The sequence below is a fragment of the Agelaius phoeniceus genome, chromosome 3, assembly GCF_051311805.1.
Source record: "Agelaius phoeniceus isolate bAgePho1 chromosome 3, bAgePho1.hap1, whole genome shotgun sequence".
Lineage (NCBI taxonomy): Eukaryota > Metazoa > Chordata > Aves > Passeriformes > Icteridae > Agelaius > Agelaius phoeniceus.
The window spans coordinates 17,817,322-17,889,410 of record NC_135267.1 but is presented as its reverse complement, the minus strand read 5'-3'; positions in this window follow the sequence as shown (position 1 = coordinate 17,889,410).

Genomic DNA, 72,089 nt, shown 5'->3' with positions numbered 1-72,089 from the left:
TGACATATGTTTGGAAACAGTATATAATGGGGGATAAATCAAATTGAGGGAACAGAGGACTTTAAAATAGAAACACTAAGACTTAAAGAGGAGGAATTTCAGGTAGTACAAGACATCTGGTGACAATTAACCTATCTTCACTTCAAGTGGTTAAAAATAGGTGCTTGAGATGGAAAAAAGTAATTTTCTGTTCCTTTATGGTCCTTTATGGATTTCAAAATTACTCAGTTCAATGCAAACAATGAGGCAGGATTCATCCAGGCCTTTGAATGCAATCAAAATAATTTGATGTTGAAATATTAAAACTTAAATTGTTGAATTTTGACTGACAGAATGTGGAGGGATAGAATGTAAGAAAATAAAGATAGTGCAGAAGGTAGTCTCACACCTGAGGAGTTGCAGCTGTACTAATCACCAAAGATTAGGAACAGGCCTGTCCTTAACAGGCCACAGCTGTGTCCAATAAGACGAGTGCTATAAAAGAGTGGGTTAGCTGGCTGAAGAGAGAGATGGAGTTTGTTGGCTGTGGTGGAGAGGAAGGAGTCAGTGCTGTGAGGAGCTGCCCATGAGAATTTGCTGAGAAGGTATGGAAGGTTTACAATAAGGTGACAAAGATAGAAATGTCTGTGGATGCCTTTCCTGAGAAAGGTGACACTAGATTTGAAAACATACATCTATTTCAAAATATCATCTATTTAAATTCAATGTGTATTTGAAATAAATGCTATGTGAACACTAGTTAATGAGGGCATCTTCAGGTTTTTTTGTTTGCTTTTTTTTTTTTTTTTTTTTACTTTTCCTTATTGCAGCATTCTTTATGTCCTCATGGAAAATGAAAATGCCATTCCCAAGAACTCCAAGATTATTTCCTGCTGCAATGAAAAGTAATGCCAGAATTTGCCAAATTCTCCTCTGAAGGAACTTCCTGGAAAAATATGCAAATAAATAGGCAATAAAATACCCATCAGCAGCTCCAGTTTGTTAACGTGTGTCTCATTGTCCAGGTAGAGCACATATTAGGAGGCAAAGAAAAAAAAATATAAATAATTCTATTTCAGCCAATCCAGTATTAAGTCCATAGTAATGCCATTAATGGACCACCTGCCTCAAATGTTAAATCATTCTATAGGATTTATGAACCCCAAAATAAGCTTTCTGACCTCTTATTTCCAAAGAATGATAACACAGAAATAGAAATTTGATCAGTAACTTTGTAGCTGCCTAGTTTTCTGATATTTTGTTCAAAACACTATATAGCCTCTTATACAAAGGTTTTTTTTTTTAATGTGGTTTAGAATTCTGTATTTTTGAATTGGAAAGTAGTCAATGCTCATTTTGGATGGACAGAACCACAAATTGTTGCTTTAAATACCATCCTCTTCAAAGTTCATTTTACTGTAAAAGGAATTAAATTGGCCTTTGGTAATGCTGATCAGATGGTTTCCACGACCTTTCTACATATCCTGTTTGGAATTAGGATGAGAAAAGAAAAATTCAAGATCGTAATGAGAACTGGCATATTACAACATTTAATAACCAAGTAGAGACCAATGTAAAAAGTTTGACGATAATTAAAACCAAAGTTTTGTTCATTTGCCCAAGTTCAATGGATTTTTTAAGTCAATGTTAAAAATTCTTTGCAAAACATATTTCCCATTAGACCAAGAGAATTCATATTAAACATAATCATATTTATATCTTTGAATAACATCACAGAATTAGACGTTGTAGTCAGAAATTTGTGCTTGTCATCCTCAGTTCTGGGAAATACCTGCTCCTTTCTTAATTACAAACATCAAAGAAACAAGTACTTGCATTTCCCAGGCCAATAAACAATTATTATTTATTTAAATTGTTTAATTTACTGTTATGTAGCTGAAATGAGGCAAAATAGATATTTTATAATCAATGCACATGAAAACATAAATAAATGGCATAATACTAAAATTATAAATCTAAATACTCATCTTTCTAGTTTTAAATAGATTATCAGTTGCTCTTCAAAAATTAATCAATGACTTGAAACTTACATTTAGAGAAAGTGAACTCATGTGAAAGGAACTCAAGTGCAGCTGAAATTAATGTTTTGCTTTACTTCATGAGTATTCAGAAATGTTGACAGTGTTCAGTGAATTCTATTAATTAAAAAAATGCATATGGAGGATCCTTGGGGACCTTCCTAATGCAGACCATCAGATGAGTTACTTCAAGATGAGCCACAGGAACCTGAAGCTTGAAAATCATAGAAACACTGGATCATGAAATGGCCTGCATTGGAAAGGACACTAAAGACCATCTATATCCAACACCCCTGTGGGGACACCTTTTACTTGGACCAGTTGTGAGACTGAAATGTTATGGTTAATGGTCTAAACATCGTTATGAAGGATGTTTTCCTGTTATGGCAAAACTGTGCTAAGAAGTTGTGACCACCAAAGCCTACCTGTCCCTGAATACGCCTCCTTTGGACTGTGAGTTAAGTCATCTAATGGAACTTCAGATAAGATAAAGGTGATGCTGTTGCCCAATTTTCTCAGGTCTAGGATGAAATGAACAAGGCTGAGGGTAAAGACTGTATCCACAAAGAAAGTCAAACCTAGTAGCTGTCCTGAAAATTAGCTCTGGCTGGGATTAAGGGGGGGGAGGAGGAGGAGAGTTTTGGGTGTGTGGTGTAACCTCTGGTCAGAGGCAGTGAACAGCGATTCTCCCTTACGCAAACTGGCTCAGTTGTGAAACCCCCACCCTAGGAAGGCCACACACATGTGGGACATTCACCTGAGAGGCAGCTGAGAAGTCTCATAAACCATCAAAGACCCCCAAAGTGCCCCCACCCCCCAACTGATTCCTGAGGCCTTGCACCAGCCCTGCATGTGACACAAAGTGATGCAATGGGTCCAGAGTCTACTGCAAGAGACTGTGAAACTTGTCCCCCACCCAGGGAGAACTGGAGTATTCCTACCTGACCCAAACATATATTAATCCATTGAATGTTTTGCAGGACCCTCGCCACTGAGGACATCACAAGATGATCAAGAGGATACACTCGTAATCCATGGAGTGGTGACATTTTTTCTCTTAATCTGTTTCTCTGTTTCTTTCTTTCTTCCCCCCCCCTTTTCCTATTTCTTTCCTTTGTTTTCTCTTTCTCTCTCTACCTCACATTAACTGTTACATAAAAATCTACTTTATTGACTTTGGCATATGGTCTTGTTTGTGCCTTAATTCAGGCAGAGGCATTTCTCTAACAATTTTAATAACCAGGTCTGAACACCAGGTTACTCAAAGCCCCATCCAACCTGGTCTTCCACACATCAAGGGATGGAGTATCCACAGCTTTTCTGGGCAACCTGTTCCATTGATTCACCATCTTCACAATAGAGAATTCTTTATTAATATCTCCTCTAAACCTACCCTCTTTCAGTTTGAAGCCATTGCCCATTTTCCTGACACTATATGCTCTTGTAAATAGTCTCACTCTCTATTTCCTGTAGGCTCCCTTCAGGAACTGGAAGGCCACAATTAGGTCACCCCAAAGCCTTCTCTTCTCCAGGCTGAATCCCAGTACCAATTCTCCCAGCCCTTCCTCATAGCAGAAGTACTCTACCCCTCTAATCAACTTGGTGCCCTCCTTGGGATTCACTCCAACACATTCATGTCCTTCCTATGCTGGAGATCCCAGAGCTAGACACAGTGCTTCAGCTGGGCTCCTACAAAACCCGAGTGGAATCACCTCCCTACCCTTCTTGCTCTTAGAAGGAGCCCAGGATACAGTTGGCTTTCTGGGCTGCGGGTGCATGCTACTGGATCATGTCCAGTCTCTCACCCACCAGAACCCCCAAGTCCTTCTTGACAGGACTATTTTTTATTTGTTCAGCTCCCATTTGTATTGATACCAGAACATCCCAAAAAATCTATGAAGATTGATAGTGTTAAGATATGAGGGAAGTGTATTATGACTATGAATGTTGATATTGAAGTCAATTGAGAAATAGAAGCCCCAGAGGTCATACAAACATAAATACAAAACATTAGAAAACAAAAAGGATTAGAACAAGGTAATCTGTCACACAGATCATGCTCTTCCCACTTCCCTGACAAAGTGTTGTGGCTTTGCAATGGTACTCCCCAGCTGAGTTCTCCACCAAGACACCAAACCACACTGGTGCTCACCTGGTTCCCCTTTTCCCCCTCTCCCACTCGTTCACCCCCATCCTTCTCCCAAGAGGACAACTGGAGGCTCTTGTAGATTATGGGCTAAGATAAAAAAACTTTACAAACAGCAACAAAATAAGAAAATGAACAATAACAGCAACAACATTATAACAAAAATGTACAAAAGAGAAGATGTTTTACACGCAGATGCTCACTGACCCTGACCCAAAGCAATGTGACTGTGACTGCTGGCACCCTACCCCAACAGCACATCCTCCACACTCTCTACTGACCAGAAGCTATCCCCTTCTTCTGAAGCCAGAGCTCCTTCCCTTCCCCACCCCCTTGCAATGAGGTAAGTTAATATCCAGTAACATCTTGGTTCTGGCCAGGTCCCCTCAGCCACACACCCTCTCAGCTACTGCAAAAAATTAACCCTGTCCTTGGCTGAAACCAGCACACAAAATAATATGGAAATAGGGCTCTGAAAGTCCAACAGGGAATTCATCTGATCCCTCCATAGGAAGTTTCTGATATGAAAAATCATAGTATTGGTCTTTGGGATGATTTTATGATGGAATCAGCTGAACATCGCTAAAGATATTTTTTAAGCAAAAGGGGAACTGCAGGTATAAAATGTAAGTGTATATTGAAGGTATACAAGAAACTTCCGAGAAGCTAGGACATTAGCTACATTAACATAATCTCTTTGTGAAGACACAAATAATTTCAGCCCAAAGAAAAAAGGCTGCTTGCCAGTATCAGGTGTGTTTTGATAACAAGAAAGGGAGTGCAGATACTTTTTTTTACCCCTTTTCACAGATCTCTTTGAATATCCATTTTTTTTATTACTAGTGTAGTAGCATTTCCTACAGTTAAAGGAAAATGGATTTTTAGCACCCAATAAAACTTTCTCTCATAAATAAATAAATATATAAACAAATAATTAAAAATTTTATATTTCACATAGCATTCTTTCAAAATCTTGGCATCCTTAGTTTTTGTCCCAACTGATAAAAGTAAGTGTGAAACATAGGAATGGTTGGGATACCCTGAATATCTTACTATTAAAGAAATGTGATGTAAACAAGAAAAGAAATCAAAAGACAGATAGATATAGATATTTCTAGGTTGTTTACCTGATATATACTGGAAGTAAATTTCCCAGCCTACCACCCCATTGCCCTGACAAGAAGAATATGAAATTTGCCCAGGATTCTTTGACTCTTTCCTATATCAAAATGGGTCAGAAATGTGTCAGGCAAGAGATGCAATACCAGGAAACAAAAAGAGGAGGAAAAAGATAACTATAGCACACTAAATTTGTCATGATTTTTGGAAGCTTGCCCTGTTCCACTGCTGCAAAATACAGCTATCAATGTTTTCCTTTAGTCACTCACATTTAAAGGATAAATCTTATGAAGTTTCCAAAGATGAAAACACTTCTGGCCTAATTTTCTAATGTGCTGACACCCAGAGCTGCCTGTGAAATCAGTGCAGGTTTTGAGTGCTCAGATTTTTGAAAATCAGGCCACTTATTTTTAATTAAAAGACACATAAAGGAAAGTGGAGAAAGAAGACACGTATAACTCTGTCTAGGCAGTTGGAGTTTTTTGACCTCTGCTTCTTACACTCCTCATAATTGTCATGCTGTTACCCTGTGCTCTCCTCTTCTGTTTCTTGTGTCCACCTAGTTTTACAGTTTTAGTTCATAACTTTTTGAGGAAAGATAAATATTTTAATGGCAAGGGAATACAGGTTGTAGCACAAACAGGCTTTGAAGTCTTGCTAAATACTTTAATTATTTCCATAACATTAATTAGTAACAGTAATAATCAGACAAAGACTTCACCACTTCAAAATCTGAAGCAATTTCCACAGGTATTGAACAAAAATAAAAAGGTAATCTCCACAGATTTAACAGACAAAAAGTTTATCTGTGACAATACACAGCACAGACTGTTATCCAGTGATCTTTGTGTCCCAACAGTTGAACTGTATTACTTGATATAAGTTGCCATTGCTGGAATGAACTTTTTAAAAGCAGTACACTTCACAGGTATGATTCTAGACTGTCTCTGTGTTTACATTCATCCTTTTTATTTATTACACAGCTACTATTTATATATATGTAGATACATACTTGTTTTGTGAAAAAAAAATACTGGATATAGTTTTCAAATTGCCTCTCTCGCTTTCATTGATTGCCTCTTGACACAATTGCATTTTATTATTCCTTAGATAGGTATGACAAACATGGAAGTATTTTTATGTAATTTATCTTCCATTTCACATTCACAGGCGAAATATCCTGTAAACAGAAAACCGTGTTGTGAAATCCTTCCCTCAGGTTTTGGAACCTACTTTCTAAATTTTGCGTATTTGGCTCGCACATTTCTCATTCTGTATCTAGAAGTCACTCACTATATATAGGGCCTCAGATCTTACTGCAATTTTTTCTGTTTGTGAAGTTAATAAAAACTGTTGGGTTGACAGGTATATCTGACATTACATTATAATTTACAATGAAGTAGTGTAGTTGTATATGCTCACAGAGTCTTTCCAGGTAAAACAGACTGAAAGGCCTGAAATAATGTAATTACAGTCAATAGATAATTTGAAAGTCATGAAAAATTTAGAAGAGAGAGAAATAAAAATGAAGTGAAAAAAAAGGGGTTGAAAGCAGTCTAAGAAAAGCCTGAGGCATCTGAAGACAGTCATTACTGATGCAAGACAAGGGATATACTAAAGATAGGTAATGTCAAGAGGGAACTATAATGAGCCAGAGTTAAAGCATGGCTGCCTGCCTACTGACAGACAAATAAACTACTGTAGACCTGCTTAAGCCTTTTATTTTGCTGATGGTTATCTTCTGCAGAAACAAAAGATTACTCCTATATACACAGTTGATAAAGTGGTCTGTTCTTTGGAAAAATTCTAGGAGCAAACGTCATTAGTTCTAAATGGTTCTTTTAGGAAATGAGAAGAAAAAGATAAGTTGAATGGAAAATTCCCAATGCATAATGATTTTTAATAAGCACAGATATTTCTTCCATCTGGAATTATCAGCACAGGGAGTTAAAGAATATCAGTCAGCCTAAACATTAATTTTTAAACAAAGAACCCATGGATGAATGAGTAAGAGGAATTAATTGTGTTACTTGTTCATTAGAATATTCCTAGTATGTCTCTTGATCCCAAAAAAAGGTTAGAAAAAGTTATTGGCACTAGGAATGATCTAGAGATGGATCTTTCATGGCACACACACAGTTCTGCTTTACTTGTATAAAACCATTTCAGATTTTTTACACAGTTGAATTTTCTAGTGAGACCTGATGCAGACAGAAATAAAGTTATGACTGTAGGCAGTAGATGCAGTGTTTCTTCCCACTAAGAACCTAAACAGTCAAGCCAAGGACACAGCTCTTTCTTTATAACTGAGTTACCATCAGATTCTCTTCTACTATTCACAACTGGAGACTTTTAGAGACAAGTAGGACACCTTAAAATTGATGGACACAGATGGCAATGCTAGCTATGCATTGTTTTGGGTTTTTTTTATTTTGGTCATGCAAGAAATGTGAGTCTTATTAAGTTCATCCAATTACGTAAGAAGAAGGGGGGGAGAAATAGTGGTTCATTTTAACTACAAAATTTTATTATACAATTTGTTACCTCAACAGAAAGTTCAGAAATGTTGAATTAAATCCTTTCAAATAGTAATAACAACTATACAGGTGCTATGATGAGGCATTGACCTTGTGTTTACATGGTGACTTCATTGTGCATAAATTGCTCAATATTGCTGAGAACATTTCTTGTGTAGCTACTCATTCTTATTTTTAAAATAAAAACCCATAATCCTTCCACTTTAATCAACCAAAGCTCTTTCACTCCATTCTGAAGCAGAAATTTCCCATGATTTCAAAATAACTTACTTTTATCTGAGAATTCAGATTCAGTCTAATATTTGACTTCTTGCTCAAGTATTATTTTTCAGTTTTATTAAAGACATTATTTTTTTCTATTATCCCACTCACTATTACACCTTGAATAAATGTAGTGCTTATTTTTAAGCTGTTTCACTGTGACTCTCACAGAATCTCCTTGATACACAAAGCTTCCAATAGAGCTATAGAGCAGTGATTGGTGAAATCTGTTCCTATAAATGCCATGTGTCTTAATTTCATTTAAAAGATTTCTGAATACAACAGCAACAGGTTCTGAAGGAGAAACAACAAGATTAATAACATAGATTAAAAAAATTAACATTATATGCATATCATTTTGGTATTTATCTGCATGAAAAGAGTTTGCATATACATAAGATTAATATTTTTTTTGATTTTTCAATACATAAAATCAATTAGTGTGATTAGATTTCACATTTTCATAGATGAGAAAAATTAATTTAGAATCTAGAACTAGAAAAGTAAGTATACAAATATTCTTATTAGTCAGGAATTTAAGAGTCTAAATTTCTTTTTCGCACATTCTAATTCTTAACTGATTAGTTTTGACCTCAAAATTCTCCCTGGTAGGTTCCTTTCAAAATAGATAGATAGACAGATACATATAAATACATACATACATAGATAAATACATAGGTACATAATAGATTTTCTTAGCTACATAAACATGGAATCTGTATAGATCAGTCATTTATGTCTGTTTCCAAGGTAAAATGACAGAAACACTAAAACACCACTAAATTGAGACTTTATTTTTAGACATGTTGCCCATGATCAAAAGAGGTAGATGGAAGGAAAAAGGAGCAGACAAACATTCACATTTTTAGGGTTACTAATCCATGTATTTCCTGGAAGGGACCCTCCTGTGTCATGTAAGCTTCTTGGTTTGCAGGTCAGACCTATGCAAAAGCAAAAAGTCCAGATATATTAAAACTTATATATGTATTACAATTACTCAGAAAGCTATTCATTGCTGTTTTAATTGTTGTTTGCTCTGACAAGGCCAGTAAAGATGGCATTGACTGTGTTAAATCTACAAAAGGGTAAATTGCTGTTTTTCCAGCAGCAGAATGTAATTCAGAATGTAGCTTCATATAAAGAATGGACTTACTTTTTTTTTTTAATATCTGTAGTGAATTATACTATTTAAACAATTCCAGGCTGCTCTAGCCATCCTTCTGCTGAGAGTACGTAACTAAAGTCAACAAAATGAACTGTCTTACTGATGCTGTTTGTTGAAACATTAATTCAAATTTCAGATGAAAAAATAAGATCTTTAGAAAGTAGCCCTGTTGTCCATCAAAGTTTACATAGTACTGTACTCCAGTGCAAACTGGAGCATGCAGATATACAATAAATAAAGATTAAAAAACAATCAAGCTAGAAATAACACTTGAAATTTCTCAGTTTTCATGTCTTAAGTAACACTGTTTAAACTGAAATTTCTTTTGAATATGGTTTTTCCCTTTTTTTAAAATGTTTTATTTTTTTTTATTTGCACATGTCCATTCTTTGACTCAAAAGAAGCCAAGCAGAATTAAGTGTGACAAAAAGAGAGACAATGTTAAACTTTGCTGTGCTCAGCTTGGATTATGGAACCAGTGGGCACTAAGTGCTTGGCAGGAGATGCTGTGCCATTCCCTGTATGTATGCTGATAATCAAAGCTTTGTATGAAGTGAATGCCACTTCAGTTTTATGAGCTTTTTATGTGACATGGCATATCAAATCTGCCAAGCAGAGAACCATCTGGAAACAGGTCATCAGAATGGATTCTGACACCCTCTGACAGGCAAGAGTGAAGGCAAGGAACAGAATGGTGGGGGGGAAACCACCCCACCCCCAAGATCCCTGGCCGTAGACAAATAGAGATTAAGTAAATTGAATTCAGTATCATTCTGGAATATTACTTAATAAGAGAACAGATTTACCCAACTAAATTTAAAAGTGTGGTTTAAAATTTACATGTTTATGGTAAAGCTGTTCTTTTCCTTCCTTTTTTTCTTTCCGTTAAAAAAGCACAAATCTTCCTGGGCATAACAGAAGTGTTATTCTTTTTTCCCCTTCTTTTTCTCCATCTAGGGAATAAAAATGCTTCTTAAAGCTTCACTGCCTGTTGTTCAACACACATTGTAGAAACCCTCACAGGCAGATTTTTGATAAGGGTTCTGAAGGCATTAGGCTACTGTAGTTCAGCTGAGAAGATATTACACAATCATATATCACTGAACAAGCAAACCGGTGCTCTAAATGTCATTCAGTTATTAAAATACCACAGGCCCTGAGAGTTTGACCAAAATGAAGACCTATGAAGAGTGGTATTTTCCCTTGTTTCCTGGACTCTTAAGGCAAATTTATCACTCATATAGACATTCTCATCAGGAGTAGATTATAAAGGCAAAGTCTTGCTGCAAGAACTGAAGGGTTAAAATACTCACTCCTTCAGTTTCAAGTCTTTGGGAACTGAAAACATGCTTTGCACTTTATATGACAGACAAATGTACATAGAACCTCACTGAAGACAGTCACAGTCTCAAAACCTGAGTAAAACAGACCACATAGTGGTTTAATGTTACACCACAATTCTTCAAATAAATCAATTTAAGAAAACATTTCCACCACTTCTTTGTTGAACTGAAATCACTCAGGTGGACATGATTATAGTTCCACTCTCAAGACTCAGTCTCAGAGACTATTATAAATCTCATTCTCTCTCCCTCTCTCTCTCTCTCTCTCTCTCTTTTTCTGTCTCTCATTTGTTTTCTTCCTGCTTATTTTATTAACACTGCTTGGAAAACAGGTGCTTCTGAGCTCTAGAGACCCTCGAGTGAGTTTCAAGGTGGAAATGTTGGAGAGTGGCAAGAGAAGAAGTAAGGATTGCTGCTGATTGGCCTAGTAATAAATGGAAAAGAAGTACTTTTAATTTTCTGAAACTAGTTATTGCATAAAGGAAAAGCTCTAGACCCAGTTCTTTTTCATTTTCCTATAAAAAAGTTGATATTTTAAAATTAAAATGATACCTCTAGGAAATCCAAGACCTTCTTTTTTTTTTCTAATGCAATTCAGGTTTCTTCTTGAAGCTGTTGGTGTTAGTGTGATTTATGTGGATATACTAGTGCTGAAAAGTAGTGAGGGTGTTATGTTATATGTTGGTAACTCCAGGAATGCTTTCTTTCATCCAGTAGCATACTGAGTGCATTTCACTGGCTTTCCTTACAGACTTTGTTGGATATTACAACTAATAATTTAAATTTTTGAAAAGAGTGACTAAACTCACTCATCTTTAATGATGACTGAGGACAGGAGGAAGTAGAAATTTTACTTCAGTCCTTCTATACAGGCAGACTGTAAAGGCCAAGTGTCAGAATAATTATATAAAATATTGAGGTGAAAAATCCAGGGGAAATAACTTATTCAGGCATTTTCCTCAGGTATCCTTAGAGAAATACTATTTTGAAGTACAAAAGAGCCAGTGCTGAGAAGCTCCTTGGTAAGGATAAGAAGACAGAAACAAGAAGACAGAAACTGCACTACACAGACCGAACAGAATTCCAAAATAATTAACAGATCTATTCCTTTCTCTATTCCTTTAACTCAATCCAGTCCAACAAAACTGTTAGAACAGTTCATTAGGATATGAGAGACTGGATTTCATCTCTGGTTTAATTAATAAAATAATGGTTAATCCAGGGTGATCCAAATGATCTCTAAAGGGCCATTTGCTAATTTGTTAATTGGTTTCTCTTTCTAAAATGTATTCTTGATAAATGTTTAATTGCTATATTCTCATAAAAGTACAAGAGTTAGTAAATAATTTTATTTCCAAATAGGGAAGAAGGGGACAGGAGGTGAAATCTCAAGTGGGGTTCTTTTATTTTACACATCTCATCCTCCTCTATAGAACCGAAGATTAATGGATGACATGCTGCTATTTTCTACTTCGAAATACAGCAATATAGGATTTAATCTTTTTGTTGCCATGACACCGACCAAAAAATGGGTCAGATGTGGTGTTAAGGAAAGATTTTAACTGAATTTTTTAATAAATCCATAAGGCCTCTTTTATGATGTCTGTACATTTTAGTTTATTTATAATACGTACATATAGATCTACATATTCTGATCTATTTATTCTGTAAATATAGTTTTGATACAGATGACAAAATTAATCTTTCTTTTGTAGATGGTGAACCAAAAAAACAAATAAATAGCTCCTCAGGGTAGAGATGGAGAGATGTTAGTGCAGAATATCAGCTACTAGCTAATACCATGGTCTAGATGATCAGCAACCCATTAGTGTTCAGCACGAGAGATCTTTGTTCCATACTCACTGCAATTTTGGCATTTACTTGAAGAAAAAGGGCTACCAGAATATTAGTGCTATGTTCCTTAAAGAGCAAATAACTCTTGCAAGAGGCAAGAGGCAAGATAAAAGGGCAGAGTGGCTTGAACAGAGGAAGATAGAGTTATGCACTGAAAATTAATCTCTGGAATCTTTAGGTTATGGATTGCAGAGAAGGAGAAGTCAGTGAATGGATTTAAAAAGTGTGCTGGATTATTTAGACTGATTTATGTAGGAAAGCTCCTCCAGGTGAATAAAAATAATATACAATAAGTTTGAAGAGAGAGACAGTAGAAAAGATCCATTTGCAGTAAATATGGAGCCTGAAAAGAGCATAAAGAAATCAAAGGAGGGCAGAGAAAATAGACAAGACGTTTTAGACAAACCATGTGTGCAAAGGGAGGGGAAAAAGAGAGAAAAAACTGGGTTTGGACCAATGAGCTGAAACACTCTTCTTAACCGCAAAAAAGAAAGTGTCCCAAACAAATGCTAATGAGGAAGATAAGTGCCCTAATGTCTGAATTGTGAAGTGCTGAATGGTTCTGTGTAGGTTCTCCTATATTTACATAGAAAATAAACTTATTAATAAATTCCAGTGGCTTTGTTTAGAATTCTGTCATGTAATACCTTGCTATATAATACACCAGGCAGAAAAAAAAAGTGCTGAAATCTTAGCCAAAGTAATATTCTGTTAAGGCATAAAAGCAGAGATTGCTAGGCACTTCTAGGTGGCTTTTCCTACACTGTTTATTTGATGGTGTAAAAGCATGGAAAGCCTGGACTTCATCTTAACTAAAATCAGTTCACTGCTAAGTTTTTGCTAGTATGGCTTTTTAATCTCTGTGCTAATGTAATAAAACAAGAGGTTATAAATGAACTGATTAGCTTGCTCCTTTTCTGTGGAACTTCTTCCTAAAGAGATGGGTAGAATACTTTATTACTTACTAGAAACAAACTTTTAAACTTGCATAGGGAGCAATTGAAATTAGAGTGTTAGAAGATGCTAAATGGGAACGAGGTAACAGTGAAAGAAAAGTAATCCACTCTCTATAGCATTCAATCTGAAGCAGCAAAAGAAAAATTACTGGTGCAAACTTGGTGAAAGAAAACTTAACTTCTGATAAAAACTCAACAGTGGAATTCCAAACTGCCACTTAACACCTCCTATTCACTGAAAATTTTGTTTTGACAAAAACAAAAGGGCAAGTAATGTTAAAGGGCAAGTAATATTCTTAATTTATATGGCATCATGCCTTTGCATTTTTATTTATGTCAAAGGTAAATGTATTTTGACAACAGACATAATTTGTCTTAAATGAAGCGAGAAGCTATGGCAGGCAGACTGGGATAATCTCTTATGTACAGTGCCACTGTATTTTGAAGCATTTAATTATGAGTTTTCAGTAAATAATCCTTTAACAAGGTCTAAATTTTGACTCATTAAAACCGTATTTTGATTCTGCATTTATCTGAGTGCACAAAATTGTTGTCAATCATGTTTTCACTTCTCAAATTTAATGCTCAAGATTGAAAGATATAAAAAATGGATACATTTTTTTTTCCCACATGAAGCGTGTAGGTGTGTGGGAAAGATGGGGAAGGTGAAGAAATTTGACAAAAGTTGGTAACATAAGTTGCTGCAGCCTGAAGCTGAAGTAACTAATCTCTTGGTGACTTATGTGGGGTTTGTTATTCTGTCTTGCCTAGCAAGTCATAAAAAAATCATACCTTAACTATTCTAGCCAGCTGCCACATTTATGAGTAAGGTCTTATTCTACAAAACTACAGATGGGCAGGTATAGAGATATCTATTTCTGTACAGCAGACAGTAAATATTTATTCACAGCTGAGAGGTCAATTCCAATTGCCTGCAAAAAAATAAATCCACTTCAGCCATTTCTTTGGCCAAGGAAAAAAATTAAAAAGAAGGAAAACATACCAAAACAAAGAAAGAGTAAATGATATTGAGAAAAAATTAAAAAGCAGGAAGACAAAAGTCTTAGTGCATTATGTTACACCTTATCCTGAAAGGTGTTTGGTGAGTTAATTGACTGCTATTTGGTCTAAAATTTACATTTCAATTACATGAATTCAAGTAGTGCACATAATCCATAAAGGCAAAACAAAGGAAAAGAAATACAAAACTGAGTTAGTATCGAATTTTCTAAGACCATAAATTTTGTATTAAGTGTTTATTAATTGTTTGCAAAGTCTTGCAAAGTATAATGCCATACATGCAATAATTACTAAAAATTATCATGTTTAATAATCCTGAATTTTTTAGCATTAGAGGCCACTTAAACAGCAGTTAAGAGCAGGACACTGTCAAAAGATATTTTTGTACATCTTGCATAGGATATCAATATGCAAAAGGAAAATGAGGGGGACTGGAAATGTTAACCTGAGTAGAGTGTTCCTTGTAATGTTCCCTGATTTTTGTTTCTGTTCACTACAGAGTATATTAAAGCACATTCCTGCTACTATTTCATTTTATCTTAAGACATTAAGATGTAGAGATTCCCCTGGAGTCTGTGGTGAAGACCATGGTGAGGCAGATGCCCCTTTGCAGCCCATGACGGTCCATGGTGGAGCAGAGATCCACCTGCAGCCCATGGAGAAACCTAAATATTAGCATATCTAGCTAAAAATTATGAATGTTTTTTGTGTGCTGAAGATGTTTTTCATATATTACAAGTTAGGCAAATATTAGGTAAAATCAGATAGAATCCATAACATGGGTGTGAGATGCACTCTTCCTCAAAGAGTGTATATACTGCAGAATTGGACTCTTGTTTGCTGCAGCTGGCTTTCCTATTAAACCTATTTCAGAAATTGCATCTGCTCACAAGGCAGGAAGACCTATGCCATAAGGATGTCTGTCCCTACTTTTGAATAAAATGGATTGTGACTTGCATTTTCTGCTGAACTCGGTGTTGTCAATATATGTTAGCTTTGCTCTGAGCATGCCTAATGAATGGTGCCCATGAGGGAACACACTGCTAACAATGCCTAAACCACGAGTCTCTAACAAAGAAGACAACAGTTGCATCAATTGGTGCAGAATGTTTTTTGCTGATGCAGAGCTTTGACACCTAACAAGATTGCATCTTAGGAGCAGCTGACCTGCTTAGCGCCATGGGAGATTGTAGATAACTCTGTTCTGCCCAGGGAATTTAGCTGCTGAGTTTGCATCTTAATCTGTGCATTTGTCTCTTCCACAGAGAGTCCTAACAAAGAACTAGTGGCATCTCTATGCAAAATTCCATACTGGGTAAAGGATGAACTCTTACTATACCCCAAGGAGTTTCAGAAAGCATTAGATATCTCAAGCCTGTGATAATTTACTATCCACAGCCATAAACAGACACCACTTTATCCCTGAGGTCCTCCTAAAGTTACACATTTAAATTCCATTTCCAGAGCCTTGATTCAAAATTAAGTATTTAAACATTTATTCTCAACTCTTCTAAATAAGTAGAAGGGAACTAAATTTAGTGGGTCAATTATTAATATCAAATTCTTCATTCAGTTCCTTCTGAGACCTGATTGAAAAATTGTCCACAACAGTTTTGTTATTGCCTGAGTTCCTGTCCAAGATTTTTTTATTGTCTAAATTGCAGGAGATGATGGACCCAAGGTGGCTCTGTACAGCTTCTGAGTAGGGAAGGAAGTTAAAGAGAATTTTGCATGGTATACAAGTTATCCAGCTGGGTGATTTTTCAGTATGCCTGATCTAATTACCTTTATTACCATCTCCTCTGCAAAAAAAGAGTTCAGCTTATCTTTTTGTGGATTCAAGAATGCAGGCACTTGATGGCTGCATGGAATACTTTCATTTCAGGGTTTAAAATATGAAATCATGAATTTATTGAGAGTCACGCAGACACCACAACTATCTGATTGTGGGTTTTGGAGTGATTAGTATGGATTTGCTGCAACCTGCTTCTGATGAGAAAGATGAGGGTGCATATTTACTTCTCTCAGTCTCTGTCTCTGTCTCAGTCTCTGTCTAGAATAGGACTTTTTTCCCCTTTTTCCCTAGTGCATCATATCTCTGCTTGGTGTATCTAATTGATTTTTCTATTTCAGAGGATTGGAGCTTTGCCAGTCTTGTAGGATCTGCCTGAAGCTTTTTACAGACTTATGCTTCCTGCTCCCTTTGCTTTCCTTGTGAGTCTCTTCCTATTGTCGGATTTTCTGTATTTATGTAGTTTTTTATTTAATTTTTGTCTTGTTTAAGCAGGAGATGAAAGGAACTGCTTCCTTCAGGTTGCTGCTTTGGTAGGCTTTGCAGGGTAGGAGGGTCAATCTCCAGTCTTTCTTGGAGCAAGAGATAAAGACAAGATCAAGGGCCAGCTCTGCATATGTTACAGGGAAGTCACAGGTAATTAAAGAGAAGTTGAAGATGTATTAATGTGTGACAGAAAGAAATCAAAAAAACATTTAAAGCAGTTTATAATAATGTTACTGTAATGAGATTATAGGTTTTTACACAGAACCTGACTTATGCCCTATATAAGAACAAGGCAATCTTGAAGACTTGATAAGATGCCTTAGCAGGGGGAAGGCTGCTGTGGTTACTAAGGGTGCAAAGAAAGGGGTTCTTGGTGTTTTCCTTCTATAAATCCCTGCTGGTGTTTTCAGAAGGGCTGTGTTCTAACATGTATAATGTATCTCCTCCTAGGACCACTGCATGTTTTGATTACTATACAGAAGGAAAGGAAAGGTGAACAGATGAAAGGAAAAAGAAAAATCAGAAACTATTTTTCTTTTCCTCCCAGGTATTCCAGACAAAAATAAGGGCTTAAGTGCATCCATGTTCATCCAGGAGTTTCAAAAACTTCATAATCTTAGCTGAATTTTTACTCAGATGTTAAAACAGTTGAAATCAACTTAATCTGAGGTCACAGGAGGTGTGAAGAAAGCTTTTCTCCAATTAAATTGTATTTAACTTTATTTGACCGAATCCATAGTTTGGTACTAAAAGTGTTATTTTAAACGTTATAGATATGCTTAATAATGGAAGCCTAGAGAATTTATGTTGTGCTAGTTATGATTTTTTTTTTCTTTTAACACAGATAAGGTAAAAAATAAAGATGAAGCTAAAGTATATGTGCATAAAACCTTTGCAGCATGGAATGTGATTTAATAGGTTACTGGAAATGAAGGTATTAACTGATCAGAAATTAATATTACAAGAAGCTGCAAAAATGAGGGACTTTTGTATTATTTACAAAATAGGTTGTAGTTCCATGAGCTGTTAAGTTCATTTTAGAATGGCATCAGGTTATTTGATCAAAGCCCTGATGCAAAAGCAAAATGAGTAAAAGCATTCTCTCAGTCAAAACTGATCTAAACTTTCTAAAGGGCTGACTTGTTCAACATGTTTTTCATTATGCACTTATCATCTATAACTAGAATCTGGCATGCCACGGGCCTTTTGCATCATAACTTCCTTGTCTTTTGTCAAAAATCCAGTCCTTTAATGTCAACAAGAAGTTGCTGCCTTCATTTGGGGGAATATATCCCCTCTGTAAATTCATACACTTAGGTTCAATTCCTTCTTTTTATAGCAGAAAGATTTTTCTTCCCTAAGTTGTCTTGATGCCTGCTGCTTCAGAGCTCAAGAAATGTGTCTCTATAACCAAAAGAGAAAATACTATTTTTGATTTCCCAGTACAGACAGCCAGAATCAGCCAGAAGAGAAATTGTCCACTTAATGATTTGTCCACCCTTATAATTCCAGCTAGATTCAAGTGTTAGATCTCCACAGGTACTGGAAGAAAACCTCATTAAAGAGAAAAACTTCTGAAAGTTTGAAGAATGAGATAATATATTATGTCACATTTATACTCTGTTACTAGATATATCTGTTACAGATATGCTGAATCGAGACTGCTACTATGAACAGACTGGGAGCAGCCCTGGGGAGAAAGACTTGGGGATGCTGGCAGATGAGAGGCTGGACATGACCCAGCAATGTGCACTCATAAAAAAAATAAATAGCAAACAGCACTAGAACTGACTTTAATCAGAACTTCTTCAAGTACTGCTTCTTTGCAAAACAAAGGGGAGCAAATGGCAAAAATCTGGGAGCAAGAACTCTGTTACTGAAATAACAGCCTCAACCAGAGTCTATTGCCATACATTTGTGGTCCAGAGAACCACCAGGGCCACATTGTACTTATGGCTCTGTCAGACTATTCCATTCAAGATCCATGACTATTTCTGTGTATTTTGTTGATATTTAAGGGGAAAAAGTATTGCACAAGTCTTGATTTTTGACTGGTTTCTGGACTGTTTGCAGGTCTTTTCAAGCCTAGCACCCTGTCCCCCCTCCACCTCCAATCTGGTCACTCCTGGTTCCCATGCTGGAAGCAAGAGTGATCCTGATCAAAACACATCCATTTTAGATATCAATAACCCCTCTCCATCAATAACCTCAGACAGAGTGTATGCTTCCATATCTACAGGCATAAGCATCAAGCAGTACATCGAACAGCCAAATACAGCACCCAAAACCACTTCTCCTGAGCCTCTGAGACAACAAAAAAACCAAGCTCAAGGGGTGTGGAAGAAAAGAAGGAAAAAGAGTGTAACCACAGATATTCGTCACAGAAAATGTCCCCCTGCTACTTCATAAGTTTATAAGACTCTTTGTTCTGTATTTCTGAATTTCATGTAAATATATATACCAATGTTCAATTGCTCAAATACATGCAATTCATAAAAAAAAAACAAAACAAACAACCATAGCTTCTTTTATAGCTATTTCTTGTGAGTGTTTAAGAATGCTTTCAGTTTTCAAAATTCTGTTCTATTCTTACAGCACAACTGTCTCCTTTTTATAAGAGTAGTTATAAGATCCAAGTAATTTTGTCTTAATAACAAATCTTTAAAGCCATAGAGAAGCAGAGATGCAAAAGCCTCTAACAGCCTTACTAAAGGATGTGCAGCACTCGTGTAACTAAATACAATTTTGTCTCTCTATGTACTTTAGACGTAACAAAACCATGAAATTGAAATTTGCAAATGCTCAGTCCTTACTAAATCCTGCAGCCTATCACAATTTAATTTTTTCTTGTAGATGTTTTCTATTTACAGATTATTCTCCGAGAAATTACTTCTGAGGAACCCCTGCTCACCCATGCAGCCTCTTCAAAATCTTACTCCCCCTCAGCAAATAAAGGGTTCCATGGCCAAAACACCCTGTGGCTTGGGGAAGGCTGCTATGCTAGCACCTGACATTAACATAATTCGTGACCAAAAAAATTAAGCATAGCAGATTTGTTCATCAGTTTAAATCTGACTGCATAAACAAAGTTGACTTTAGAGGTAGAAAAAGAAAATAGCAGCCTCAGTATTGGCCCCTGGGGTTGCTGCTATAAAAACTTTAAAAATGCTAAGAGAACTGAAAGTGCTAGCTGAGCAAGCAAATGTAGTAATGCCACATCCTAGACAACAAGCAAGCTGCTAAGAAATGCTAATAACACCAAGCATGTAACACTAGAAAACTGAGCAGCAATAGACTTTTCATTGCTTGCCTATGGAGACAGGTACAAAGACTTTGAAAGGATATACTGCTTCAACCTTTCTTCAGACTCAACATCTATCCACATAAACATCTAGAGGCTGAAGGAGCAAGTAAAGGACTTAGAAGCTGAGAAGAACTCAGTTTACATCAATGAACTTTTCAGACAAGGGGGTTGACAGGATGGGTTTCATAATTTGTTAAAGGAATTCTTCAGGTTGTAATCATTGTTTTTACTTATGTTTTCTTGTTAAGTGTCTGCAGAGGTCCATTGGGGAAGTTTTCCGTAGTGAGATAAAACATGAGAGTTGTGGAATCCTTTGAATCCCCCCCCTCAGGGAAATCCCCAGGGTCTTGCCTTGGAAGAATATATCATAGAGTTTTCCCCACCTAGGCTGATAGAGAGGACTCAGCCCATGGTGCTCTGCAGCACTACTGCCAATCTACATTAGAGCTCTTCCCCCATTGGGCAGTTGACACTGCCCGCCCCAATTATTCATCCCTCATTTCCCCCTTGCTGCCCTTTGCCCTCCCCTGTGCCTTCCCCTGTGCCCTCAGGTCATTGGTCACTGACACATACTTAAGTCTGTGCACAGCACGTGGTTTTGTCTTTGTCTTTGATCCCTTCAGCATGCTTTGGAATAAATTTTTGCTGGAATGCATCATACAAAAACCCTTCCTGTCCTCTGCTGAGCTGTCTGTGGCATGTGTGTGTGCATGGACTTGAAATGGCTGTTCTCATGGCCTTGCTCTGCGCAGCTTCTGAAGGAGACACTTGAAAGAGCATTGCAGCATTCCTGCCACACTGCCACACTGCAACAAACCTTGTATTTGAGTTATATTAAAGTTGCACCTCCACAAATTTATAATGAAACCTGCTTTTTGCCAGTATCTTTGGTGGTGGTTCTTTAAGCTGTGCAACCATTCTCTTGTGACAGATACCAGGTTTAGGTGGCCCCAGATAAGATTTGAGGAGCAACTGAATAGAACTTTGAAGATTTTGAGTAGTCCCAAAAGCTGAATTCCTCTGAATTTCTTCCCATAACTTTGGGTTGCTCTACACAGCTGTTTTATTTCCCAGTGCGCTTTTCTTGCTGACATTACATCTGGTACTGTGCCTTAGATTTGATGGCTATTCTAACCTATCTAGTGTATACATACCATCAAAGAATGAGCAGAGTAGGCCACAGCAAGCAAAAAAAAAGCAGGCTATTTGATCGAAGCACTGATGCCAAAGCAAAAAGGGTAAAAGCATTTTACCTATATAACTCAATTAGGGGAAAAAAGCCTTGTTCTGCAAACCTAAGTCTTATGACTCACTTATTAAGTAGTCCTACATGAACAAATTTTCAGTATCCCCTAAAGAAGAGGCTCTCCAGCAGACCTGTCTGCAGCTCCAGCTGTACTGAGTTGACAGGGCAGGTTTTAGAGAACCTACTCTCCTTTTTTGTTTTGTTCCTGTTTGATTTTGTGGTTTGTTTTTGTTTTTTTTTTTTAATATTGCCTGAATATGTTATCTAGAGAAATGTACAGTGAATCATTTGGAGAATTTATATAAACTCAATTTACATCTATATAGAATAAAGTGGATTAAAAAGACAGGCTACTCAGTCTGAGAGGGCCAAGGAAGCCTTTTTCCCTGCTGAAATTTGAAGATATGGCCATCATATTCTATTCACATCATCGAATTTGAATGAAATTGCCATGTTGCCTACCTGTATTTAAAATTAAACTTATCCCCACTTCATGAACTCATCAGAAATTCCTATGCCTGTCAGATTGAATGATACTATTTTCTATTAAAAGTTCTCTGCTAGTCTCTAATCTGCCATTATATTGTATTTAACTCTTTATAATTCTCTTTCATTTGCTTTCATAGTAGTGATGTATTTTATTTCTTTACTGTATTCAGATTTCCATTTGTATCTGAAAAACAAAATTATTTTATGGGGTTTTTTTTCTGATGTGGCTCACTTGACTGATTCCAAATTTCTCATCAGCATACACATTATCCTGGTGTGTAGTTAAGTTTTGCATAAAGTATGCTTTTCTGGATTGTGCTAACAATGAACTGAGAAAAGCATCACTTTCTTCCCCAGCCTCTCACTGTTTGTCTTTGTAGATATTGTTCCTTCCTTATTAACTGAAATGAATCTAGGGTACTCTAATTACTACAGTCAATTTATATTACATGATTTAATCATGAGAAGAGAACCTGCATAATGATTTACTTCTGTGTAACTCCACATGTATCAACTGGTGTCAGAAGAAAAGATTCCCCTTTCTATTTTTCTCTCTTGTATTTCTCATAACCTCACAGACAGAGCTTAAAACAGTGCTGTTGGATGTAGTCCCAATATGTGAGATTAGTGCCATAGTACGAGGGGGAAAAACCCAAAGAAAATGACTCCGAACAATAAGACTTAATTTCTAAACAGCAGAAGGCTGAGTTGAGAACAGAACTTCAAGATGATGTTTCATATAACAATGGACTGTCACAAAAATCAATTTCTGCATGGAACTTGACATGCAAACCTTAGAGATGCAAACAGATTTGTCTTTGCAGAGCTCAACTATTTCTAAGAAATATTAAAGTCAGCAGAATACAAAATAGACACCTGAAAGTACCTATTACTTATAAATATATTTTTATATGGAAATAGAATTGTTTTTTTCAAAAGTTGCTAATGTCAATAAACATGAAACTGGACTTTAAAAGAAATTATTTACAATTTGCACCTAGCAGAATAAACAATACTATTTATGTATAGGAGAAGGATGGATAATAAAACAGTGCTAATTCTGGTGAACTGTACCCATTTTTATTGGGATTGAGTTAATTTTTATCATAGTAGCTAGTATGGGGCTGGGGTTTTGATTTGTGCTGGTATCAATAACATAGGGATGTTTTAGTTATTGCTAAATAGGACTTACACAGAGCCAAGGTCTTTTCCTTACCCCACCCCACCAGAAGGTAGATTGGGAATCTGCAGGGATCTGGGAAGTGACACGGCTGGAAGAATTGACCCCATCTGACCAAAGGGATATGACATACCATAGGGCATCATGCTCAGCACATAAAGATGGGAGAAAAAGAAGGGGACATTCAGAGTGATGGTGTTTTGTCTTCCCAAGTCACTGTTAATGAGTTATAAAGGTCTGCTTTCCTGGACATGGCTGAACACTTTGCCTTCCCATGGGAAATGGTGAAATAATTCCTGGTTTAAATTGCTTTTGTGCTCAGCTTTTGCTTTATCTATTATACTGTCCTTATATCAACACAATATCAGTATTTTCCCACTTTTACTCTTCCAATTCTCTTCCCCATTCCAATGTAGTGGGAGGGTAGGGGGGAGTAAGTGAGAGGCTGTGAGCTTAGTTGCCAGCTAAGGTTGAACAACAACAAAAGTCTTGAACAAGTTTATAAGAAAGCTATTAGCTGAAGAAATGAATCTAATGATTACTTCACACTCAGTATATCTGTGAAAAAAATTCTTGTGTGTTGATGGTGGTAAAGAAAATGATAAAAAAATAGTTGAATCTCTTTTTATAATACCTAGCCCTGAACATTTTACTCACACTACCATGGATTTATATTAATAGTATTATATTTAATTACATATAATATATATAATATACATATTTTATATATATATATATATATAAATATGTAATTATTATATTATATACTGTTTTTGATCCCTTTCTTATTGGCTTATTATGGATTGATTTACTTGATATTAGGTTGATGTCACCATAATAAAGTCTACAAAACTCACTGGACATTGCCCCATAATTATTTAATAAATACTTTTACTACAGCTTACTGGACCATTTAACTAACTATCACTTGATCTTCTATTTTAATATTAAAAGAAGCAATCTCAGTGGATTTCAAGCAATATTCCTTAATGCTTTCCTACACAGTCACATGTGAGACACAAACAGGCAGGTAGACTTGTCACTGAGGAGCTTCATGGAGCCCCATTGCATTCTGCATTCTGTCTGCTTTGTGGAAAATTTCACTGCTCCTTTTAGGACAGGATGCTCCCCAAAAGACTGTGTTTCCCCTGATGGGAGCAGCTTCATATTGTGTATGAATTAGGCAAGGTAAATAAGGCACCATGAATTCAGCTCTGACAGCCAAGAACTTGTGTCATATAGCAGTCAAGGTAGAATTTAAAAATAGTGTCAAGAATAATTTACATATTGTAATGAAATTCAAATTGAAAAATAGTTGTAATAATCAAATCCCAAGGTTCCATGATGGATGTGTGTCAGAAAAGGGAACAAAATTTATTTTTCCAGAGGAAAAAACAAATATTAAAACCAAAAAATGGCCCAAAGAAATCTCTTGTTTTTCAAAAAATTTAGTGAGACTAAAACATAAGGCTTGACATAAATAAGTAACTAATATAAATAAATTAGCAATATGTAAATTAAATTCTGGATTTCTCTTTATGTCTTTTGACGGTATGCCTTAAGACAAATCCAAAGTCAGGCTTCTGGCTAGATATCAAGAAACCTTAAATATTCCCCATTCCCACACCCAGGGGATAGCTGCAGCAACTGCAATTATCAATAACAACACAATTGGAGAGGCATTCCACAGGGAAGAGGACATTATTTTATCTTTTATGTAATTTTTTATATCAGGCTTTTTTCACAATGTCTTAGCAACAGAAAATACTTCATGCTGACTGAGGTTAGCTGCCAGAGAGAATATTAAGGGATAAATCATGTGCACTTTCTAAGACTGTATTTTACTTAACTGACTTTATCTGCATTTCAATGGGAAAAAATTACACATATCTGTTTTGAAAAATACTGGGAAATGGCAAAACAGTGAACAGAAAAGTACTAACACAAGCAGAAATTTGCACTTATAAATAGCATTATAAAAAGAAAAAGGAAGCTGGAAAATGATAATTTAATAAGATATCATTATTATTTAGAAAAGAGTATTATTTAGAAAAACTTCCACTGTACATGATGTTAAACAATAAAATTTTGTTCATAAAAGAAACAATGAGAAACAACACATGGCTTTACAAACTGGATTTCTGCATTTGAAAGACATAATTTTTACTATACATTCTGCACAGAATCAAGAATATAATATTTAGCTTCACAATTAAAATATATATTAAAAATATTATTAACTCTAGCCGCATTTGGAGACAATTTTTAAAAATTAGTAAGGCTAAATTGTCTTCAGTGCTTCATGGAAGTCAATGCAGTAAGAGATCAGAAGAATCAAAACTGCATGAGTAACAAGCCCAGCATGGAGTGTCAAGTCATTACAAACCCCATTGAGATCCCACTTGGTGGCATTGCTAAATCTAAAACTACATGGAATATATTAAATAATTGACTCTTGGTTAGTTATCTACTTATAGCATAAGTTTTCTTCTGAAAACTTTTTTAAAAAGTAAAGGATTCATTTGGATAGTTGCAAATGTCTCCATCCAAAATCTTCCAATTAAAAAACCCCAAACTCTAGAAACAGGTCTAAAAGATAGTAGCATTTAAGACTTGGAGGAAGTAACTCTTAACAAAACACAGAAAAAATATTCCTGGTTTTAACTGGTACTAGTCTATTAAAATCAACTGGAATTGTTTTATGTATGTATGGCACAGAATAAGCATTGGAATGATATCAGATGGAGCTACATTTATCTAAATATAAACCATAAGAAAATTCCAAAACATATACAAAAATGTTTCTAAAAATCTTCAGACTGGTTTAGGCTTTTTCTTTTATATAGGTTGAATAAATGATAATATATTATTTTGAGAAGTGGAAGCTAGATATTTGAAATACTGTTTCACAATTCATCACTTAAAATCTTGGCTCTGCCTTTTCCCAAAGCAAAGGCTGGACCCATTGTGGGCTACTCATGAAATCTGGCAGTGAACTCCATGAGAGGGGTTAAAAGGGTAGGAGTGAAATTTTCCCTTCCTGGAAAAACCTCTACATTTAGCCACATCATATTCTTAAAGTAAGGAACATTTTCTCCTGCTTAAGAAAGATTTTCTAGCTTTACAGTCTGCAGTCCAGACCTGTAGAGTTAGATTTCCTGGAAATTTTATTGAAGGAAGGTATAATACATATAAATATGTTTAAAACACAAAAAATACGTATTTTTAAAATAGTTGAATTTTCATTTTTTAAACAATGGAAGATTGGAAACTGTGTAATCAGTTCTTCATCCTTCTAAGTCCTTTTCTCAGTCAAATAAGAAACCTTCTAGGCAGAATCACAGAACCAGCTAGGTTGGAAAAGACCGTTGAGACCATTGAGTCCAACCTATGCCCTAACAGCACCTTGTCAACTAGACCATAGCACAAAGTGCCATGTCCAGCCTTTCTTTCAACACCTGCAGGGACAGTCACTCCACCACCTCCCTGGGCAGGCCATTCCAAGCCCCAGTGCACCCTTTCTGTGAAGAACTTCTTCCTTATGTCCAACCTAAACCTCCCCTGTTGCGGCTGAAGACTGCGTCCCCTTGTCCAGTCAGTGGTGGCCTGGGTGAAGAGACCAACCCTCACCTGGCTGCAGCCTCCTTTCAGGGAGTTGTAGAGAGGGATAACACCTCCCTTGAGTCTCCTTTTCTCCAGGCATTCCCTGGACACATTTCAGCATCTCAGCAGCCTTCCTAAATTGGGTGCCCAGAAGTGGATACGGCACTTGAGGTGCAGCCTCACCACTGCTGAGTACAGGGACATAATCACTGCCCTGGTCCTGCTGGCCACACTTGCTGACACAGGCCAGGATGCCATTGGCTTTCTTGGCCACCTGGGCACACCTTGGCTCATGTTCAGCTGGCTGTCCATCAGTACCCCCATGTCCCTTTCTCCCTGGCCACTGTCAAATCACTCTGTCCTCAGCCTGTAGCACTGCAGGGGTTTGTTGTGGCCAAAGTGCAGGACCTGGAACCTGGTGTTGTTAAACTTCATATCATTGGATTGGGCCCATCAATCTAGCCTTTCCAGATCCCTCTGCAGAGCCCTCCTACCCTCCAGCAGATTGACACTTGCACCCAACTTCACGTTATCTTCATATTTGTTAATGGTAGACTCAATACCCTCATCCAGATTGTCAATAAAGACGTTAAACTGAACTGGGGACAACAAAAATCCCTGGGGGACACCACTGGTGGCTGGCTGCCAGCTGGATGCAGCACCATTCATCACCATTCTCTGAGCCCAGCCATCCAGCCAGTTCTTAAGCCAGCAAAGAGTGCTCCTGTCCAAGCCCTGAACTGCCAACTTTTCCAGAAGTGTGCTGTGGGAAACAGTGTAAAAGGCTTTGCTGAAATTTAGGTAGCCAGCATCCACAGTCTTTTCCACTCCACCAGGAGGGTCACCCAGTCATACAAGAACATCAGGTAAAGCAGGACCAGCCCCTTCTAAATTCATGCTGCTGATTGGGCCTGATCTCCCAGCTGTGCTGTAGGTGCTGTGTGATGGCACTCCAGATGATTTGTTCCGTACTTTGCTAGGCACTGAGGTTAGGCTGACAGGCCTGCATTTTCCTAGATCCTTCTTCCAGTCCTCTTACGGATGGGTGTGACATGGGCCAGCTTCCAGTCTCTGGTGCCATAAACTTGTGGCATCTAACTAGCTAAGGAAGTCACCAACTGCTTCTTCCTGGATTGCATTCTGCTCCCTGACCCCACCTACCAGCTCAGGAGACCAGCTGTCCTGAGGATGATGTGTCTTGTAGTTAAAAGCTGAGGCAAAAAAGCTGTTAAGGACCTCAGCCTTTTCCTCATCTTTAAAAATTATATTTGCTCCTCCCCAACCAATAAAGAATGGAGGTTTTCCCTGCCCTTCTTTTGCTATTAAAGTATTTATGAGAACATTTATCCTTTGCAGAAGTGGCCAGATTAAGTACCCTTTTTATCAACATCACCACAGTCACCCTGGACCAGCAGTGTTTAATAATCAGAGGGCAGAATTGTTTCATGCAGTCTCCTGGTAATATCTCATACCTGGGCCCCAAGGAGACAGCAGACTTCCCTATGGGGTGGGTCTGGTCAACACACAGGGCCCTCAGATCCCCTCAGGGAGTTGCCTACTATAATTCCCCATCTTTTCTTCATATTAGTTGAGGCTGTGATCCATCTGATAAAAAGTTCAAATGGGAAACTCTCAGACAGACTTTTTAATGTAGTATCATCTGCCTGAACCTTTAGATCAGAGCCTTGTACCTATTCTGTTAGGGTATCTGGGGGTCTGGGATTCTTTAATCTCCCTTACCAGGGACATATTTCCCTTCCCTCCCATCTGCTAGGTGTCCTTCTGCCTGATGGAAAGAGGGCCAGGACCACTCTGAATTCTGCAGAGCTTCTCTCAGGGTTAGAAATGTGCAACTCCACCAGTCTCTTTGTCTTTTGCTCTCCCTGATATTCCTTAGCCTTTCCACTTCTTCCTTAAGCTCTGTGACTAGACAAAGATCATTCACCAGCTCACGCTGCACACAGGTGTCTTTTGCACTGTCCTCAAGTGCTAACACCAAGCTCAGACACTCCCTGCAGCCACTCAGCGACAGACAGCTGGGTCCTTCTGGGGGAGTCTGTCAGCGTTAGCACAGTCTTGGGAGCAGCACTAGCAATGGTTTCTGGCTGCTTATAAACCATTGCTGGATCTAGCCAAGTAAGGGAGAAAAAACCAAAACAGGATAAAACCCAACCAAAACACCACACCCACCTAACACAAAACCCACCACCAAAAGCCAGGAGGGTGCCTGCACCCTTCCTGCTCACCCTACCCACATGATCTGCTATGCCACACTCACTCCTTAGAGCTGTTTAAACCTCCCACAGATGGTCCTGGTGCTGCCCACCCAGCATAAGAAGGTGAGACCTGCTTCATCAGCTCCTTTAAAGCTTCTGCAAATGGTTCTGGCACTGTCCCTTGCTTGCCAGATTGGTTGAAAAGAGGAAAAAAAAAATCTGTAACTACCTCTGGTCCTTAGGTAGAAACCTAGCTGGTTTCTTCCTGCATCTCAGAGTCTTTTGGGCTTCCTGTGAGCTACACTCTCAATCCTTGCTGTGAATCTGTCTCTAATGACATCTCAAAAATGGTGCAATCTGGAAGCATTTCCCTGCTAAACAGGCTCATTCACTCCCTGCCAACTTGGCACAACCTGGCATCTGTTATCAGTGTTTACAACATGATAAAATACTCAGCTGAGAAGTTATACAGTCCATCTCACCAAGATTGAAGATTTGCAAGCAGAAATCATCATCTCAGATAATAAAGTGATATTTTAAACAGTGACTACAAAAGCCAGTAAAATGTGTGCCCACAAAATATTATTCATGTTTCTAATTTTCTAAATCAAGGTTTGATATTCTTTTATATTGTTCAAAGAAAAGAATTCTTCAACCTGTATTATGCAGAACTTTAAATTCATATAACTGAAATATCAAGCTATTTAAAATAGGAATGATTATGATAGCTTTTTTATTTATACTACCTCATATTTTGCTGTTGTTGGAAGTGCTTGGGAACACTGGCAAAATCTTATCATTCCCCCTGTAAAAAACTTTTCCATTTTCTGCAACCGTTTATACAAGTTTGTTGTGAAAGTTGTAGACTACTGTGTTTATTGCTAGTCATGTTTATTCTGAAATCATGAGGTGGTGTAGATGGAAACCAGTAGAGAACTCATCCCATAGCTCTGAATATGCTATATCACATCATTATATATTTTCTACATTTGTCAGTGAATCTGCTCTGTGAAAACCTTCGTAGCTGACTTGTGTTTCTGGTTAAAATCTCCTCCTAAAATATTTAAATGTTCAAAGCATGAACAAGACAGAACTGTACCACATTTTCTCACACCAACCAGGCTTATTAAGAGAATGTGGGAGGGTTTTTTTCCCTATCTGAAAGTATTTTTCTGTAATTTTTATTCATTACCCTGTTGTTTATGTAACAAAAATCACTGAACAGTGATCCATAAAGTTAAAGCAAGTTTTGTGGTGACAAAATTTGGGAGCATTTTTTCAGCTGCTAATTTCTTCACAAGCAGCGAAACCCTAATTTCTTATTTACAGAAGCATTAATATTGTAGGAGTGTAAATGCTTTGTGGAATTCCTAATCATAACACCAAAATATTGTCCAAATAGGTAATTATAAAGAAACTCCTTGTCAGTGAGGGTTGTGGCCAATTCCTCCTGGCCAGTTACTGGAAGAAAAAGAGAAGTAAGCAATGATGTATAACTTTATGTTTTCATTGTAGGATTCCTACTGGAACTTTAAAGAAATTTAAAAGCCCATTAATATTATTAGCAATTGTATGATTTTTAATAAAGTATATATATTAATAAAAATGTCTATTTCACATTTTCCCCCAAGAGCATGTAATATATAATCTTTTTTTATTTTCTACATTTTCCATATTTTTTGTTCTTTTAGTTAAAAATATGATCAAAAATTTTTGAAAATTTTATATTTAGCAGAACTTGGTGTTCATTTACAACACTCATGTTTTCACTAACACAAGATGTTAATTTAGAAAAAATTAATGAAAAGACAATGTCTGATTCAATTCACTAATGTTTGATATTATAATTTCTTACAAGAAATGACATCCTTTTTTTTTAGGTGATGAAAACAAAATGGAGTAGATCTTTGCAGCCACTGTTAATATAAACAAAATAAATAACAGTTTTTCTAGTACTGGCTTTCAAAAAGGTACACTTAGTTTCCTCGTTAGTGATCACTGTCTCCTAGGAGATGGATCACATTGTCAAAATGTATGTGAAACAAAAAATCATGACAAAATTTATTGACTGAATTGGGTTTTTTTTTAATATCTACCTTCCTCTCAAGCAATGCAAGGAATCTGGATTATAAGAGCAACATAGACATGGAAATAAAAAAATAATTGGTCCAACCATCTGTTTTGTATTTAGCTGAATGAAAGAATACCAGGATAGCAGGAAGTTCAAGAGGAAGAAGGGGGAGAGCAAACAAACAAACAAACCCACAAAAAAAGACAACTTGGTAAAGTAAAAGCAACTAATAATCAAAGACAATATTTACCAAACCACCACTGGTACCATGGGGTAAGTGAATAGGACCATGAAGCAGCGCCACTGAAACAGCAGGGATCTTGTGACCTCAGCACGGTCCAGTTGCTGCAGGTCTGTTCCACAGCATCAAACACCTGCCTTCAGATCTCTTGTAACTGTGGCCCCCCTATCCACCCACCTTTCCCTGGGCTAGAAAATTTTCAGGATGGCTTGTCAAGGGACAGAGGACCTGGAAGACACTTGTAGAGAGGAGATGAAAAAACTATGATTCTCAAAGCCTAGCATCCCAAGAAAGCTGCTTGGAAAACATCAAAGAGAGCAGGATAGGTTATTTTATATTTTTTGTTTTTACAGAAGTCAGTGGACTCCAGAGCATTCTCACACCACATTTCTGTTTGCAAATCAATGTTTTCTAGTGAAAAATGTCCTCATTTGGGGAATTCCTGGCTAGGATTATATAAGAAAAACAGACACCTTAAGTATTAGCTGCTCCATTCACTTTCTGATAAAAAATATTTTGAGATGGCCAAAGAATGAAGACAAGACGTTATCAACTGCAGTATTGTATTATTATCATTATTATGTCTTTGAAAAATTTTGTGCAAAGAAATATGATTTTTCTCCTTTTTTCACTGAAGAAATTTTTTGATAAATATTGTTTTCCTCCTGAAGAATTATGTTTTGTAAAATGTGGTAGTTTTCCTCTGGTGTTTGTGTTGTGCCCTCTTTTTCTCTCTGACTCATACATGCACAAACAAAGCCATGTGCACATAAATGCTCATGTACACTCTTGAATGCTCTTCCAGAGGCTTAAATGACAGCCAGTCTTGTTCCAAACCCCACAATTTTATAAGAACAATACATTTTCTTTTTCCCCACAGCACTAAATGACTCAAGAGAGGGCTTGGTTCAACATAGCTGTCATTGCATTGCCTTGCATTTCTGCCCACTTGCCTCGCTCGCAAAAGGGAGGGTGACAAGAACTCAGGAAAGATGACTGGGTGGTGGTGGTTGGTTTCTATTTGGAGGAAACTATTTCGAAAACTGTAGAGTTCTTTCATCTGTCAATGATATAACAGAGTCTGACATGCCTAGCAGTAGGCAGAAGCAGCTGTCAGTAGTAGTATAATTTATTAGAATCTCTTCTTGAATAAGAGGGCTGACAGACTAACATGGGAGCAAAGGGGAAATATGCCAAGTTATCGTCTTGCACCTCAGGCTCATACTGCCCATAGCCCACTGTGGGGTGTACACAGCATTAAATATGTATTGATTAATTCTGTGGCACAGTCCACTGACTGCACTGATAAGGAAAATGGCCAAGGCGTTTCATCTTCTAGCTGAGAGTCCCACGCCCAACATACTGTCTTCCAGAATCCTCACCAGGAATAGCTAGAGTTGTCCACAAACAAGGTGGCCTGGAAGAAGAAAAACATTTTGTGCATGTTGTCTAAAAAAACCTGAGAATTATAAACAAAAAAGGCATGGTGGATAAAAAAAATATTTTAAAAATCAGGAACTAGCAATTGTTACTTAATAATTATGCAATAAAAATGAATTTGCTTGATGACATTGTGCTGCTGGTGTTTAAGATAAGTGAGTATCATATATTAAAAAAGAAGAAATTAGTTGTCTGTGCTACTTAGATGAATATTAGTAAATGGTAGTGAACAGAAAGCACATGCTTTTTTAGTTCTTACTACTGCTTTGGGAAGTGCTAGAAGGAAGGTGACTCATGTACACTCCTCAAAGTGGCCCTGGCACAGTACCACACATGGGGTCCAATTCAGTATGGACTTGTGGCTGCTAATAAACACTGTTTGAAATGTTAACTTTACAATCACTTTTTAAAAGGCCAACATTTCCTCACCTTAGTTCCTGTAACATATAAGTTGTCACTGGCTGGCTTTTTTGGGGGAGGTTTTTCGGGGATTTTTGTGGGGTTTTTTTCTTTTTGAAGTTCATGAACAAAAAGTGACTATAGTACTTCCATGGTAACAACAAAATAATGTCTCATTGGTGAATTATATGTTATACTAAGGGACAATCAAAACACAAAATCCAGGCAGTTTTTAAGAATTTCTACTTCCAAGTATCATGATAATGATTGCAGGCAAGAGCTGCTTCACTACTTCAGGTTCATTATCTTTAAGAGTTTATTGTGAACCTTTTAAAAGTCTTTGCCATGCAACAGAGAAATAGAAACTGAATTAACAATTGCCTCAGCTTGATAATGAAGCCAAAGAACAATTCCTAATTCAATCTATTGTTAATTGATACTGTGCTATAAATGTTGGAGAGAAAGGTAGTAGTGATTTAAGGGAAGGCTTAAGCGGTAATTGTGCTGTTCAGATTTTCCATGATCCTACAAAAAGAGTGAAGTCTTATCCTGAAGTATTTTTTTAATTCTCTCTTTTTAATCCTCTCAGCTGGTAGAAATTCTGCATCTTTAATAAGAACTGCACAAATCATTATTTAATGCAGATAAGATCTAAAAACTGTATTTCAGTCTATTGCATGCAAAGATTTTGCTGAACTTAATACACAAGTACCTGCAACTTGCACTTTCTGGACTTGCAGAAATAAACATATATATTGACATTTTTGCACTGGACTCAGTCTTCCTGTCTACTCTCACCCAGTGATAGAAAAAAAAAAGATACTATTTAAACTTGTCAATTAAATACTTGGGTAAACCTATTTATAATTTAATTTTAATTTCTTTTTCAAACAACAAAAATTGTGAGTTGTGTTGAATGTTTTTCTTATATTTAAGACTTCAACTTCATATTTATGTAAACTTTGGAGATTACATTAAACTTTCCTGGGAACATACTATTCCATAAGTAATAATTCTACTTTCTTGCAACTTCCTTTGGAGTAGTCTGTACTGGTGACCACCTCAATCCTTTTGGTAGCAGGGAAGAATGCCAAAAGGAACAGGAGAGCCTGCATGACCAACATGTGTCTTAAAGACTGGCGCTATCACTGGAATTTTGTTTTTGTCAGTCATGGGGTGGTTTATAGGGCACCAAGCATGCTGGAGACAGATGGGTTTCACCTGTCTAAAAGGGGGAAAAGAACTCCAGCCCATGGGTTGGCAGGGCTGATTGAAAGAGCTTTTAACTAGGTTTAGAGCAGGATGAGGTTAAGACAAGGCTTGCTAGAGAGGAGCCTGGGGATGGCATGCTGGTGTTGGGAGGTGAAATAAACAGCCCAGCTGAAGTGCACCTACACCAATGAATGCAGTTTGGAGAACAAACAGGAGGAGCTGGAAGCCATTGTGCAGCAAGAAAATTATGACATAGTCACCATTACAGAAACTGGAGTGCTGCAATGAACGGCTCTGAGCTCTTCAGAAGGGACTGGTGAAGTGGGAGAGACTGGGAGTGTTTTGGCTGTACAGAGCTCCAGGACAATGATGATGAGGTTGAATGCCTATGGCTAAGAATCAGGGGAAAGCTTAACAAGGCCACTCTCATGGTGGAAGTCTGTTGTAGACTACCCAACCAGGATGAGGAGGCAGATGTATTCTAAGAGTAGCTGTCTGAGATTTCACAGTAGCAAGCCCTTATTCTTGTGGGAGACTAACTTGCCAGATAGAGCTGGAAACTCAACACACTGCCATGTGGATGAGGGAAAGGCTGTGAATGTAGTCTACCTGGACTTCAGCAAATTCTTTGATACTGACTCCCACAGCATTCTTCTGGAAAAGCTGGCAGCCCCTGGCTTAGGCAGGTGCACTCTTCACTGGGTTAAGAGCTGGCTGGCTGGCTGGCTGAGCCCAGAGAGTGGTGGTGAACAATGCCACATCCATCTGGTGGCCGGTCAGTTCTGGGATTTCCTAGGGCTCAGTATTGGGGCTGGTCAAAGGTCTAGAGAGTAAGTCCTATAAGGAATGTCTGAGGGACCTGGGGTTGTTTGGCCTGGAGAAAAGGACACTCAGGGCAAACCTTATTGCTTTCTACAACTACCTGAAAGGAAGTTACAGTAAGGTGGAGACTGTCCCCTTTTGTTATGCAACCAGAGACAGGACAAGAGGAAATGGCCTCAAGCTGCACCACGGGAGGTTCAGGTTGGGCATCAGGAAGAATTTCTTCCCTAAAAGGGTGGTTAGCATTGGAACAGGCTGCCCAGGGAAATGCTGGCTTCACAATGCCTGGAAGTGTTTAAGAAATTGAATTGAACACTTGACAAATTACTTGACATGGCATTTAGTGCTATCGTCCAGTTGATGTGGTGCTGTTCAGTCAAAGGTTGGACTCAATAATCTTAGATTATTTTGTGATTCAATAGGCCTGTGATTCAACTTGCGGCTGAACCTTTGAGCTAATCTATTCTCTCAGTTCCTGTATTGAGAGAATTACATAGGAAGTTCTCTGAATATGTGCAGGGTGCTGTGGAGACCAGAAGGTACACTTGCTGGCTACTGCAGGGACCAGGAGGTTTAATCCAGTGACTGCAGAGTCCACAAGATCTGAGGTTCACTCCTGGTGTGGCCATAGGTCTGAGTCAGGCAACAGAAAGACTTATTACATGTGTGCTTGCAGCATATATATAAATATATACAAAATACTGTATATATTTATATATATATGCATATATGTATATGTATGTGTGTGTGTGTGTATGTGTGTATGTATCTTCTGCTAATGGTGTTTTATGCAGAGAGAAGGGAAGAGGGGAGGCTGTTGGTGGTGTCTGAATTTGAGCAAGGGCTGTGTTTTCAATCTCTGTTGACCTGTGCAGCCAAGCAGGTATTTATGTACTGTGTGTATGTGTGCCTGTTGGGAACATACAGTCAGCTTCATTCCTAACCAGACCTGCGGACATGGAGCTGTGGATGCCTTGCCTCTGTTGGTGTACCAGCTTCTAACAGTTAAGACCCATGGGACAAATGTACAATTTAAATGTCATTACCTTCCTTCAAAGGAAAAGCAAAAGTGTTTCTTGCAAATTGGTTTTACATGGATGCTGAGAAATGTTTGCTTAACCAGAAAATCTCTTTTGTAAATAATAACTTCAGAGACCTTGAGGCAATTTATAGCTGGCTGAAATGCACATAAAAACAGAGAGAGGGGTTTTAAATTTAAAGCATGATGCTAATTCTCCAGGGACCCTGTCTATAAAGGTATTTACCAATGGAGTTTTCCATAGGGATGTCAATGTAGACATCAGTTATTGGGGAAGACAGAGCGTATATGTTCTACCATTGATAAGACTGATTCCTTAGGGTGAATAGGTATTTGTCTTGGGAAGACTCATTTCTGAAGACAGCATTTAAACAGTCAGCTAAAATGAGGTCTCATTGCAGTAGTGTCTACCTGCTGCCCAATTTAATTTCTCAGACTTCATATGGCACTTATGATCAGCAGCTATTTGACCTCAGAGTTACAACAACTGGCCTTTGTAAGAGGATTCTCACCTGTTTGATCCATTTTCTGTTATCTTCATGATAACTAACTCAAATATACTCTTCCTGGTAAGGTCTTCCTGTGCAGTTCAAGAATCAATGTGTATGCAAACACTCCTTTCTTGTATATCCTTCCTGTTGTTTCCTTACCTCACACTTGAACTGCTCATTGTGTATAAATAAAATTTAAGAGAAAGTTCCAATCTGTCAGAGATGCTTTGATACTCAAGGGATTCCTTAATCGCCATCTGATCCCTCTGAGATACAGGCAAATAACCTACATCTCAAGTACAATACACCATCATTCCCAATTGTATATATTATTTTATGAGCTTACACCAAATGTGACAATTTCAGTGCATATAAAAAAGTAATGATTGAATAGCCCTTGAGACCCACCCTACATTTTCCTTTCATGAAATTATTGCAATGAGACTACATAGCTATATTCTCTTCAGCCTTTCCAAAAAAAGGATGTTTTCAGGATGATTTCAACCGCAGAAAGTCTCTGCACAGCACTACTTTATTAGTTCTCTAGCACACTTTTATCAGCTTCCTCCTGAGAGCAACTCTATTACCATTTCTCTTTGGAGAAACACAACCTTTCCTCACAATCCTAAGGTCACAAAGCACAGCTGTGTGTTTCTTTGAGCTGTCAATACCTTGATTATGAAATAACCTTACCTTTAGTGATTGGATGGTTTGAAAGGGCTTCCTTTTCCAGTCAGTTCTGGGTCCATCCCCATAAATGTAGGGAAGCTTGTAGACATCTTCTCGTACTTAGTTGCAGATCAGGTGCAATTTGTTTCAGCAGGATAGGGCCAGGGATTTCCAAAGGGGAAGTAAGGGCTAAGTATCTGTAAGGATGAGCACCTCTAAGTGATGTGCCTTGTGTTCCCCCTCTCTGGCTGTGTGCCCACACAGGTGTTACCAGAGCTGGGATATATTTCCACTCCTTTCATCGCTCCTTTCCGTGAATGTTGTTACACCACTGTTGAGTTTTATCACCTGTGTTCATAGGTTGTGCTGTTAGCTCTAGACTTCTTGCAGTCTCTTGGCTGTATAATGCCTTTAGGCCAGGTACATTTCTCCCTTGTTGCTTTTGATTAGGTAACTTTTACCATTCTGTAGCTGTTACTGTCAATGCACTAAACTAAAGATGTCATTCTGATGGGGGCAGAGAAGGAAAGAGAGGGAATTCTAAACTTTTAAATCCTGGGAGATGTACTGTAAAATTTGTATTTAGGATTCAGAACATTTTTGACCTTCTAGTATCTTTGAAGAATTAAAAAAAAAGGCCAGTCCTCCTTCTGCTTCTACAGTGTACTTACCCAATAGTGAATGTCTGGAATTTCAACAAATACTTTGATCCCCACTTTTCATCCTTGTTTATTTCTCAGAATAAGAATATCTCATTTGGGATACACTATCTTCATCTCATCAAGATATTGTAATATTGGTTAATTCTTCCAGGTTGAAATTAACATTTTCCTACTTCTCTGTGCTTTTAAATTCAAGTATTTGTTAATCTATTTGTTAGATAGCTCTCAATCTTTTTCAGGGTACTTCTCTTAAATTTCTACTCTAAATCAGAGGGATTAATTTCAACTCTTTTTTTTCCTTCTAGGGGGTCTGGAGTTTGCAGCTCTTGATAAAAATAATTCACTATCCTCTTCACTATTGCAATCTAGAAACTGTATGTAAATTACAGCTTAGATAACAGGGTTTAAATGCTGTGCTTGAAGTAATGCCCGTATTTTCTGTAATGAGTAATTCCAGATTTTCTACCTTCCAGCTTCATGAGGTGAAGTGATACAGTTCTGTATCGATCCAAGTGCACCATTTCCTCTTCTTTTGCACTGTTCCCTAAGTAATAATATTCATGTAGGCTTCAATAGCCCCATGTATATATATAAAAGAACCCTCATTTTAAAAGATCTCTCATTGATAATATATATGAGCAGCAATTTTATCCAGCTCTATTTTCTATTTTCACTTGACTGCTTTGGTGTTTTTTACATTTTTCAGATTGTTTGTAACAGTGCTGACAGAACCCTTCAAACTCCATGAAGAGTAATCCTGAGGGCCTAGTGGCAGCAAGTTTGTGAACTAAAATCAGCACACTGTGAAGTGTATGCTTGCCATCATTTAAAACTATGGTGAACCATTAAAAGTCAATGTCAATACATAAGACATTCGTAAAGGCATCACTACATTTTAGATCAAACCTAGTAAAATATTCCTGGCATAATTTTTCAGTCTTTTAATACTTGAAAGCTCATTTCAAAAGAAATTATTAGTAAATTTAAAAAATCATGCTTAAATCTAGATTAATAAAAATTTCATTTCTGTTCTTTTTTTTCCCGATTATTGTTTCTATGCTTCACTAATACCTAAAATAAAATAAAACAATATTTTAATCAATGTGGTTGGATATTTTTTTCATTGTTGCCTTGCATAATTTTTCTATCAAAAATATATGCATTTTTATTCTTTCAGTGCACAACATATGTAATCATTGTTCTAATGTTGCATCTTCAGCCAATTTATATTTTTAATTTTTAATCCATTCAGGCAGTGCAATTTATATATCACATTGAATGTAAATTTTAAGCTATGTGTTCATGGTGTATAAAAATTCATTACAAAGTATTTTGAGATCACCTAAACTGATGTTCTATATATCAAAGTCCCATTGACCTCCTATATACAAAGGTCCTTAACCTGTTCACATTTATCAAACACTTTACTTAACATTCCTTTTAGAAAACAAAAGATTCAGCAGTATGCTGTAGATCAACAAAATGAAAGATCAAGGTTGCACCAATCACCCAAAATCTTTCCATATTAGGGGTTTTTTTTTTGTATGAGATATGCCAAAATGAACACATTCTCTGTTGCAGAAAACTTCTTAATCACAACTAAAAGATTGCTTCAGAACCATAAACTAACTGATTAATGTGAGCTTTAGTATGTAAGCAAGATTAGGTTTCTGAGAAACAGGATTGTCCAGATGATATAATGTGTTAGATACCTCTGACAAATATTTTCTCTCTGATTGTGACTAGTCCCTGATATTAAAGAGGATGGAGAAAACAATATGAAATAAGACCTATTTGACCAAATTTTTATCAAGAGAAAAAATATTTCTCAAACTTACAGGCAGGTAGAGAGAGCCTTTAAACAATTTTTTTACAAATTTTTTTACAATAAGTATATTTATGCAAATCAGTGAATACCTGATTCATCAGTACAAACATAAACAACTGTAAAAAAGAGGGTGATCACAACCAAGGACCCAAATCCTTTTGACCTTTAAATATTTTTATTCCCAAATGGCAGTGAAGCTTACTTGTAAATAAAGAAATTTTGTCTCCTTGAACAATATCAGCTGAAAGTAAGACCAGTTCCAAGCACTCTATTTAATATCTAATTACCTCACAGCCAGGAAATTACATCCTATTTCAAGGCTGAATTTGTCTAATTTTAGTTTTCAGCCCCTGGAACTTGTTACATGTTTGTCATCAGCTGTGAAGAACTCCTGTTCACTTATATTTTTTTTTGCCACCTGTTCCTTTGTTTAGGGATTGAGTTGTGTGTTGAGCATCTGTTTGGTAAGGTTTTACATTTTAAGACATACAAGGATTGTTTTTCAGCCCAAGGACCCTATAAATCTGATATTCCATACTAAATTTAAAGAATATAAATAAAAATTGGGTACAGCATAGTATTTTGAATTGGTGCAATTGCTGTGGTACAAAATGATCAAATTAGGAGCACATTTTACTCCTACTTTTCTGTGTCCAGGAAGCTTATTATTCCTCCTAACATTAAAGTAGAAACTTATGCTGAGATTGTTGGGTCTCTTAGTCACTGCCTTCCAAGACAGTCCTTCATGTTGTCCTTATTTGATTTTCCTCAGTGGAACAGTTTGTATTCAGTTCTTGATTACATATTTTGTTAGAACATAATCAGTCCACTGCATCTGAGAACCAGAATGGTCAGTCAAAAGGTATCACACTGATGTGATGGAAAAGCATGAATTTCTTGATCTGTCATAAGCAAGTAGAAGGTGGTAACTCCTGGAAAACCAGATCTTCCTTTCATATTCTCTACCATGGTAAATATAAATATTTTGAAATTCCATATACAATGCATGGAAAGAGCTGGGTCCATACTGAAGCAATAATGGGTCCAGTAAATTTGTCAGGGAGCCTTGTAATCCTAGAATCATAGAACCTGGTTGAGGTTGGAAGGATTGTCTGGAGGTCATCTGGTCTAACCCTCCTGCAACAGGCTCACCTCAAGCTGGTTGCCCAGGATAATGTGCAAATGTGTTTGGACTATGTACACAGAGAAACACAGGCATTACAACCTCCCTTGGCAACTTGTTCCAGTCCTCAGTCATCCTCACAGTGAAAAAAGTGTTGCTTGATGTAAAGGTAGAACTTTCTTCATTTCACTTTATGTCCATTGCCTTTGTCACTGGGTGCTATTGAGAAAAGCCTGGCTCTGTCTTCTTTGCATCTTTCCTTCAGGTATTTATATCTATTGATTAAATTCCCACTGAAATTTCTTTTCTCCAGGTTCAACACTTCCAGCTTTCTCAGTCTTGTCATAGAGACATGCCCCAGTGCCTTCATCATTTTAGTAGTCCTTTGTTGAACTCTATTGGTATAGCTGTATCTTTCTGTGCTGTGGAGTCCAGAACTGGTGACAGCACTCCAGGTGTCACCAGCACTCCAGCCTCACCAATTCTGAGTATACAAGGGAAGGATCAGCTCCCCCAGCCTGCCAGTAAAACTCCTCCTAATGCGTCCCAGGATAGTGTTTTTTGCAGCAGGAGCACATTGCTGGCTTGTGGATCACTGGATCCTTTGTCTGAAAAGGTATTTCCAGACAGTTGACCCCCAACATATATTGTGCCTGGAATTCTTCCTCCTCAGGTGCAAGACTATACAATTCCCCTTTGCTGAACTTCTTGAACTTCCTTCAGCCTGTCAAGGTCCCATCTCATAGCAGCACAGCCCTCTGGTGTGTCAGCCACTCCTCAGTTTTATATTAATTAACAAATTGGAAACATCAAGGAGATGGCTGGTTTTACGTACTATTTTGAATATTAATCTCAATGTCTCTGGTTGGGACATGCCTGGCCCCGTCTGGCCCTTGCTGCTGGACCAAAGGCAGCAGCTGTGGTGTTTCACCTCAGAGATACCTTTGGCCGGCTGGGTGCTGCAGCTGGGCACTCAGAACAAATCCAGGCAAAGTAGGAACTCAGTTTACCTCTGGTGGAAAAGGTTCAGGCGACGGTGAAGAGAGAAAGGAGAGGATTCTATTGTAGAGTTTTAATCCAGAGTTTTATTCCAGGATAGCAGACCTCTGAATGTGGTAACAGCTCCCAACAGAATCCGGGCCACATGGTCCTGTCTCCTTTTAAGCCCCAGGGACAGGGGGAGGGGAAGGGACAGGTGAGGGCCAACCAGGTGTGAGGAGGGGAAGGCTCAAGGGATACAGACACTTGGACAGGCCAATGAGCCTGGACCTGAGGGGCATCTTTTGAACTTCTGCCAACCACACAATGCCCTTGCTGGAATGTTAAGATTGATGGACAGCTCTTAGCAGGAGGGCAAAGGGAGAGGGGAAAGGTTGACACACCTGGGGGGTTGGGATAGGTGAAACAGGAAATGGAATCACACTGCAACAACGTACCACACCTCTACAAGCTCTAGCTACCAAACTGGTAAGAAACACTCTGTTAAGGGATAAAGAGGAACACAGTTCTGTGAAAAACCTTTCTTGAAACTAGTTATCTATGTCAGGTGTTTTCTTAATTATTTAAAAAAATAAATGGTGGAGAGATGCCACTTCCTCCCATTTTTTTCTGAGCTCATGCTTACGAGTTGCAAGACAAGCCATTTACTTATGGAACTTAATAAATGAGAAGTCTTGAAAAGTGAAGACTTTATGAGTCCTAATTCTTCCTTTTCTCCTCTGTGTATGACCTAAGCCAAAGCTGCCATGGATAGAAGTGTCCTTTCCCATTAAAGAGTAATCAAAAGGACTTCAGAAAGAAAAATATTAGGGACAAGGCCAAAGAGCAAGAAAGAAGCTTTATTAGCGGAATGTGAAAGTGATGCATGTCTGAAAATTAATCTAATGACACCCACAAAATTCTTCAGTATTAAATTTAGACCCTCTCTTACTGTTATTCCATGGTGTGAAAGCCTAATGAAGCTCTGAATTTTAACTGGGCAAAAGTTTGTACTTATAAATATGTATGTATAGGGTTCTACTATCTCTGGTGTTTACTTTAAAAGAATGTTCAACTTAGATCCCATGGAGAAGCAAACTAAACATCACTATTTGCTCATATTTGGGGGCTACTAAACCATGGCTTCTAACAGGACAAGCATAAAATAAAATATAGACACGTCTTTTGCAAGGTTTTATTACTTCAGCTGGAGTTATAAAACACTGTTTGTAACTTACAGCTTCCTTATTCTTTCCTCATGACTTGTCTTAAGGTTGGGAAAGATTTTTTTTTTCATTTTTTTTTTTTTTTAGTCAAGGATAATTCTCAGCTGCTACTTGATTTTCAAAAACAAAAGGGATGGCTAGAAGAAATGCATCAACAAGCAAATACTTAGCAAGCTTCCCTGCATTTCAGCTTCAGAACTGGTGTCTACCCAAACCCTAAATATTCTGATGTCAATAAAACTATTAAATCCCTTCTGGAAATTGCTGTAGTGAAAAGCAAAGCTACTGGTGCATTTGTGTATATTAAGGGAGCAGAACACCAACACTATGACATTTTGCAATTAAAACAATAAGCCACAGTGACCCTTCTTGGTCACTTATTTCTTTTTCAACCTGATTGAATTTAAAATGAAGCCTGTGAAAATGAGGCAGGATGGAACTGCTTTTGAAGATGATGCTTTGTATTGATCTGTTCATCAGAGACCTGAAAATCTGTAGATCCTGAGCGAGTTACTCTTTTGTATCCTAAAGAAAATGTGGTAGTGACTGCAAAATATAGATATTTTGCGCTGACATTTGAAGTATTGTGTAGTCTAACTGACATTTTTTCCTGAGTATATATATAAATAAATTAATTAAATTACATGAGTAGTTGAAGAGTGATTTTGAGTGAAAAAACACAATTGACAGCATGTGGGGGAAATCATCAGGTCCAGCCAGAGTAACTTTGTGTAAAAAATATCTAATAAAATTGAATATAGATTTAAATAAAGTCTAGGTATACAAATATTTTTGTACAGATACAAATGTATAATCTGTGCTAAAAATCATAAATAGTAAATATTACATGTATCCACATGAAATAAGAAAATATTTATTTGCTAACAAACAACATACCTTGAAACAGATGCAAACACAAAGAAAATACTGTTCTTCACAGTAAAGGCATGAACTTCATTCCTAAATTAATAGCTCTAGGTATTTACCACCATGACTCCACTTAATTACTCTCAATTGGAACTAACCATAGCTGAAATAAGGTTCAAGTTTAAAAGAATTTTTTTGAATATTTCATGAAATATTGCTGTACCTCATTAAAGTAATAGAAAGTATTTCTTGTTTTAATATAATTTCACTGATAAAGTATTTTGTACTTGCTATCTCTGAAAAGCCAAGGATTTCATATGACCAGTTCAGGGTTTTCTATGTGTCTATTGGTTAATAATATTGATATTGATATTAATCTGGCAGCAAACTACCTTTCTGCAAACAGCAACTAATGCCATCATTTTCCTGGAAAAGTTAAAGATTAAAGATGATTTAAAAAAAAATTAGAAAACAAAAATGTAGCATAACTTTGAGAAAAAGTATGACAGAACAATTACATGGGTTTTTTTCCCTGTGCCTTCATCTTGCATTTTTCTGTACTTGTTCATTTCTTTGTTTACAAGGCCATACACACAGAGTTATTCTCATAAATCTGCCTCCAGTACTTGATTTTTAGCTACTGAGTAGACATAGATGCTAATTACTTCAGTGTTGCTATTCAACATTTCTGAAATGACATTGTTGTTAAATTACTAGGAATTTTAAATTGGATATATTGTGCAAGTGTGGCCTTCATAGATACATCTTCTCTACTAAGAAATGTCAGGAGCAGGCAAAATGACTGATAGTTGGGAAAGCATACGTGCAGTAAAACAAGTTCAATGAAAGAAAACACAGAGCAGAAACCCAGAGTCAGTGTATCCAAACAGCAAATGGCAGAGAGAAGCTGAAATGAGGGAAGGTGAGAGTGACAATCAAGGTTGTAGAGGGACATGTGGTGCACCCTGCAGTTAAGTATTAATTACACAAAGAATGTGAAAATCATGTGAGTAACATCTACTAAAGATAGTATGTCTGATAAGATATCGCTGATATCACCTGCCTCCACTTTAACATGACACCTAAAGCCCTAAGCAGCTATAATACAAAATATGTACCATGTTTTACCTGTAGTGGAGAAGGAATATGGAAGTCCTCTGGTTTACTGGTATGTAGGTAGAAGCCAGAAGTGACAATTGAAATATGAGGTTTTTCCTCTTGGCTTAGAGGTGTAGGCAGGGCAGAGGATGCTACTAGAGGTGTGGGAAGAGTGGAAGAAACAGCATTCTGGTTTATTTTTTCACAAACTTCTCTTGCTTTGCCAATACCATATCAAGTTAGTTCAAGTTTCTGTTCCTTCCAGAGTAGATTTCAACTCTTTTACCCAGTCAAATAAGAATATTTTAAATTTTTTTTCCTTCCTCTAAGCTATTTTCAAGTAGTACTTCTGAAAACAGGTCTTCCAGATTACAAAAGTAAATGGATTTCTTTCACAATGTAGCTCAGGATTAATTTGCTCTTAAATTTTCAAAATAAAAGTTTAGGAAACATTAATTGAAAATTAAACCATTGAAGGAGTATGAAAAATTATCTTCAGGGACATGCAGACAGATGTGTGATTATTTCACTTATTTGTAAAATAACTTTTGTATAAGCCAAATACTAGCCCTTATTAGTTGTAATTTCTTTTCATCACAAATAGAATTTTGTTTGGTGTTTTTTTTTTTTTTTTGTTGTTGGCAAGGTTTTGGGTTTTGTTTATAATTTTTAATTTATGTTGGAATGAATCTGTGAGTTAGAGAACAGAAAATGCATGTGGGATACTTCTTTAATTTGTTAACTGAAGGCTTCTTGCAAGGTAGTGTGAATACCTGTAGTTACAGCAGCTATATAAGGGCCTATCCCTCACCTGGGATTTGAAAGCTGATGACTTGGAAGGCACCTGTCAAGGTCATCTAGTCCCACCTCTCTGCAATGAACATGTGAGTTTGTTTATGCTAATACCTCCTTACCCACCTTGCTAGAACAAAGAACAAGTAATCTAATACTAAGCCTTTGACATAATATTGAAATGTATTTAAAATAGATTCTGCTATTTCCATAAATTTAAATTTTCATTTATATTTTTAATAAATAAGTAAATCCAAATATATTTGCAAGAATCACTACTTACCTTCAATGATTAATTTTTCAGTCATTTCCCCTCTTATATTACCCTTTCTTTGTGTTTCTCACTGTTCATCCCTCTGCCATACAGCTATGTTGATTATACTGCATAACAGTACAGTTACTGAAGAATTTTTCTTTGATCCTTTTAACACAGTGGAGAAATGTACATTCCTTCCGAGCAGCATAATTGCCTTTTTTTTTCCTCAGCTCAGTATAAGTAAAGCTCCTGTAGTTTGAGCAGTTGACAAAATAAAGACATAAAGTCTATACATCTTTTGCATTTTTCATCACAATAGGAGTAATTTTAGCTGAGGAGATCATATAACAAGCCCTGCAACTGCCGAGTAAACTAGGTCCCTCTTAAACAGCATATCCCAGTGGAAACAGAATGTGCCAATTAAATGATCATCCCAATTACAAGAGGCTCATGGGGATACATTGTGCTGGTGTGCTTTATAGCTGCTTTCATTTCATGGATTGATTAAAACAAGAACAGTATCAGTTTCCCATCTTGATTACCTAATAGAGATGATTTATTTTGTATCCATTCAGGGATTCTTTCCTGTATCTGTGACAAAAACAGTGGAGCTGTTTGTACAGTATGTGCCAAAATAAAAAATAACAGTTTTATTCCTATGTGACTCAGCTGGATTGTTTATGGTTTGATGATGAAAACTCCATTGTCTGAGTAATGTGTTTTACTATCAGGGAAAGAATTAGATATTGAGCTATTGAGCCCCGTCTTCATCCGAGAGGAATCAACTGGAAGTATTGACTCTTGAACTGGGAGCAAAGCTCAACACATGTTTTAAACACAGAAAGTGAAATCAATGAGCTGAAATAATCAGACTTTAGTGGAAACATTATTTTATTCAGAAAAATATATACAAAAAAATGAACTTTTCACCTAAAACTGGAAATAAACTAATCCATCTTGTCCTCAAGTCAGACACTTGCCTTTGGTAAAACTTGGAAGAACTGCACACTCTTATGGAAAAGCAACTTTTTTGCTGTTAAAAAAGTGGCAAGGAAGAGAATATTACACAGAAATATAATGCTATTTTACTGGATTTTACCTTTAAAAACACAAAGAGTTCCCCCCCCAAAAAATAAAAACCAAAAAAACCCAAAACAAACCAAACAAAGAAACTCTCATAACACGGATACTTTAATATATTTTCACAATTAGGAAAATTCAAAGGGCAAATTTTGTCACAGAATAAGCAAGTGTGGTTGAAGCAAACTAGTTATGTTCTTGAGTGATTTTGGTGTTATGTCACTGACTTTTTAAAATTGCCTGAATCAAGCCAAAGAGTGAAGTTATTTTTATCACTCACTTCAGGTGTTTCATTAGAGCGTGATGAAGAATATCTGAAAGAAATCCTTGGTTCTTATAGAGTCAGTAGGTTACTCCAAGCAGCTAAATAAGATGTCTTACATTTCAGGATGTGATTATCTTGCTGAGAAACAACAGGGAAGTATGCGTCTGTATTTTTTACTGATTGAACACTAGATACAGCATACCAGAAACTTAAATCCATATATCAGAAGAAACTTCAAAATGAAACCAGTATGGTATCAGTCTCAGTTCTCTACCTTCAAAATTAGCCAAGAGTTATTCAGAATTTTCTACACGCACAACTTGACATTTTTATTTTGTTTTAATGGAATACATAATTTCAATTTCAGGCAATTTTTATTTTAAATGACCTTTAATCTGGTCATTAAGAGCCTTATTAAATCTTACCATTAATTCCAAGATTTTCAAGATTTAAAGTAAGAACATATTTTATTAGGTTAAACATGGGTCTTGGACCTTAAACTTACATTTAAATTTGAATAAATTATGTCAATGTGTACATGTGAACTTTTATATGTATTTTGATAGTAACTTTGATATGGCCGTACATAAAAAACTTTAAAAGGATAAGTATCAACAGTAAATATCAACCAATATAAATTAAACAGAAGAGACCACTAATGACTAAAGAAAAAATATTTCCAGTGCCATTTTAAATGAGGAAAGCTCAGTAAATTGTTGTGATACGGTAGAAGTGATGCATTAAAGGAGAGATTTTGCAAAGGAGAGGCTCTTGTGCTGACAGGGCTGAGAATGTGCAGGCTGAATATGCAGTGAGCATGTAGACAAAAGAAAGACTTAGATGAAATTTTGGGATTAAATTCTGCCTACAGAAGTGTCTTTTCATTAATACAGGACTAGCATTCTATCCAAACTCTGCAAAAGCATAGTTCCCATTACCCATCCTCACACATTTACTGGTAGGTAAGGTCCTTCAATGTCACTTACCTTTATCCCTCCTACATATACCTATAATAGATTGGCAGGAACACTTTATCTTTCTCCTTTTTCTGGATCATCATTAAAGGCTGCTGTACCTTCTTGCCTAGCTTTCTATCTTTTCCTTGGCTTTTTATATGTAAGCTCCTTTAGGAGACCCTTCTGTTATGAGTAGGAATCCAAGAATAGCCGCTCTTATGTTTAGCCATCAGCAATTTAATGCTCCTTTCCAGTCCCAGGGGTAACAACCTGTTGCTTTTATCTTTTATATTTTATCTTTCTGTACAACCACTGCTTCCAGGACCATTTTTCTAACATTGCTGCTTATCCTTGTATAGCCTTCTTTGGAATGTAGTATGTTATCAGTTAAATACAGCTCCTGAAATTTCATTTTCTTTTCTCTTCAGGTATCAGAATCTAGTTAAGTAGTCCATTACAAGGGTTTCACCCCTCACAGTAAGTTTCTTGGCTTTCATGACTCTTGAGGAGGAAATAGTCAGTGTGATCAATGAAGAATTAAAAGTGCTGCTGCTATTGCTGTTAATGGGAATAGTGAGATGCTTTCCCACACTTCAAACCCTTTGATGTCTAGAACATGCTTCAGGATAAAACCTAAGTTGTAAAGCATTATAGTTGATAATAACATTTGAAAGAAATACATTTATGTTTTCTTAAATTCAGCTTACAGTGGTTGATTTCTTTAGATACACAAGAAAGCTGCAAAAAAAAATATTATTAGAAGGTTACCAGAGACAAACTTTCCAATATCTACTTCTAACAAAATGCAATTTCTAGGAGTATCTAATGGCTTCCAAATTCCTAAGTCAGTATGCCTGGTGCAAACTTTTTTAATGATAATTATATTTTTGTATATATAGATCCAGCATACTAAATATGAACAGATATAATTGATTACTCAGTACTTCACAGAATCCATTATTTTTTCCTTACAATCTTCAATTGTAAACATTTCTGTTTCAGAAAGGAATAACATTGCCTTTTGTTCCTTAGAAGCTAGATCTTACAAAAATTAGCTCCCTCGCTTAAAGAATGGTGCTTATAACACCAAGGTTATGGGTTTGATCCCCATATGGGCCGTTAACTGAAGAGTTTGACTGGATAATCCTTGTGGGTCTCTTCCAACTCAGAATTTTCTATGATTCTGTGAGAATAGTTTAAAAGAAAATATTTTAAAATATTGAATAGAGACAGATGTGGTTTGTTTTATTCTTCTGAAAAGAAACACAACTGGAAAAAGTAGTTCTAATTACTTTCAGAGTATGAATACACATTCTGTAATATCCAGCTCCAAAAATTCTCTCATACATATGCTTAATATTAAGCATATGATTTCTTGGATTCTCAAAATTCGACTCTTATTAGAATTTATTATGGCTCAAGCTCTGCTAAATTATCAGCAAATTATTAGCAATATATCTGTTGGGTCTCTATATGCCCACTTCTCCAATAGCATTCAGTGCAGCAGATATATATGGTATGACTAGATATGTAAAGAGTACTTTTCAATTCAAAATGCAAATAGCAAGTCCTAACCATAAGGCAGAAAACTGTAAAACTTTTGGAGAATTTATAAACTAATGTACCATCGTTTTCATACTTAGGTGGCAAAAATACGTACATTTATTACATTAAAAGTGCTTACTGAGAAAAAAAGCCTACAGCACTTTTATTTTGGAAACTGTTTACTTTATATTCTCCTACTTGCTATTTCCTTGCTACAGTAACAACTGTTCAAATTCATGACATTTCTGGAAAGAAAAAGAAAGGAAAAAATATAAAAAAATTTAAAAACACTGTCTACCCCTTTTCTGTACAGCAATTTGCTTTTAGCTAGAGGTAGATTAAAACTTCATGGAAATTGTTTATTTGTGAGAGAAATTTGGGTCTTAATGTCGTGGATTAGGAATAGTACTCCCAATTTAGTTCTTTCACCAAGACCTTCCAAGTTACACTGCTGATCACTCACTCATCAGCCACCCCACCCTGCTTTTTCCTCTCCCTCCACCTGTAGCCAGAGAGGAGAATTGGAGTCGCAAGAGGCAAAGGTCATGGGTTGAGAGAAGAATAATTTCATGGAAACAGCAATGAGACAAGAAAATGAGCAGTGAAAACAATATTAATAACAAAAATATTTTAAAAATAGGGAATTATTCACATGCAAAAATGCTCACTGCAGTGCCCAAGACAATGAACAATGGGCAATGGGTTCCCCACCCTGCCGCACTTTGTTCCCCCAGAAAGAGCTGCCATCCTTCCCAGAAGTGAGAGGGTCACTTCTCCCTCCCCCACCCCTTCAATGATGTAATGTGGTATGAAGTAACACAACATATTGGTCATGTCCTCTCCTGCTGATCTGGGCCAGAACCAGGACACTTAACAGTAGTAATTTGGTGGCAGGATAAATCAGAAGTATCTCTACTGAAATCCCTGCAATTATGTCTCCTCTATACTGTGGAAGTGGTGGGAAAGCAAGATTGTCCCTATAGAGAGCACAGAAACCACCACCAAGAAAGCAATGCAGAAATACCCAATGGATGAGACATGTCAAGGGCATGGCTTGGCAAACTTCAATTACAGGGCTTGTATAGAACTTGTTCCTATGTCTGGAGGTAATTCTTTGTATATAGGTGACTTCTAATCAAATGCAATATGAAATGTAAATAAAGTGGCTTTTGATTTTCTAATGTTCTATTTAGTATAAAATTAAGAAAAGATGTTCAAATGTGCTCAATTTTATGTTATTTAATATGCTTGGATAGAGGCTTTATGCAGTCCCCTATCACTAGAACTTGCCAAGTGCACTATGGTTATTTATAGAAACTGGAGTGAATTCATCCAGAATGGGAAAACTGTATAGCTGATGCAAATACTCCTGCTGAATGGAGGACAGAGGGAAAAATCCATGGAAGAGCATCTCGCAGCTTGGTGATTAATAGTTAAAACAGGAGAACAAGGCAGTTTCCATTGTGGCTGTCTGTCAGAATGTTAAAAAAAATGTTGCACAATGTTCCTTTTGTTTTGCCCACTGGGGGGAAAGAATGCTATTCAGTTTTATGATTGTGATTCTTCATGAAAAAAAAAAAAAAAAAAGTTGCATACAGGAATACTTAGAGAAATTAGCTTTAAAATTTTCATCTAGTAAAAACCCTTGAGGGGTGGTCGATAACACCAAAGGAGTGTTGTGCTGCCCGTCAGAGGAACCTGAATAGACTGGAGAAATTGACTGATAGGAACATTATGGAGTTCAGCAGGTGAAAGTGCTGAGTTCTGCACCTGAGGGGAAATAACCCCATGTACCAGGATAGGCTGATGACTGACTATTGGAAAGCAGCCTTTAAAAAAATCGACCTGGTGGTCTTCATGGACAACAGATTAAATGTAAGCCAGCAACCATGCAGCATTCTGGGCTGCATTAGGAAGAACACTGCCAGCACATCAAGAGAGATGATTCTTTCCTTCTGGGTCAACCCTGGTGAGACATGTCTGGAGTATCAGGTGCAAGTCTTGGGAGAGATGCAGATGTACTGAGCAAGCCCAGCAAAGATGGTAAAGTGGTTATAACCCTTCTCATATGAGCAAAGATTGACAGACCTGAGATTGTTTAAGCTCGAGAAGGCTCATGGACTATCTTATCAGTGTATATAAATACCTGATGGAGTCAGTAAAGGAGATAGGGCTAGACTTTTCGCAGTCATTCCTCATGAAAGGACAAAAAGCGATGGGTTTTACAGAAATACTGGAAATGCCATTTAAACATTAGAAGAAAACTCTCTTTGATGAGGATGGTTATAATACCAGCATAGGTTTTCCAGAGAGGATGTACACATGTATTTGAGCTATTCAAAACCCAGCAGGACCTGTCCTAAGCAACCTGCTGTAGATGGCCCAGCTTGAAGAGGGAAGTTGGACTACCTGAACTCCAGAGGCTGCTTCTGACCTCAACTGATCTGTCATTGTGTTATTCTGTGGACAGGTAACAAGGCCTGAAGTATTAGTGAAATCACTTGGCCCATGGAAATTACTGTTTTACAGGATGCAGACAAGGAGTTGGAACTGAAAAGTGATTACACAGGTAAAACAAAACAAAACAAAACAAAACCAACCCCCCCCAAAAAAACCACCAAAAAAACAACAACAAAAAAAACCCAAAGTGTGGGTTTTACAAATTACTGTCTCAACAAGCAAATAATAATATATTTCTTCTTAAAATAACATCCATCTTGGATATTCCAACCATGAAGAAATAAATATTGTCAGTAAATGTTGGTGTTACTGGTTTGGAGAATTTCTTTATCAACAAAAAGTGTGCTAATAATTTTCTGCTACTTTGAAGACAAATATTCATAAGTTGTAGTTTCCTATATCTGTTCTCCCACTCTTGCTTTGTTTTTTTTTCTGTCTCCTATAGTGCCTATTGAATGGTGGTAAAGCTGGAATTTAAGTTCAAATAGCTGTGCTGGCAACCTGTCTCACTATCACCTGTTCCTGACACACTGAGAGATGAAAGTGATTTATATGGATTTATAATACGACAAAAAATACAACTACCACAGAAATTGTGTTATGGTTTTTCTGTACTTCATCCACCTGCTCAGTAAGTGGGAGATAATGCTTTAAGAGTTTGATGAATGGAAACCAGGTTCTATTTTAGTAGACAGTGCTTTTGGGCACCAAATCTATGTCATTCCCAACTGTACACTGTCTGGATGATGGATAATGCCAAGCTACTGGACACATTTTATTCCCCCAGTGTTACAAAACAGCAATGAGAGAATTAGGAAAATGCCCAGAGATTCAACTTGCAGATTTTCCTTTGAGGACCACCCATGCACAAGGAGACAAAGCTGCCACTTCACATTGCTAACTTTATAATTTCACAGGTATCAACAGATTTATCCCAGATGTTGTGCTGATGTCAGCATGACTGCCATGTCTGTTCTCTGCCATCTCTCTTGAGGTACATTGGTACATGATTCTATCATTTATATATAGTTATGAAGATAGTAAAAGGGCTGCTTTTGAACCCACTGATGTATGTCAGAGTCAAAATTATTAATATTCATAAATTTAGTTAGTAAAAGGCTTTAAAAATATAAGTCTATTCTCTTTTACCTACCATCTCTCTCTATTTTGATGGGGGGGGGGTCTGATTTTTATTTTAAAGACTATGAGACAATCAAATACACTGTACTTTAACATATTAAGGAAAAAATATTTGCCAGGAAGAAAAAGACATTGCAGAATAAAACTATGCATCTTTTTCTAAGTGCCAGGAGTATTAGGTATGGTAAAACAACAAGGAAGTGATATAAAGCTATTTGATACTTTGATTGTGTAGTTAAAATTTTCAAATTAGGCTGAAACCACAACGAACAATAAAGTGTCAAAACAGACATAGTTTAACATTCACACAAAAAAGATTTCTTCCAAAAGAAAACTAAAGTTTCAATGAGATAGGGAAAAAGAAGACATTGAATGATAGAATCATTCAGATAGGAAAAGACCCCCAAGGTTATTAAGCAAACACCACATCACTAACTAAATCATAGCACTACGTGCCACACCTGGTCATTGCTTGTACACTTCCAAATATTGTGACTCCAACTTCTCTGGCAGCCTATTCCAATGCTTAACCATCCTTTCAGTGAAAAGATTCTTGCTACTGACCAACCTGAACCTCCCCTGGTGCAGCTTGTTTGCTCTTGTCCTGTTGCTGGTTGCCAGAGAGAAGAGGTTGACCTCCACCTTGCTACAAGATCCCTTCAGGTAGTTATAAACAGTAGTAAGGTCTACCCCGAGCATCCTTTTCTCCAGGCTAAACATCCCCAGTTCCCTCAGCTTCTCCTCATATGGCTTTTTCTCCAGACTCTTCACCAGGTTCACTATCCTTCTCTGGACTCACTCCAGCCCCTCAATGTCCTTCTTGCAGTGAGGGGCCCAGAACTGCAAGATAGAACTTTGAGGTGTGGCCTCAGCAGTGCCAAGCAAAGAGGGACAATCCCTGCCCTGCTCCTGCTGGCCATGCTATTGCTGGTACAGTCCGGGATGCTATTGGCTTTCTTGGCCACCTGGGCACACACTGGCTTACGTTCAGCCAGCTGTCAACCAGGACCTCCAGGGCTTTTTCCACTGAGCCCTTTTCTAGGCACTTTGTTGTCGTGAACGGCGGGAGAAATGCGACACACCATATGCGATGAATAGCAAATCCCGAAGTTTATTGAAAGCTCACCCATATTTATATTGGTGTTAATGAAGCTTATACATATTGCAAAAGCTGAGCTCATTATTGGTTAAAGCACGCTTAGATCAACCACACCTCCTTCTATCTTCTAACAATTATTTTGCTTCTATGTTTGCATTCTTCTAACTTTTCTACCTAAGATAACTACATTTTCTGGCAAGCGATTTTCTCCCCCGTCTTCCCGATTCAGGGAAGGTCACTGTGACCTTTGTCAGTGATTGGACACTGGTTGCTCAGTTCCCAGCTTGTTTCCCCTATCCTTATCCATTGGTATCACATCGAAATGTCCTTTCTCAGCTAACCAATTATCCAAAAAGCTCTCTACACTTTGTTCCCAACCTGTAGTGCTGCCTGGGGTTGTTGTGGCCCAAGTGGAGGACCTGGCACTTGGCCTTGTTGAACCTTATACCATTGGCTGCCAGTCATCAATCCAACCTGTCCAGATGCCTCTGCACAGCTTTCCTGCCCTCCATCAGATCAACACTGCAGCACAACTTAGTGTTTGTGACCTTTCTGAGGCTGAACTTGATCCACTCATCCAGTGTCGCGGTGAGGGAAACTTGGAGGCTCAATATGAGTGTTTAGCAAGCTTCGTTTATTGAAGAGAGCATCAGACCTTTATGCACAACAAGTAATAAGCTCATACATATTCTGCAAGCTAAGCAATCTATTGGCTATACTACAATATCAGCTCTTCCTCATACCTTAGGGGTTACACCTTTCTTTTCTCATGTCTCTCTCACTACTTGTTATTGTACCACAGCTCACTACGTGTTATTGGACCCAGATTAGCTGCATCCTCCCGATTCTTGGTCCAGAACGTGGCCCCTGTCACGTAGCCATTCTTCCACAATCCACATCATCAAAAAAGATATTAAACAGGACTCACTCCAGTACTATGCCCTGAGGAACCCCAGCAGTGACCATCTGCCAGCTGGATATGACTTCATTCAACACCACTCTCTGGGCCCGGCCATCCAGCCAATTTTTAACCCAGCAAAGAGTGCTCCTGTCCAAGCTGTGGGCTGTCAACATCTCCGGGAGAATGCTGTGGGAGACACTGTCAAAGGCTTTACTGAAGCCCAAAGTAGACAACATCCACAGCCTTTCCTTCAGTCACTAGGCAAGTCACCTGGTCATAAAAGGACATCAGGATGGTGAAGAAAGACCTGCCTTTCCTAAACTGATATAGCTGGGCCTGATACTCTGGTTGTCCTGCATGACAGCACTCCAGACAATCTGTTCCATAACTTTCCCTGGCAGCAGGTCAGGCTGACAGGGCTATAGTTCCCCACATTCTCCTTCTGAGCCTTCTTGTAGATGGGCATCACACTGGCTGACCTGCAGTCATCTGGGACATCCTTGATTAACCAAGACTGCTGTTAAATGATGGAGAAAGGCTTAGTGACCTCTTCTCCAGTTCCCTCTGTGCCCTTGGGTGAATCCCCTCCAGCCCCATAGATTTATGGGTGTGTAAGTGGCTCAGCAGGTCACTAACTGCTTCCTCCTGGATTACAGGGGGTCTATTCTGCTTCCCATCCCTGTCTGTCAGCTCAGGGTCTGGTCTATCTTCTGGTTGAGGATAACCAGTCTTTCTGTTAAAGACTGAGGCAAAGAAGGCGTGACATAATTCAGCCTTTTCCTCAACCTTGATGAAAATATTCTTCCCCACAGAATCTCTTTATACTACACAGGGTATACAGCTGTAGGAAAAGGTACAGGACAACAATAATTTAATAGGCTGCACTGAAGCACTCACATGGGTTTTAAAGAGAATATCTTTGTGAGGAATGTTTTCACATATCAGCTGGCTGTATATCACTACAACAAATTACTGAGAATGTGTGGAATAATTTTTTTTAATAAAGAAGATCAGATAGGCTCTGAATATTAAGATTAATTTTAAATCAGAAGAATTTGTCTTTACATTTTGGCATATCTGCTCCTTTCCAATCTGAGAAATGCCAATAGGCATTTGAATGACTTTGCTTTCACTTGTTACAAGAATTGAATTGATCTCTACTCCTCCATTCAAAGGCAAAGCTGTGAGTAAACTTCATATCTCACATATTCTGATGTAAATAAAGAATATAAACAGAAGTCTATACAAACGCACTCCACATTCATACTTTGAATGCTATGCCATGATCTGTCTTTGGAATTTATCATTTGAAGCAGGCAGCAGATTCTACAGTGCCTATTGTTACATATAATGTCTGATATATTTCTGCTCTTCTTTTGAGATAACTTTATGAATCTGTGTCATCCACTTAAAGCTTAAAATATATGTCTAAAGTTCTATTTCTGAGAGGTTTGTAGTCTGAAACATTTAGCTGTGTCACTTATGCTACTTAAAAGTAAGTAAATATTATTTATATAAAATTTCTAACACCCAAGAAACTTTTTCTCACTGAAAAGAGTATCACAATTAAAAAAAAAAAAAAAGAAAAAAGAAAAAGAAATGGGTAAGAGGTATTGGTTGGCTGCCAGATAATTAGTAAGAAAATTGGATCAAGGTTAAAATGTGGTGTATGGTCTGACAAGGTATAGGAGAGGAAGAGTTCAATTCTCAATATTCTTCCTTCATAGGCTGAACTACATCTGAAATCCCTTTAGAAAAAGTTAGAAAAATGTGAAGTCTAACTAACATACTAACAATGACAACCTTCTTCCTTCCTGCTTCCAATGGACTATCGAAACAAATCACTTGTATTTGATGATAACAAGGAAGGCCAATGTGCAATGTTTAGGGTTTGCCTCTCCTCTTCCAATTACAAATGTGTTGAGAGCTGAGCCTTGATAGGCTTGATTTTAGACAGGAAAAATATCTAACAAAAACAAAGTAAGTTCATGACATTTTACTACTAAAAGTGTAAGATAATTGGAAGACTACTTCGATTTTCAATGGGACAGAAAGGTAAACACTGCCTTTTCTGTCATTTGTCACCTCATGTTCAGCATCCAAAAAGATAGTTTTTTCTGTAGGGTTCAAGACTTTCTCAGTGACTAGCATTGTTAGTGTGTATGTTAATTTCAGGTTATATGAATAACATGTAAAAACCCATAAAATGGTAAAAAAAAACCCAAAACTCACCTCAGGCATACAGTCTTATAGAAAAAAATAGATCGCATTGTTTCAAAATAATGTCTGCATTACCTAAAAAGAAAAAAAAAAAAAAAAAAAAGGGTATTGTTTTTAAATTTCCAAAAAAATTGCAGTGAGTATTTTTGTAAAGAGATGATGAAAATTAGTTTCATTAAATGCACAGTCTTATGAAAAAATTTGTTTTTTAAATTTTTCAGGATGATAATTGAGCTTTTTAAGATACATTTCTGAGCATTTAGATAAAGGGTTACATTTAGATACAGGGTTTTAATACAGAAGCAGATTGGAATCAGTGATTTAAAATATATGTCTTGTTCCAACTGAAAAAAGAGGAAAACTTAATACACCTGATCTCTTGCTAGACCATAAATGCCAGCCTGGCAGATAATTAGGAACAATATATTGCATTGTCACTGAAGGTAAACCATCTATATTTTACTTCACAATGTTGTGACTGCACTTTCATTCTGTGGATTGCTACCTTGAGATTCCTGGCTCCACATCTTAAAATGTGGCTAATATCTAGCGTTCTACTGAACTGTCTGCAGAGTACTTGATCCAGGTTTCTTCTAGAGTCTGTGTGCTGTTCCCCAAAATGTGATTACTATTCTGTATAGTAGTTTACCTGAAAAATGTGGAAATAGACTAATGTTTGGAAGAGTAGTACTTCCATAGCTTATAAAGACATATATGTTGCATCCGCTATGCTGGAAGATTAGAGCAGACAGAGAGAAGGTTGGCAAGATTATGTCTGTATTTCTGTAATGAATGTTAACTGTCCCTCTACCATACAATATTTTCAGTGTGTAAGGCTCATTACATTGCAGCAAAAGTCTTCATTTTGTAAATGAAAATGCATGCATTTCAAACAGAGACCCAGGAGTAAGTCAAGAAACCAAGTTATTTTATAGGTGTAGAACATGCTTGAAGTGAAATAACATCTGTTAAATACTCAAAGTCAATACCACATTAGTATGGGGCTTTCAGTCAGCAAACTTATGATATCACCTATCCACCAATTTATCCACAGACAAATTGGTGACACATACGTAATGGCTTAGATTAGGTGTACTTTGACTAAATACAGATACATATGCCACATTCTTCCTTTGAAAAATAGAAAGCTCATCTTTCATTTTCAATACACTGTTTTGAAAGCTAAACAAATTGCTGGTAAGGTTTAGAGCTCAAAGCATTTTTGTATTCCTCTAATTAATCAAACCTCAGTTAAGCAAGGAAAGGGAAAAATATCTTCAGCAGCTTCATCTTTTTCAGGAATCATTTTTATCATGCATAGAAAAAAAGTTCCCTCTTCCCTTTTGCATTCTTTCTGTGCTACATTTATATTGTCATTTTAGATCTCTCTAATCATGTGTAGGTGCTGAAGATTATCCTAATCTTCCAGAGACTCCTCTGAAACAAGAGGGCAAACAGCTCCAGGTTTTCCTGGTCAGGGTAAGCAGTTTTTTTTTTCACATGTCAGTTTAATGAGACTGAATGATGAGGCACTTCTTGTTGGAGACCATATGGCTGTTGTTCTACTTGTAGATTAAACAGTGCCTGAAATACTCCTGGGTGCTGAAACTCAATCATCTCTGCAGCCAAACTGCTAAGGACGTCTCATGTTTTCAATCTTTGTAAACTAGAGGTCTCAAAATTATTTCTGGATGAGGTTTGGGAGCTACAAGACTCTACTGACCATTTCCAATGCATTTAGCGTGTAGCCATGCTCTTCTGGAGGCTAAAACATTTTACCAACATAGATATAGGTTGTTTTCTACCAGTTGCATTCTGTGTCTGGGGACACAGCAAGTAGCATATAAGTTTACTGTAAAGGTAGCCTGTGGCCCATTTGAGGAAGAGGTTTTAGTTCATGAGTTCTTGTAGTTTAAGTTTTGAAGAAATAGATTATGAGAAAACTGATCTCAAGAGACAGAGGTTAGAGAAAGTGGAAAAAAATACTTTGTATGTAGAGCTGAACAGTGTGAGTTGAGAATGGGTTGGTGGAAAATTGGCTTCAAGGGATGAGGTTCATATAAATACAGTATGATTCAGAATTAAATCTGCTCAAGGCCTTTTGTATCTCTGTAGTATATGAAGCCTTTCGGGACTTTGATTTTGCTCTTTCCCTCAATATTTCTAGGTGTTGAGTATGCTGGAGATTTTCAAACAATGTTGCAAAGGGTAAGATTCAATTTGAAGAAAGAGTCCAAGTGGTGATGACAGCATTTGTCCTCTTTTATAATCAGTGCAGACTCTATCATACCAAAACAGTCAATTGGTAATCCAGCCATCAGCTGTTAGGCATGAGGTTTCAGCCCCTGATTTACATATCTTCATGTTAGTGGGCTGATGTTAAGACAAATGTAAAGACCATGAGAAACTACTGGATTCGGAGTAGAAACTGATGGGCATATTAGGATTAGAAGTTTATGCTAGTAGAAGATAGTGCCATGAGGTATGGGTGATTTCACTGATGGTTCAGGAGGATTAGGAGTGATGGCAAAATTTCACAGATAATTTAACAGAATATTAAACTGGAGAGGAGAATCTGATAATACCAGAATTATCTATTAGCAAAACCACAAAAGGAGATTACCTAGGTAGTCACAGTAGATAAACAAAAGTCAGCTTCCTCTGGTACCAAAACTAAGACCAATGGCAAAGAAGTAACTAGGAGTAGCTTCTGTATTCTGGAAAAGATGATGGTGGAGAAAAGTAGAGATAAATGTGGGTAGGAGAAAGTATGGGAGGTGGGCTGGAGTGTAAAAAGGCCTAGTCAGGTATAATCAGGCTACTTTTCTGACCTGTCTGATTACTTCAGTCTGTCCTTTGACAATCTATTGAAGGAAGTTTCCCAATCTGATTTCCCAGATAAAGAATATGTAAGTAGTCTTATCAAAGTTTATGTCTGTAAGTAGCTCTGCTTCCTTTGAAAGTTCTTTATATCAGTTTTGGAAAATGCAAAATTTTTAAAGAAGATATTAGGGATTTTTCAGCTTTAAATCCCTAAAACAGATGAGAAGTGCAAATTATCTCTATTTCATTGTCTTAGGAGTTCTTAGGAGCTTCAGAATAGTAAATTTAAAATTTCATCTGTTTAAAGGAATAGTTGGAGTACTAAACGTTTTCTTCAACTTTTTTATCTCCAAAATTTTTTAAGGGCACCTGAAAGCAAACAAAAAACCTGCATTTTAAATTCCTGACTGATTTTTTTTTTACTTCATAATTCAAAATTTACTCTCTTGCTGTTATGACATTTTTATTTCACTGTTTCACTAGTTGCCTAACTATGAAAGCCATGATTTTCTAATTTAAAAGTCAAATAGAAGGTAAGAAAATGCCTGTATTTTTCCGTTATTTAATATAAAGGGGCTAAGAAAGAACAAATCTAATATTTTTCCTTCAGATATCACCTTCTTAAATACTCATTTATTATGTTCAGATTAAGTGTGCAAAGAAATGCTCACACTTTTGTTTGTGTAACTAAACCAGACCTCTAAACCTTTAAAAATACACCCATGACTAGTTTTTTCCACCAGCGACTGCAGTAAGGATGATGAAACCATCATTTGATTTTACGGTTGGAAAGTTCAGAGACGAAACGAAGTAGGTATCGTGTTTAGCAATACCAGAAAATAAGTATCAGTCCTAGTCAGCCTGATTTAGTTTCTCACATTTGTTTAGTGATCTTATTGGAGTGGCCTTGGTAGCTCAATTCAGGGCAAGGAAGACCCTGAACTCTTTCGGGGGACTGTCTCAGGAGCCCACACTTTCAGCCACTTAACTCAGTCAACACAAAATGCAAGGAACACAGAGAAACTTGAATGTACCAGGTGCTCACTGCATACATGGGATTTTACAATGTACACTCTTGTCCCAGCAAGAGGTGCCTCCCAAATATGGATGAAATCCCTCTGAATACAAAAGCTGGAGTGGTGGGGGCATCTCCATTAGCAGGGGGTGGCCTGAGTTCCTCCCTGCCCGCTCTCTACAAGCCACTGTGCGTTTCACCTTAAATCAATGTCCTGACCTTATCTGCCTACTGCACGAGAAAGAAAATCCTTTCTGACTAAAAATGAATGTTCATCCTCAGAAGCAACAAACATCTTCCTGAAAGTGGCTCTTGGCTGCGTACTAAATAAAACCACTTCAAGGGGTAACTACCAAGGACAGCCTAGCAGAGCAGTGCTTCCAAGAGCTCCTGGTAGGTTGTTAAAACATCTCTTAGCAGAAGACCTTACAAGAAAGGTAGTGAGAGCTACAAATAACTTCAAAACTTTTATAAATCCACAGTGGAGAATTGTGCTCTATAGAATTATATTTATCTCAAATTTCTTTTCCTATTTTCTCCTCATGGAACTTGAGAATTTATATTCTGTCCATTTATTGGGCCATTTCCTAATTTCACAAGTATGGATTCATGTTTCCCTCCATTTGTTCAATAAAGCTAGAAAAATAAGTCCTAGCTTTAGAATTAGTCTAATCTTTTTCTCATTTTTTATGTCAGCTTAAAATCTGAAATTTTCTCTGGCTACATGACAGAGAAAATTTCCAGTACATGAAAGTACTGGAACCCCACAGATTTCAGGTGTCTCTCAGGAGACACCTGCTTGACAGCACTTTTGTTGCTAATGGTAGAATTTAAATGTCTGACTGCTTTCTGCATGTAGCTTTGCTGATTGCACTTTGAAACTCTTTTATAAAGAGAAAGTACTTGCAAAAATGTGTTCCTCTTTCGTCCCCATATACACATTCCTTGAAATATGCATAGTGCTGGAAAATACATAAATATCTAGTACTGATGGGGGGAAATAAACTACAAAATTATGGCTTTAGATAACAAATGGCTACATCATCTTTTAGAAGTGAATTTTGGATAGAGTCTGGGTTTTTTTCTATTGTGACAAAAGGAGCTGACATATTGCATTTCGATCACACCAATCCAATATTTCAGATTACGCCTGCATTATCTCTGAAGATGTCTCTGTGTTTTTAAGGACTGAGAACGTCGGGTAGAAAAGCCTGAGGTTGGCAGAAAAGTCAGTCTGAAGCACTTTGGATTTTTTCCCAGATCTGCTGTATCTCTTTCATGCTTTATAGTGACATCAGCATTTTACACCTCAATATTTATTCTAGGGAGGAAATAATTCTCAAAGCAAAAATAAACAATGATATCATTAAATGAGCAGTTTTGCCAAGGAAGACAAATAGGAAGTCCCTATATATAGTACATATAGCATGGGCTTAAAGAAATATCTGTTAATCAAAAGATAATTCATTTTTTTTCTTTTATTGAGGGGGTGGGGTAGAGGAGGACCTTGTTAGAAATTTTATCATTTTTTAAAAATACAAGGTTTCACACTGTGCTTACTGAGTTCTGATAAGAAGTTCACGAATATGTTGCAAGCTGGCAAAATGTAAAGCAGTGAGTTCTCATCTTGTTCAAAGGCTGTTATTTTCTGGTAATGCATATATCAGATCTCCAGCAGGCATTCAAGAACCTAACCACCAAAAAAAGAGAGATAAAACTAAAGAGTGTCACAAACTTCAGTGTCTTTATAGATGTGCATCATAGAAATATTGTCAATAAAGTAACTAGAATAGAATTTGGTTCTGTGGATATTTGACAAGTTTTTGCCAGGGAGAACCATGAGCTACACAAGCTGTGTGTGTCCAGTATTTATAGCAGAGTCCTCCAAAGAGCTCTCAGAAGAATATATGAGTCAGCAGTCCTACATCTTCTTCAAGGACTTCACTGGTGCTGCAGTGTGATGATGAATTGCTTGACATCCTGTCTAAAATGTGACAAAACCAAGTTCCTGATAATCTTTAAATTCTCTACATTAGTCTACTTGTACTGCAGATGCTCCTTTTGATGTTCCCTATATTTCTAAGCTTTTGAAGGAATCCTGGTTTTGACTTTCAGTTTATCCTCCTATTTTATCACCTCCATATTAAATTTTTAGTCCTAATTTATTTAACCCAAAATACCTAGTAAGGACAATTTTGTGTGTAGAGTTTTCACTTCTATTTTGATTTTGAAAAATATGTATTACTGTCATTTTATTCAACCCTGAAAGCATTGACACAGTAACTATGGAAGGACATCCCAGTTTCCATTATAATAGTAACTTCAAACATAGATCAGGGCAGATATTTTGCTCCTATACAGAGAAAAACTATGGATATACAGGAAAAAAAACCAAACTAATGTAACATAATTTTTATGATTTATAAACCCACTTACAGTTCCAATTCTTATTCCAATGTATAAGTTTCTCTCTATCTCTTTCTCTTCTCTTCAGATATATGTTGCTAAAGAAATTAAATAGTTACTGAACTGGAAGGTAGTAAATTTAGATTGCAAAAGAAGACATGAGAAAAAATAGCATGTCTTCAGATAAAGGACTGCTTTGAAGTCGACATATGTTCACAAAAATAATTTCACATTCTTCCATATCCTTAAAAGTTTTCATCCCAGATAAACTAGGTAGTCTCATAGGCTGGTTAAGTGAAATCACACCTCAGAATTTTACCAATGCCTTTAATAAGATCATTCTACTTGATATCTGAGATAGCCATATTTCTTTGACTCTAAAGGGGGTGCTTCAGTCCAGTGTCTCAAATTTAAAGATACAATTGTTATTACTTAACATAAACACCCAATTAAAACTGTTTGAAAGTTGTGCTACCTCTATGAATGCTGGAAATTGGAATATAAAGCTCACTTTAATAACTTCTATTTCTTTTTATATCATTTTGATCCTAGCTAAACAAACTTATTTTTCACTGTGTCTCCTGATCATACTGTCTTGAAAGTCCAGTTTACCTAATACCTGTGTCTGGACTGTGGCATTCCAGGCTATTGAAACAACTCTTCTATATTCAAATTACATCACTGTCCTTCAGCAGGGATTTAGAGTAAGGTACAGAAAACACATCTCCTTTTAAAAGGGTAAGGATATATAGATAATTATTAAACTACATAGTCCTGTAGATCCAAGAAGGAGTCCAGAGTGAAAACTAAGGCATAATACTCCCAAAACACATGAATTTTCTATACTGGAATGAGAGCAGCTAGCATGGGGCAACCAAAGGATGTCGTGCCTCAACAACCGGATTTTTTCCAAAGATGGATATGTGGTCAGACAGAGGGCAATCTTTTGAAGGGTTTTTAATAAGGGTATTTATTTGGGATGAGAGTTTCTTGGAATTACATTAATAAATTAAAAATTCAAATATTTTTATGTTTGGTGACATTTATTTGGTTTTGCAGTCTTGTTATTTTCTTGGTTAAAATATTTTCTTCGGGATATTCAGGCAGCTGAAGACAAATCCTAAGCTATTTTGCAGTCACCACTGCAAAGTTACCTAGACCACAAAATTGTCATGACAGCATAGAAATAGTCATTAAACTTGTATCTTGGTTAAGGGCAAATCTGGGAGAAAACTTCCAAAGGAGTTCCTCTAGAAAGCACATTCAAGCGGCCCCTGCCACAACTGGTTTGGGAAAAGATTTCCTTGGAGAAAAGTGGAAAAAACCTGTTTATTTTTCAGGTAAAGCATTCACCAGCACAAAAAGTGAACAATATTAAACAATAAAACCAGCACAGTCCAGGAGAAGGATGCAAGGGAGCAAGTGCAGTTTCTGATAACAAACTCCACGCTTCTTCTCCCCCCATTTTTGCTCTTGGAACCAGTCTTAAGGGCCCAGGACTTATTTCTGGGCTATAGAGATGAATGGGGATACTTTCATAGATCATAAAATCACCCCCGGACAACTTGAAACTCAGACAGAAATAGAGAGATGTACCTTAGCAGACAATGCTGAAATTAATACATAAACCAGAAGTAATATGGAGTACCAAAAAGGTAATGAGGAAGAAGAAAATAAAGACAGAACATGGTTTCTTATTATTTTCATTCCATGATTTTCCTTATACAAAAGGCAGTTTAAGATGACCAGGATGAGTTCAGCAGCAGTATTCTCCAAGAATCAACTATTCCCCTAGCAGTGACCTCTTCATGTGGGTGTTGACCAGCTCAAAATGAGGAGTGGGTTCAGGAAACAAATAGGAATATTTTTTTCTTTGCTTGCATGATGGACATTACATGGCTGATGACAGTAAAACATAGTAGATTCATCAGGGTATCCTTTCTTGTGGTGTTAACAGCCCTGCAGGTGAGGAAGTACATGTGCTGGAAAAACAACCTTCTGTTAGGTTTGAATCACGTGCATGATAAGGACATTTAGTGCTCTTTGTTCTGATTGCCTCTGTACCCTTGCATGACTGAGAAAATAACACTGAAGAGGAAGGATACCTTGGTATTACCTAGTACCTTGCTTAGATGGAAAAAATATTAATGTGTTAGAAAACAGCTGGGATAAAGCATCACTGTAGTTATCTGATGGAAATGTATTCTTGTTTGATTTTTATTTTCTAATGCTGTCCTAATTTATTTAGCATAAACAACAGATTTATTTTCCATGCAAAGTCATATCAGACACAAATATGACTTCAAATACTGATATATAGAGCATTTATGGATAAGGAAGCATAAAATCAACTCTTCACAGGTGGTTTTCTATCTTTGTCCAGCTAAGAAGCTCTGTCCTTAGGGTGTATCTTTAATGTACTCCAGAAGCAGATTAACAGATAGTGAAACTCTCTTTTGGTTAAGCATTTTGTATAATATAAGTGTAAACCTGCAGTCAGTTTAGTCACAGTGATTCTTGATTAAAAACTATTGTCCATCATAAAGTTAAAATCCATAAAGAAGTCTCAGGATAAACATTCTTATTTTTTTCTTCTTTTTTTCAGCCAAAATTAAATTAGAATTTCTATTTTATTGCATTTTATATCTCTAGAATTTCTCTCTTATACATGATTGGGAAAATTTATGAAGGCTAAATTCAACCAGACTCTATAGACTGCTATTCTGTAAGATTCTGCAGTAGAATAGTACATTCAAAGACATCAGATACATATTTGCTTTTATTAAGGGTAGCTGAAAAGTTCAGGTTTCAAACAACCTATCACTTAGTTGAATAAATAATATTCATTTAATATCCAGAGTTACAGGTAATTTTGTTCTGGGAAATTAAACCTCTGTGTCTGAAGCTTGAGTTCTAATTGCAATTCTTCTATGTGCATTGGGATTTGGACTAAAATGACATTTTATACTGATACTACAAACGCTCAGCTAATAGTGATGAGGTGAAGAAAAGTGTCATTCTCCTGAGAGGAAATTTGCTTCACAAATCTTAGGGGAACTTTGGACTTGCAGTACGCTGACAAGATCAAGGCAGAATTTCATCTGGAGCTTTGACGCCAAGGTAACAGATTTATCTGTTGGGAAGTGGAACTGACAAATCTAGGTTCCTTTGGCTGGATTTCTTTATTTATTTACTTTGTCTGATGGCAAAGAATATTCACTGCTATTTGCACTGCTAAGAAGATGCTGAAAAAAGCCAGGACAACTTGTGGTGTTTGTAGAGGTTGTTGCTGACATTAAGAAAGTCCCTATTTCTCAAATGGCCTTGAACCTGAAGTGTTAACCAGAAAATATGTTAGGTCCATACAGTACTGTATAGTGTTTAGACACAGAGTCATAGAATCAAAATCATGATGTATTCTGCAAAGAAGAGGAACCAGCTAATATGGAGAAAAAAAAATTCCAATAACTGAAAGCTACAGGAAGGAAATGGAATGAATCTGTTTCAACTATCAGAGAAGTCAGTCTAACACATGAACAAGCTATGTGAGAGCAATCTCTGACAGGTGACTGAGAATTGACTACAGCACAGAAGAATTTCACCAGGTATTTGCTTTACCCTTTGCTATGCCATCCATTTAGCAGAGTGGTATTTGCTTTACCCTTTGCTATGCCATCCATTTATTTTACACATCAAGATAGTTTTTGAGTAAACTGGCACTTAAAGACTAGGAAGATGAGAAATAAGAGCGTACAGATTGTAACTTCACTGTCTACAAGCAGTTATCTGTGCTATGGAAGAGCAAGGCACAGTTTTATCTGCAAACTCACAGGGAGGGCTCCTAGGGCTTTTTCCTTACAAGCAAAGTGTCTCACCTCACTTTTTTTTATTTCACAGGGAGACCAGGATGAAAGTTCACTGCTCTCATCCTCCCATTTGATGTCAGGAAATAGTGCCTATTAAATTGGCATTAAAAAGGCACTTAATACAGAAGATTGTATTAAAAAAGATAGTAATGCTCAGGTCTGAAATGTATAAAAATAAAAACATTCAGCTCCACCAGTCAAAATTAGTCCTAACTTAGGCATCTAAATCTGAGAACATCAGAGTTTAGATGGGCTTTTTCACCAGGGGTAAATTAATAGAATCATAGAAAAGTTTTTGTGGGAAGGGAAAGTAAAAATAATCTATTCTAATCTCCATGCCTTGGGCAGAAAATCTTCCACCAGACTGCATTACTCAAAGCCCTATCCAGACTGAACACTTAAAGTGATGGGGCACAACTTGTCTGAGCAACCTGTTCTAGAGCTTAACAAAGCCCACGGTAAAGATCTGCTTCCTTAAATGATTCTTTCAGTTTAAAGCCACTCCTCTCTGTCCTATCACTACATGGCCTTGCAAAAAGTCCCTCTCCAGCTTTCTTTTAGACCCCCTTTAGGTATTTGGTAAAATAAAGGGAGCATGGTGATCCCCAAGACAGACTGTAATAAACTCCATCCAAGAAGAGAAAGTCTGAAGCTCCGCCCCTCAGGAGACCTTCACAACATCTACAATTGCATGAAAAACTTAGTGTTTGTTGAAACTCAAAAAGCTGGAATGGCTTCTCTTATATACATATATTGCCAATTTTCCATGTACAGACTAGAATGCTCACCCTAAAAGCGCAATATTTAGCTTAAAAAGTCTACCCACATACTGCTAGAAAATAGGGAAAAAAGTTCCTACAGCTCTTATTCCATGCTCCTTTCCTCAGCACATCTCATTATCATGATTTAGGACTGGCATTCCCCAGTTTAGTGTTTCCACTGAAACACTCCAAATCATGCGCTGCTTCCTCTCTCCCTGCATCTGCCCCGCCCCAACCTACTGCATTGCACTGGAGAGAGAATTGAAGGCAGAAAAGGCCAAGACCAGATGTTGACAGGAAACAGTTTTATTTTGGGAGCCTGATCTACCTGTCTATTATTTCAGTGCTGTTCAGTAGCCCAGCCCGTGGGTCCATGAGCTACTCTCCTCATGAGACATGACACATTTTTATACCCAGCTTCTCTACCTGGGAAGTGATGTCTTGCCACACTTTAGCAGCCCAGAGGGTTTTACCTCTGTGACACCAATTGGTCTTTTTCCACTGGTCATGCACAGCCCCAGAGCATTTGTTACCATCCACGAGTCAGTGTAGAGGTAAGTGCTGGCCATTTCTCTCATTCAGTGATATCTAAAGCCAGATGGATGGCTTCCAGCTCTGTGACATGACTGGTCACAGAGCCCACAAGCCAGCCTCCTTGTGCCCAAGAGCTTCTGAGACTCACAATGCCAGACTCCATACAGAGTGTGTGTAGCCCTACAACATAGCTGCAACAGGCAGTAAAGAGAGCATATCACTTTTCATTTTCTGGTAGCTGATTATATGGTGAAGCCTCCTCAGCATGTCCTCTTCTGATGATAGCCCAAATATTTTGCCTTCAGGCCAGCTCATGATAATTCCCAAGATTCCTGGGCAATAGGGGTTTACTATTCAAGCTTGCTGTGTGATCAAGTGAGACACTTGGTCCATGCAGTATCAGTGGCATGACATGTGGAAGGGACTTTCCCTTTTGACATCCAGACCAGCACTGGCAGTCAAGGTGTCAGGAGAGGCTGTGCTTTGGTGCCAGTCACTTCTGAAGTGGCTCAAACCCCTTTGTAAGCTGACAGTATCTCTTTTTAAGTTGGAGGTAAGCAGGCTGCAGATCCTTTGTATCTCTGACTCTAAAATCCCAGGAGCTATCCTCAAGTCTCCCTAGCTACTTTTTGCCAAAAACTCCATGAGGGACCATTCTTCCCAGCTGCAGCATAGAGCACATTTTTCACATTTTGTTCTATACTGATTGGCCCAAGGGCTACTGCACAAATTATTTCCTGCTAAATTTGTTCAAAAGCTTGTTATTTTTCAGGACACTGCTCAATATCATTCATCTTGATGGAATATCGTTCACTTGATGGAAAGTTGTACAGTCTGACTGTACTCTGGAATATGCCTTGTCCAAAAAACCACAGCACCTAGGAAAGCCTGTGATTCGTTCTTGTTGTTGGTGGGGACATAGCTGCTATTTTATTGTTTCTTTTTTTAAGTTTTATTTTAGGCTTGTCTTTTTTTTTCCAGGATGATTACAGGTTTTTTCAATCAATTACTTCCCACAGATGCAACTATGGTTGGAGATGTATTTATTGTAGATGGTGTAAGCAAGGGAAAAGCTACTGTATCTTGTTTAAAACTTTGATCAGTTTCTAATCCCTGATGTACATAAAGGGACAGTTCAGGTTGTGTTTCATAGATCTGAAGAAATTGTCCTTTATTCTAAGGAAAAAGCTTCATAAAAATTCAGTAATTCTCCACCTCCTTCAACAACTCTTGCAGAAAAAAACACCGTATTACATGACCAGTTCTGTATTCAGGTTTTCTGATTGAATGTTGTGTCATAAAAAATACTGTACAGGCTGTGATTAAATCCATACATATGTACCCTGACATTTATTCCTCTAGAAAAGACAAGTTAAACAGTTGCTAATGATCTTGGTGATCACTACTTTGAAAAGGGCAGTTTCCCTAACCCAATATGACGTAATGTTGATAGAATTTCCACAAAAGAGATTCCATATTATTACAATAGACACAAGATATGTCTTTTGACCAAAATTTTTTGCCAGATTTTTTGCCAGATTCTTCTAGATGTCTTCATGAGAAAGAATCTCTTTTGGGATGTATATATATCTATCATCATCCAGGAGCTTGATTTTTTTTTTTTAATTGCAGGTATTCAACTGCTAGAAAGCAATTAAATGTAGATATTTATATTGCCAGTACCTGGTAGCTGTTTAAGATATATACATGGGTCAGTGTCTTATTTATATGTCCAACCTTAGCAGTAGAGCTCACGTCACTGCTGAGTTTTCAAATCAATGCTGTTATCAATTTGGCCTAGACCTTTCAACCAGGGCTGCTTGCACAGATTTTGGCACTTACAATGCTCCACTGAGTCATGAATGAAGGGCATAATCTACATTTTTTATTGTCTTGACTGTCTATGTAGTTAGCTTCCTAGATGTTTGATTAAATGAATGTATATATACATTTTATCTACTGGGAAATGAAAACTCGCTGTGCTTTAAAGATGCATAAATATGAATTTCCCTGTTTATTACCAATTCATTAGAGTAAGTATTGATTAATAATTGTATGCAAAAAAATATTTCTGTGGAGTAGAAGATTGCATCAACAATTGTATCAAACAGATTATTCATAATATTGTGGCATTTCATTTTGTGTATAAAATGACATAAACCAATCCTTGCTGTTGTATGTTTTCATGTATTGCAGTACAGTGTTAAATGGCCTCATACCATTTCAGTTGCAAATATTAATTTTTCGATGTCAGCTTTATCTTTAGAGAGTACCTTTAATTTGTGTTTGCCTTTTTCAGCCAGTATAATTCAGAAGATTTACAAATTCCGTTTCATATGTACACACACTTAATTTTAATGGTGAGCTAAGTTATAGCAAGATATTCTGGAGAAATGAGTGGAGGGAATAAAATTTGATCATTGATTATATGCTTGAAATAATACTTTTTAAATAAAATACCATAAGGAAAAAAAAAATTACAGTCTTTATATTATACTTTTGATTATACTTATACTTAGTAAAAAAAAAAGTATTTGTTGGTGAGGCATTTAAATCATCACAGCAATGATAACCTCAGAAGAATGATAGTGTCTATTCAATTGATGGCTATAGGATTGGCAGTGAAGGAATAATATTTTTTTTTAACTTTAATCAAGACCACTGGAGTGGTGACAAAGACTTGTAATTTGAGGGGTACAAGAGTCTGAGATGGTGAAAGAGACAAAGACAAATGCTTCAAGAGGAAATTTGGTGACAGCAAAGGTGTTTGGAGGAAGGAAGAAGGAATTATTCTTACAGTGAAAAGGAACCTGAGTAGTGCTGTGTTGATCCTACAAGTCAGTCAGAAATCACTGAACTCACAGGATTTGACAGAAAAGTTCTTGGGGTGCTCAAGGCCAGATTGAATGGCACTCTCAACAACCTGATCTAGTGCATGGTATTCCTGCCCATAACAGAGGGGTTGGAACCAGATGATATCTATGATTCTTTCCAATTCAAACCATTCTGTAATTCTAGGATTCTACAAAGAAATATTCCTGCATATTTAACAAAATGTTTTCAAAATGT